We start from the raw sequence: 72,089 nt of genomic DNA on the forward strand, positions 1-72,089 counted from the left end.
CGACCCCCGCCAAATTATTACCCCCCCTAACATTGGTAGGTTTAGGATTAGTTGCGGGGTAGGGGTTAGGATTAGGGGTGGGGTTAGGATTAGGCAATCAGGTACTGACTTCAACGAGGGGGGTAATAATTTGGCAGGGGTCGAAATTCGGCACAACACCGGTAAATGTTCCTTGAAGATTAATCCACAGAAAAAAGAGTCTCAACAAACTCCGATGAATATAATCCAGCCAGCTGTCTGGGAAAGTTCACTTGACGCGTCCTCAAATTGGTAACGCGCTGGACTCCTCACCCACTACAGACAATGTTCAGATCACATTCAGTTCGTTTTTTCCAGTCAGACCCTCCTTTTCATTTACTACCCAAAAGAAAACAGTTTTTTCACACGAGTCGCATGACGCACTCTATACGGGTCTTCGTATAGATCTATACTCGGGTCTATACGGGTTTTTCCACTGTGGTCTTCCCCAATTTCCCCGAACACACCTCAGGCCAAGCTTGCAGCAGTTGTTGAATCTCCGGAGGCTGATCAGGAATAGACAGAACTACCACCCCAGGTGAAGACAATGGAACCAAAGCGCTTCCAGAAGGAATAGCCAAATAAAGACTAGCATTAGAATGAGCATTAATGACTGGACACCCCTTGTTTTCATGAAGCGGAGCCAGGAATGTATGAAATATATAACCCCTGGAACCCTTCACCCCATACGTTTGGTCCCCCATGTGGATGATGGTAGATGTCTTGCAGAGGAAATCCAAACCCAGAATAATGGGAAATGCCAGATTCTCATCAGCCAGGATGTACGTCTCCAGCGCCCACATCATTTCATGCCAGCAATAAAGAAGATGTGTTTTTCCTATGGCACTGTACGTTTTCCCATTAGCAAGGGCAAAGGTTTGGTCCCCACTTGCCTTCAGTTGTTCACCCTGTCGAGCCACCTCCATCCACATACTTTCACGCATGAGAGAAAAAGTGCATCCCGTGTCCAATACAGCAGGGCAACTCTTCCCCCTCACTGCTATTGGAACATGTAGAAGAGCCAACGGAGATTTTTTTTCCATACTGAACTACCGTCACCATATCTGCAGGTTTTTTATAGCTACCCTTCTCCTGGGTCTTCTTTGCGGTCTTTTCTTTAGCTTTCTGTTGGTCCACTTTACCCCAGTACTCCTTTGAAGAAGTGCAGTCCTTTTCTACCAACGTACCCACTTGAACAAGTTGGTCAACAGTAGTAATGGTGCCTCTAAGACAACCAGCGATTCTGGGATTACAGTTGTTTAATATTTTCCTTACCAACTCTGCCTCAGTGATTTCAGGTTTCCACCGGATACAAAGGGCACGGTAGTCATAGGCGAAATCCCTCAAACACTGTTCAGGCAGCTGCACCATGTCTCGCAGTTTTTCTTCTACCTCCGAGAGATAATCAGGAGGCAGGAAAGCAGCCTGGAAAGCCTCTTTGAACTCTGGCCAGTTGCAAACTTTACTTTTCGCCACAGACCACCAGCTATGGGCTGGTCCTTTAAGTACACCAGAAAGTGCGCCCAAAAGCTCTGGAACTGTTAATGGTCGCACCGCATGATATGTTTCACATTGCTCCACAAAGTTAAGAATGCCAGACACTTCTCTGGACCCACTAAAAGAAGGGAAATCCATATGAACGGCAGGCTTAGAAAAGACAACAGGCATAGGAGCTGTGACCTGGCAATCAAGGCCATTCAAAGAGATAGGTAGGTTTGTGCTGGTGATGAACGGCTGTCTTTGCTACTGAAAACTAGACCCAGCACATGATGTCTTGAACTGGGCCATATCAGAGGTATAAGCTGGTTGACATTGCTGGAACTGTCCAGTAAGAGAAACAGAGGGCTGAGCATCTTTGGCCAAAGCAGACAGCATATTAGAAGAGGTAATATAATTAAAAGGAGATGGAAAGATGTTTCCTATAGGCCCCCTAGCATGGGTATCTACCGTAATAGGAAAATAACTTTGAGTGACGTCAGCAATGGATGCTTGGGCCCTAGGCAACCCATGAGAAGCTTGAACTGTAGTGGAGCGATCATAAAGGGGACGGCTAGTATTTCCAGAGATTTTTACAGGCCTGGAGACGACAAAAGGCTGGCGTGTTGCAGCCGTAGAATTTCTGCTTTCCATTTTTTGTCCCTCCGATGTAAACAGTCCACTAACATTTCTTCAAATTTCTTGAGTGTCGATATCATGCTTTGTTCAAGAGCCTCAAGACTTTTGTCAACATAGCCCCTAATGCTCTCTTCTCGATTGAAAGCACTAGCGACAGAATCTCTGAAATCTATTTCAAGATTATCTAATCTCTCCGTGACCGAACTCAAGTCAGTGGTAATGGCCGTGAGAGCAGGCATTGCGAGGTAAGATGTATTATCCTCCTCTCCAATGCTATGTTCATTCTCCTCTGTCTGTGATAGATAAAGAGAACTAATCAATGATGTGATTTCTCCAACAGGATTTCTCCTAGTGACCTATGCATCTCCTTTAAGTTTATTGAGCTGATCACTGGGCTCAGGGACAGATGTAGGAGTAGAAGCCCTAGTACTGGTCCCATTTCTATCTGCTTCTTCCTCTAGGGAATCATCAAGATCTACAAGTGGTGTCACCCTCATTTCATCCATGTCTATGCAGTTTTACTATCAGTAATATTCTCAAAGTGCTTTTAAATTCAATCAAAAACAATGCTAGGGGTATAGAAGGTAACTAGTAAGACACAGCAAGGAACGCAATTCAGACTACAAATGCTGCCTATATTAACTGCATCTTATTAGCCAAAATGCCCAATCTCAAAATTATCTTTCAGTTTCCCCGTACGGGCCACCATCTGTAACAATCAACCTTTTATCTTAGGCTGTGTTACTAAAACGCAAAGGGATTCTTCTAAAAGATTGAACAGATTAGTAATACCCAACTATAACACCTCCTTGGTTTACCAGCATGAAACATACACAAAAAAAAACATGCATCACACACATCAACCAGATATGCTTACAGTATTGTGCTTTATATTTTCACACAGTAAATGACTCACCCAAACCCTCAATAGTTCAGTGTCCTTTCTGTTAGTCCCGAAATTCACCTAAATGTCCAAACTAAACGACAGTTATTTTGTCCTTTCCCATGACGATCGCGAGAGCGCATATAATCCAAAGGCCGATGCCGGTAAATGTTCCCTGAAGATTAATCCACAGAAAAAAGAGTCTCAACAAACTCCGATGAATGAAATCCAGCCAGCTGTCTGGGAAAGTTCACTTGACGCGTCCTCAAATTGGTAACGCGCTGGACTCCTCACCCACTACAGACAATGTTCAGATCACATTCAGTTCGTTTTTTCCAGTCAGACCCTTCTTTTCATTTACTACCCAAAAGAAAACAGTTTTTTCACACGAGTCGCATGACGCACTCTATACGGGCGCCATTTCCGGTCGCATCCACCCTTTTTTTCTCCTTTAGACCGCCCCTATACATATACCAATTTGGGTGCGCGGTGATCGAAGATTACACATGTATCAGCTGACCAGTATCCTTATACAACACCCATTTTATACCATCACACACAGTGGAAATAAACATGATAAATACATATACATAAGTACATATACATATACCTCCAATATTATATGAAACCCACAGACCTGTATGTAATCAATTAAATACTTAAACTCTTGGATTAATCTAAGTAATGATACATTAACTAATGTGGCAGTGTCACAGCTGAATATTCGATCCCTTTCTTCAAAAGTAGTCCACCCCCCAAGATTACTGTTATAAACATGAGCCTCGTCTGAAAGGCAAAGGGGGAGGTGTTTCTGTAATTTATAATAATATCTTCAGTATTACTGAGAAGTCTAGTTTCAAATATAATTATTTTGAAGTGTTGGTGCTTAATGTAACATTATCTAGTGTAAATAATAAATTGCGCTGGACATTTGTGCTGGCTACTGTATACAGGCCACCAGGGCACCATCAAGACTTTATCAAAGAATTAGCTGATTTTCTATCAGAGTTAGCACTGGCTGCAGATAAACTCCTTATTGTTTGTGATTTTAATATTCACATTGGGATTGTTATTTAGAGACATTCAGAACTCTATTGGAGTCAAACACGTGTCAGGACCTACTCATTGTCATAATCATACTCTATATCTAATATTATCACATGGAATCAATGTCGATGCCATTGAAATTCTGCAGCAGAGCGATGGCATCTCAGATCATTGTCTACTCTTGTGTATACTTCATATACTTAATTCACAGCCGACTACCTGTTACAAATATGGTAGAACTATCACTTCTGCCACTAAAGATTGCTTAATAACCAATCTTCCTGATCAGTTTCATCTCATCAGCATCCCAGATGATTTAGAAGAACCTTGATAATGCAACATAAACCATCAGTTGCTCCGTTGCACTTAAAGATTAAAGAAAATGGTCCAATGCCATGATACGAGCACACTCGGGCCTCAAGAGATCAACCAGAACAATGGAGAGTAGCTGGAAGAAAACAAAATTAGACATTTTTGACATTTCGTGGAAAGAGTACGATTGCGTACAGTAAGGCTAGATCGGCTTATTTTTTTAAAAACTGCTAGATCGGCTTATTTTTTCTCTCTTAAAAGAAAACAAAACCCTAGATAATTTGATACATTGGCTAAATTAACAAGAAATAAAGCTTCTACTTCTGAAGTTTCCAAATAGCACAGCAGTCATGAATTATACTAACGACCGAACCCTATGCACTTTACTCGCAAGATTGAGATTATTAGGGAGAAAACAATGCAACCATCTACTACAGTTATCACATCTGACAGTGCATTGTAGTCTCCTTTGTGGGATAAATTCCATTCATTTGTTGCTATAGGAGAGGAAGAACTGCCTAAACTTTAAATCAACATCATGCCAGACCCTATACCGACTAAACTCCTGAAAGAGATGCGTTCAGAGGTCATAGATCCTCTTCTTAAAGTCATTAATTCATCTGTCACTAGGATATGTATCAACTTAAGCTGGCTATTAATCCTAAAAAAAAAAAACCTCAAGTTGGTCCCAGAGAATTAGTCCAATCTCACATCTACCGTTTCTGTCAAAGATACTAGAAAAGGCGGTATCCTCACAACTGGGTTCTTTTTTAGAAGAAAATGAAATCTGCGAGTTTAGGCATCAATAGATGCAGTAATGCTAGTCCAGCCATAAAGACATGTAAAGCCAAAATTTGATACGTGAAAAATGAACAGGCGCCCAAGTTAACTACTAGATCTTGGCAATTAGTAAAGTGAAATGGCTTAGGCAGACACTTGGCTTGTTTAGTTCAAGGCAAGAATCTCAATGCACAAAAGAAAAAAGGTTTAGTAGTGCAGCCCTAGAAGTCAAACTGAGAACAGTCATGAAACCTCCAACTCCAGTCAGAAATGAAAGCCAAAGAGAAATGTTGAGTTTCATGAAGTTTATTAAAACACTCAAATTCACTTGACCAGGATAACTTCTCCACTAGACACCACGGTTTGCCCACTAGAGATGGTCTTGACCTGCGTGTCTCTCCCTGTAAAAAGTGGTAGAAGCATGAGGGGCATTTAAATAAATTCTCAGTTCCTGAAGTCAACTTCCAGCAAGCACTCACTTTTCCTAGTGCAACTTTGCTCACAGGAGCCAGAGGACGGATGGCACACCGCTGTACTACAGTGGATGAAGATCTAACAGAGGGGCAAAGGGTTAAGCCATAGAATTCACTGTAAAAAGCACTAATATTAAGGGTTGAGGTAAGGCTGCAGAGCATACGGTTTCCTGCAGAGGAGCCAGTGATGCTGGATCTACAAATGTGAACATCTTCACAACAAAGCGCTTGTAGTGGGTCGGGAACTGAAGACCAGATGATCTAGACACTGGAACCAATGTGGTCAGGTAACGATCATCCTGGTAAGGGCATCTGAAAGGCAAAGAGGCAGTCAGAAATGCCTTACAGCACACTAGATGGATAAAGACTGGCCTTACTCACCCATCAACCAGAAGATCCCATTGGGGTAGACTGAGTGGACTGGGGGTTGATGTGGCCCAGCAATGTCCCAGCATCAGGACAATGTTGGGGTCGGTCCTCTCCAAAATGTGCACCTCAACATACACAGGCTCCCGCAGGACTTTTGTAACTGGATAATCAGCATCACTGTAGTAGGACGTGTACGCCTCGTCCCCTGAGGAAGAACGCAGTGTTTAACTAGAAACTGGAGTTTTAGAAAGGCTTTAGGCATACTCGGGACAAACACTTACCTTCTGCACAGCCTTTGGTGACACATTGACCATTTGCCAGTCTAAGCGCCACCCTGAGGGGTCCAGGAGCAGCTACTGGTGGAGGTGGAGGAACGGTGTTGACCTCCACCACCAGAGCTTCCACAGATGTACCAGAGTACCTACACTGGAAGAGAAGCCTGGACAACAAACAGTGAGCTTGTAGCATTTGTCAATAATTCACATTTATGATAAAGCATACATCACATACTCAAAATGGCTGTCCCTTGTGATGGAACCGAGTGGTCCGATACCCACTTCATATGAGGAGGTCATTCTGTTTTCATACACCACATATCCACTGTCCTCCTGCAAATAGTAACACTGTTGGCATCCAATCCATTCTAAGCCATGCAGAATAAAACCACAAGCAGCTACTCGCCATCATGCTTGTGCCACACGCAGTGACAGGGAACTGGTATATAGCAAAGAAAGGTGTGGATCCCACAGGACTGCAAGCTGGATCATTTCCACCCAGGAGACGGACTGAATCCAGGCTCAATCGAGGCAGCGTAACATCTCTAGCCACCACTACCACAAACTGCCCATCTCTTATACACTGGACAGTCACTGGAAAGAGTTACAAGAGCAGGTTATTGCTGAGGATCAGTTTAACATGAATGCCTCTTCATTGACTACACTCTTACCTGCCTTCCCATAATAACACTGCTGGCCATTAAAGCAGCAGTTGATAGCAGCACACTCAGCACCACTGATACCAGGTGGTCCACATTGGATCTGCTCATAATCAGCTACAGTACATTTGTCAAGGGGCTCTGCCTGTGCCACTGGCTGCTTAGGCTGAAATTGCTGACTAGCTTGCTGTTGAACCTGCTGAGGAAACTGCTGACTTGCTTGCTGTTGAACTGACTGTTGAAACTGTTGACTAGCTTGTTGAACTGACGGTTGAAACTGCTGAGGAAACTGTTGACTAGCTTGCTGTTGAACTGGCTTTTGAACCTGCTGAGGAAACCTTTGACTAGCTTGCTGTTGAACTGGCTTTTGTACCAGCTGAGGAAACTGTTGGCTAGCTTGCTGTTGAACTGGCTTTTGTACCAGCTGAGGAAACTGTTGGCTAGCTTGCTGTTGAACTGGCTTTTGAACCTGCTGAGGAAACCACTGACTAGCTTGCTGTTGAACCGGCTGAGGAAACTGTTGACTAGCTTGCTGTTGAACTGGCTTTTGAAACCACTGGTCAGTTTGCTGGAACGTCAGAGCTTGAGGACTCTGGGGCAGATCACTCCACTTCGGAAGAGCATGACAGAAAGCACAGAACCAAACACAAAGTGCCAGAGACTGAACAGCACACCAACTTCCTGCCATTTTTCAACAGCTAGTCACACTGCTGAGATGCTGCCCTTTGGTCTTTTTGTACACTACAGACTTTGGCTAATTAATGATAATCCCTCCCTCTTCATTAACAGTCATGATTCTCCAGACTTGCACGAGTGGGAGTTTATGCAACTAGGTGATTCTATTGTTTCTTAAAAGTCCATTTTTCTTGCTTTTCCACCCTCTTGAACATACTTAAAACCACATTGAGCTGAATTCAGAATAGTATGCTAGTACTATTTCTGCCATTCTGAATTCAGCCCTTTTTTTATCCTTCAGTAGCTGAATATTATATTAGATGTTTTAGCTATGCTGGATTGTTTTTTGTTTTTCTTTGAAACACATCATAGAGTTCTCATGGCAACAGGCCTGTATGTTCAGGGTATGATTAAAGGTGCTCTAAGCGATGTCACACGTTTTTTAGGCCAAAACGTTTTTTGTCACATAGAGCAAACATCTCCTCACTATCCGCTAGCTGCCTGTCCCCTGAACATGCTGTAAAAAAACGCGGTCTCTGTAGACACTCCAGGCTCCACAAACGGCAACAAAAACAAACTGTAGCAACCCGCGCCACGAAACATAACAAACAGTGTTCCAGCCATTAACCGACTAGAAGGATTTGGGGGTGGGGTTTGGGGGTTTAGTGTGCGTACACATGAAGGGGGGTGTGGAGGAGAGAGAAGCATGAAGAGGGAAGTTTTGAATTATATTATCTTTAAGTTTGACATGGCCGACACGTGACCAAAGAGACGACGTTCCGATGAAAAAACAGCAAAGAGGGAAAAGGATAAGAAACGCGCAAAGTCCCGAATTTACATCGGAGAAGCCTTCGAAAGGTGGCAAGAACTCCGCTGGCAGAAGGGCTACCAATCCCTATTAGCTCTGTTTTGAATAAGTTTTTAGGACGTTCATGTTCGCCTAACCAACATAATAGGATATAATTAGCCAGAACTATGCAGTCAGCGCTAACTTTGGTGAATACAACCCATAGGTTTCTAGCAGCTAGCGATCAATCTCTAATGTAAATGATCAAGCAGACTCACAGTAGGGCAACAGTTTGTGTGAATGATTGTTTTCACGCGCTGTTTGTTATGAATTTGAATGTTCATTTATATGCTATTGACAACTTTGACTAAATTTGTTTACGACGGAGCCGTTGTTTATGCTCACTGGGAAACGCAAAGCTAAAGTTATCTTGTTATTATTGCGTCCGTGTATGGGCACGGAATGGAGAGGGAGGAGACGGGATGAGGAGGGGGGAGGGTCTTCGTTTTGTTTGACAATACTTCAAACATCAACAAGAAGTGACGTCACCCGACATCGCTTAGAGCACCTTTAAATAACGACGATGTACTAAAAACTGAAACGACCTCTCCCGCATTCTGCAGGACAGTCCAGAAATTGTGAGTTTTGTACCGCAAGACATAGAGTCCCGCAATTCAGTTGTCTATTATAATGAGTCTTTTTTTCATCCCTGATATTACAATACCACAGTAAGAAATATAATAAAAACGGTGCCTGGCATTTAAAAATCTATTTGTGCATCCGTCATGTTCTAGTTGTGGAAATAAGCAACCAAAATACGCAATCGTGGAGAAAGTTCTTCCCACTGATGACAAATATCTGGACAGCGCAAAGAAATAAGTGCAGGCCTCAAAGTCTGTAAAAACAGCTATACCAGCAATAATTTCATCTCACATTCTGGATAAGAACCTCAAGAGCTGCTCAAATTGATGATTTAAAGCATGCAATCAAATATTTCCAACAAACACGCACCGATGCCATGGATGCTCGAGCGCCACCTACAGAAATGGCCGAGCAACTACGGAAAAACCAGCTAAGCAGAGAAGGTTTAAATCCCACCTGCTAGCGCACTTCAAATGTTTATGTACTAGGTCAGTAGGCAGTAGAGTACACTGTTTTTTTGTGGCTGTTCGAACACATTCAACCCCATGAGCATCTACTCTATGAAAGCAATCTGGTCAAATGTGTTTGACTACTTCTGGAAGTTGCCAAAAATAGATTCCTCAACAACAAAATTCCCATTTTTACACCACAGTCCACTTGTGCTCGGATTTACAAAAATGCTTCTTAGTACCTTGTGTAAAATAGGCCTTGGACAGCTACCTCGTTGGGATACAATAGTTAAGGGATTAATGCTGAAACAAGTGACCTTAGAGGGGTTTGGGCATCAATAGATGCAGTTATCCTAGTCCAGCAATAAAGTCGTATGTAAAGCCTTAACTTGATATGTGAAACATGAACGGGCACCCCAAGTTAACTAGAACTTGGCAATTAGTAAAGTTAAATGGTTTAGGCAGACACTTGGCTTGTTTAGTTCAAGAGAAGAATCTCAATGCACAAAAGAAAAAAGGTTTAGTAGTGCAGCCCTAGAAGTCAAACTGAGAACAGTCATGAAACCTCCAACTCCAGTCAGAAATGAAAGCCAAAGAGAAATGTTGAGTTTCATGAAGTTTATTAAAACACTCAAATTCACTTGACCAGGATAACTTCTCCACTAGACACCACAGTTTGCCCACTAGAGATGGTCTTGACGTGCGTGTCTCTTCCTGTAAAAAGTGGTAGAAGCATGAGGGGCATTTAAATAAATTCTCAGTTCCTGAAGTCAACTTCCAGCAAGCACTCACTTTTCCTAGTGCAACTTTGCTCACAGGAGCCAGAGGACGGATGGCACACCGCTGTACTACAGTGGATGAAGATCTAACAGAGGGGCAAAGGGTTAAGCCATAGAATTCACTGTAAAAAGCACTAGTATTAAGGGTTGAGGTAAGGCTGCAGAGCATACGGTTTCCTGCAGAGGAGCCAGTGATGCTGGATCTACAAATGTGAACATCTTCACAACAAAGCGCTTGTAGTGGGTCGGGAACTGAAGACCAGATGATCCAGACACTGGAACCAATGTGGTCAGGTAACGATCATCCTGGTAAGGGCATCTGAAAGGCAAAGAGGCAGTCAGAAATGCCTTACAGCACACTAGATGGATAAAGACTGGCCTTACTCACCCATCAACCAGAAGATCCCATTGGGGTAGACTGAGTGGACTGGGGGTTGATGTGGCCCAGCAATGTCCCAGCATCAGGACAATGTTGGGGTCGGTCCTCTCCAAAATGTGCACCTCAACATACACAGGCTCCCGCAGGACTTTTGTAACTGGATAATCAGCATCACTGTAGTAGGACGTATATGCCTCGTCCCCTGAGGAAGAACGCAGTGTTTAACTAGAAACTGGAGTTTTAGAAAGGCTTTAGGCATACTCGGGACAAACACTTACCTTCTGCACAGCCTTTGGTGACACATTGACCATTTGCCAGTCTAAGCGCCACCCTGAGGGGTCCAGGAGCAGCTACTGGTGGAGGTGGAGGAACGGTGTTGACCTCCACCACCAGAGCTTCCACAGATGTACCAGAGTACCTACACTGGAAGAGAAGCCTGGACAACAAACAGTGAGCTTGTAGCATTTGTCAATAATTCACATTTATGATAAAGCATACATCACATACTCAAAATGGCTGTCCCTTGTGATGGAACCGAGTGGTCCGATACCCACTTCATATGAGGAGGTCATTCTGTTTTCATACACCACATATCCACTGTCCTCCTGCAAATAGTAACACTGTTGGCATCCAATCCATTCTAAGCCATGCAGAATAAAACCACAAGCAGCTACTCGCCATCATGCTTGTGCCACACGCAGTGACAGGGAACTGGTATATAGCAAAGAAAGGTGTGGATCCCACAGGACTGCAAGCTGGATCATTTCCACCCAGGAGACGGACTGAATCCAGGCTCAATCGAGGCAGCGTAACATCTCTAGCCACCACTACCACAAACTGCCCATCTCTTATACACTGGACAGTCACTGGAAAGAGTTACAAGAGCAGGTTATTGCTGAGGATCAGTTTAACATGAATGCCTCTACATTGACTACACTCTTACCTGCCTTCCCATAATAACACTGCTGGCCATTAAAGCAGCAGTTGATAGCAGCACACTCAGCACCACTGATACCAGGTGGTCCACATTGGATCTGCTCATAATCAGCTACAGTACATTTGTCAAGGGGCTCTGCCTGTGCCACTGGCTGCTTAGGCTGAAATTGCTGACTAGCTTGCTGTTGAACCTGCTGAGGAAACTGCTGACTTGCTTGCTGTTGAACTGACTGTTGAAACTGTTGACTAGCTTGTTGAACTGACGGTTGAAACTGCTGAGGAAACTGTTGACTAGCTTGCTGTTGAACTGGCTTTTGAACCTGCTGAGGAAACCTTTGACTAGCTTGCTGTTGAACTGGCTTTTGTACCAGCTGAGGAAACTGTTGGCTAGCTTGCTGTTGAACTGGCTTTTGTACCAGCTGAGGAAACTGTTGGCTAGCTTGCTGTTGAACTGGCTTTTGAACCTGCTGAGGAAACCACTGACTAGCTTGCTGTTGAACCGGCTGAGGAAACTGTTGACTAGCTTGCTGTTGAACTGGCTTTTGAAACCACTGGTCAGTTTGCTGGAACGTCAGAGCTTGAGGACTCTGGGGCAGATCACTCCACTTCGGAAGAGCATGACAGAAAGCACAGAACCAAACACAAAGTGCCAGAGACTGAACAGCACACCAACTTCCTGCCATTTTTCAACAGCTAGTCACACTGCTGAGATGCTGCCCTTTGGTCTTTTTGTACACTATAGACTTTGGCTAATTAATGATAATCCCTCCCTCTTCATTAACAGTCATGATTCTCCAGACTTGCACGAGTGGGAGTTTATGCAACTAGGTGATTCTATTGTTTCTTAAAAGTCCATTTTTCTTGCTTTTCCACCCTCTTGAACATACTTAAAACCACATTGAGCTGAATTCAGAATAGTATGCTAGTACTATTTCTGCCATTCTGAATTCAGCCCTTTTTTTATCCTTCAGTAGCTGAATATTATATTAGATGTTTTAGCTATGCTGGATTGTTTTTTGTTTTTCTTTGAAACACATCATAGAGTTCTCATGGCAACAGGCCTGTATGTTCAGGGTATGATTAAAGGTGCTCTAAGCGATGTCACACGTTTTTTAGGCCAAAACGTTTTTTGTCACATAGAGCAAACATCTCCTCACTATCCGCTAGCTGCCTCTCCCCTGAACATACTGTAAAAAAACGCGGTCTCTGTAGACACTCCAGGCTCCACAAACGGCAACAAAAACAAACTGTAGCAACCCGCGCCACGAAACATAACAAACAGTGTTCCAGCCATTAACCGACTAGAAGGATTTGGGGGTGGGGTTTGGGGTTAGTGTGCGTACACATGAAGGGGGGTGTGGAGGAGAGAGAAGCATGAAGAGAGAAGTTTTTAATTATATTCTCTTTAAGTTTGACATGGCCGACACATGACCAAAGAGACGACGTTCCGATGAACAAACAGCAAAGAGGGAAAAGGATAAGAAACGCGCAAAGTCCCGAATTTACATCGGAGAAGCCTTCGAAAGGTGGCAAGAACTCCGCTGGCAGAAGGGCTACCAATCCCTAGTAGCTCTGTTTTGAATAAATTTTTAGGACATTCATGTTCGCCTAACCAACATAATAGGATATAATTAGCCAGAACTATGCAGTCAGCGCTAACTTTGGTGAATACAACCCATAGGTTTCTAGCAGCTAGCGATCAATCTCTAATGTAAATGATCAAGCAGACTCACAGTAGGGCAACAGTTTGTGTGAATGATTGTTTTCACGCGCTGTTTGTTATGAATTTGAATGTTCATTTATATGCTATTGACAACTTTGACTAAATTTGTTTATGACGGAGCCGTTGTTTATGCTCACTGGGAAACGCAAAGCTAAAGTTATCTTGTTATTATTGCGTCCGTGTATGGGCACGGAATGGAGAGGGAGGAGACGGGATGAGGAGGGGGGAGGGTCTTTGGTTTGTTTGACAATACTTCAAACATCAACAAGAAGTGACGTCACCCGACATCGCTTAGAGCACCTTTAAATAACGACGAAGTACTAAAAACTGAAACGACCTCTCCCGCATTCTGCAGGACAGTCCAGAAATTGTGAGTTTTGTACCGCAAGACATAGTGTCCCGCATTTCAGTTATGTCTATTATTATTAGTCTTTTTTTCATCCCTGAAATTACAATACCACAGTAAGAAATATAATAAAAACGGTGCCTGGCATTTAAAAATCTATTTGTGCAGCCGTCATGTTCTAGTTGTGGAAATAAGCAACCAAAATACGCAATCGTGGAGAAAGGTCTTCCCACTGATGACAGAGAAGATTTAAATCCCACCTGTTAGCGCACTTCTTAAAATACAGTAATTTACACTCTAATCAGTAGGCTATTTTATATCCATTGATTTCTTTATGTAAGTGCGTGCTGTCATGACAGATCAGAGGAAATCTGTTTTTCTGCTCAAGACTGACACTTGCTGGTGCCTTTAGGAATTAGATTTCAGGTAAAGTGCCATTTATTTCAATCATATTTTCGCCCAAAATTAGAGTATTATTAAATAATGTCCTTCTCTTTATTTCCTCCTCTAATTCCTTAACTTTTTTCTTATCCGTTTATCGCTGTTTCACGCTTTCTGGTTTGCTTTCTATCTCTCTAAATCTTTTTATTAATATGTAATAAAAGGTGACTTTTTTAAGGATGTACCAAATCAGAAGCTCAAATAAAATACCAGAAATCAATGTCAGTGTGTAGAAGTGTATTTTTGTGTCTAAAGTTCAGCGTACTGCAGTTCATTGTCATTGAAAAAATTAATTCAGGTCAGTGTGAAGAGTTCAGAGTCTATAATTGTGTGTCTCCTAAAATATAATCCATATCCACACTGAAGGGGTTGTATGTAAAAATTTTCATTTCATTGTGGGGTGTACTAGAATATGTTCTCATATGTTTACATTCTTGCTTGATTGATTTAAAAAACTGTAATTTTACATTATTACAGCTCCTCTCTCCTCAGTCTGGTTGCGTTGTTTTCGATGAAACTCCTCCTTCCGAAATATGAAATGTGCTGTGATTGGTTAGTTGGCCTAGTGTGTTGTGATTTACAGCGCTTTAGCTCGTGTTCAGGAAATGTCCCGCCCTGTTTCATAACCACAAGCTCTACTCCGTAATATGTAAATATTAACTTTGATATTAACTGCGTCTATTTCAAACCATTTCGAGCCCCATTCAGACCCTGACAATGTTGACGAACAAAAGGATTGTGCTGAACGAATTTCAAGCACTGACTTTACTAGCACTGATTTCACAGGACGTTTCAATGTGGTATGTTTTTTTTCTCTTATTCATTTTATACATGATGTAATACACCATTTAATCATGGTAATTGTTGGAAAACTATGGTAATACAAACAGTAATCGATCACAAAACTATGGTTTATTTTCCTAACGGGCGATGAACAGTGACAAAATTAAGAGCTTACAAAAGCTACAGTGAACCCTACATCAATACTGTAATGTTAGTTAGCAGGCTAGCGGTGGCAAAGCTTTACATCATATCTATCATAGCAAAATATAATGCTTATTATTGGAATGGTTCATAAAAAACACAACTACAAATAATTATTATTATTTAAGGAATAATTTTTAATAATTCATAATAATTTTTAATGTTCAGGAACAAGTGTTAAAAATATATTTTAACCTCTCTAAGTTTGTCAGTGTCACGGTGGAGTGCGGGTTGAAGAAGAAGGCTGAGTCAAAAGGCTTCAATTCCAACATTTACTATATATATATATACATATACATATATATATATATATATATATATATATATATATATATATATACGTATGTCCAAAAACAACAAACAGGTACAGGCAGGTTGACGGGCAAAAGGTAAACTTACACACAAAACACGAAACATCAACAAGAACCAACCAAGACAGCCTGAACAGGGACCCGTTCTTCGTACGTTGCTTAAAACATCCGAGATCAAACGAGACATCCAAGATAATATCATCGTGCTTATCATGATCCGGCTAATTGGGTTCTTCGAACACTCCTGCCGGTTACGAGTTATTGCTTGAAGGATATGCAGAATTTGAAAACTTAATTAAAACGCCAGGGAACACCTTAAAGTGTGCAAAAGCCAGGGGAGAGGGCTTGCAAAAAGTAGCAGACAAATTAAGATTGTAGTTAGATGTTTTTATCACTTATTACAGTATATATATTTATATTTTAATAATTTCTAAATAATGAATAACTTTGTTCAATGTAATGTCAAAGTCACCACCCACTACTAGAACATGGGAACAAGTAAAAGTGAAGTACTAGAATATTCTACATAATAGTAATTTGGACTACTTATACTAGTCTCTTTTAAAAAGGCACTGTTAATAAATGTTTGCCTGTTTATAAAAGCAACCAAGAAAAAGGCTGAGAAATAAAAAGAAAAGAAACAAACAGGTGGTGGTCCTGCACCCCCACATTATACCCAGCAGAAGAGCTGGCGCTTGGGTTGAGTGTGAACCTTGTGGAGGGCATCCCTGTGTTCAGCTCTTCCTCAGACCCACAGCCAGAGGCCAGGAGCAGAACACCTTCACTGCTGGGAAATCAACTTTAAATGATCCTAGTACACTGTAAAATAATTTGTTGCTGCATTAAATGAAGTAGGCCCATAATCCAAATGGCTGTCCAGTCATATCAGCTGTTAAACCTTGAGTGGCAATGAATTGCTTTGACTTGTGAAAGTCTACATGTGTGACTGTGAAACTACATAGTTAATGTAAAAAAAAAATATGTTGCCATGAGTTATTGATCACATTTCCCCCCATTATACTTCATTGTAATGAAATTGTGTTTTCCTCTTTTGTGCAGTATTAAACAATACACCAACACTTTTATGTGTTCCCAAGCAAGTGGCTGAAGCATGTGCAGTAAGTGGACTTTTTTTAACGTCACATCAAAAGGGAAGAAAGTAGCTACAACACTTTGTAATGCCCATTTCCCCCCCAATGCACAGGAAAGTGAAGAAACTCTCTCAGGTATCTTTAAGTGCATAAATAACTTTACTTAATTTACACTTAAGTACCTATTATTTCTAATATGAGTTGCAGGAGTCCACATCTACAGAAGAGTCTGCACAAAGCAGTGATGCAGAGGTGGGCAGTGTTGTACTTTTCCTTTTCATTTTTGATGCATAAGCCATGTGTTTGACAGGTTTACCCCTAGAAAACAGAGTATTTTGAAAATACTTGACAACTTAAAGAAAAAAAAACTGGCACTAGAGATAGAGTTGCTTCATAGGAACTTCAGAGTAAGTGCTAATATATTAATTCACACAGAGTACAATATATATTATTTGCAGGCAAAAGAAGACTTGATCACTGGCTTTTCTTTACAAAGAACAATTAAAATAAAAATCAAGGAACTAAGCATATTTGTCTTGTCTTTTATTAAACATTAATGAAATCTTTTATATTTTTTCTGATGGTGCAGTGTTGTGTAATATGGCCCATGCAATGTCACAGGCCCTGTCAGGTGCAACCCTCAACCTTTTCAGACACTTTAGTTGGCTAAAGTTCACTTCATAGTGTGCCCTTGTCCTGGCTAGAGCTGCATTGTAACTGGTCTGGGGTTTGGGTCAGGGAATGGGGTCATAAAACACCTGTCTCCAAGCAGGATCCTGTTGTAATCACCTGTTTAATGGAAAAATTCAGTTCTGTTAGGATAAGCATACGTGTATGTAATACAGTGAGCTTGATATTCATATTTTTCCTAGCACGTTCAAATAAGGTGCATAATTCTCTGAAAATTCTTGAGTCATGCACAGATCCTGGCCATATTTTTGATATGGAACATAGTCACACACCATCTAAGAGATTTTAGTCAGTCAACTGCCTTTTTAAAATTTGATATAATACTAATCTGGATAAGAATCGCAATAGTAACTTGCCTGCACTGTTATTAAAGCCCGACTCCAACGAGTCGAACATTTATGCGTTTCCAACAAATTAATGATGTAAACGACATCCTCACGAGTCATGAGAAAAACGATATCTATCAAAAAGTACACTATCGCGCTACGCTAAAAGACTTCCCGTATCAGCTCCGCTTATGAAGCCGCGATCTAATCCTGTTAACATGAAATGAGCCGCTCGCGAGCAGGTTCAAGCTAGCGCATCTGTTGCTATGACAGCAAGTCCAGGATGAGCGTCGAAGAACCAAACAATCCAAGATCATGCCAAATCGCCAACAATCAAATCCAGCTAAGTGAATTAGCGACGTACGAAGAACGGGCCCCAGAAGCAAACTAAATACAAGCATGAATCAAACATAACAAGGTGAAGACAGGTGACACGGATGATGAGGACGATGAACAGGCTGATAAGTAAGGGAGTGAGTTCAGGTGTGGAGACAAGGAGGATTCTGGGCAGTGTAGTGCAGACGGAGACTGTGACAGTCAGCTTTAGGACAAACTTTTTCCGGGGTGTAAAATCAGACAACTCTAGCTCTTCTCTAAAGCAGCCCAACATGGCCTCGCCCACTTTGTTGCAGGGGGCGGGTTTATGTACATTTTAGGCATTGTGATGTCACCAACTTGGGAAGAAGCTCATTGTGTAGGGACTAAAAACCAACCGTTTGTTGTAGACTTTAAAAACTATTTCTGTAAAAGAAAATATCTCCCTTTGATTTGAACTTGAACTGACCGTCGTAACTTTGTAGATTTTGTTTATGCTCAAACAGCAACATTACACACTAACTAAAGTTAAAAAAGTGAAACCATGATCATCCACCCCTTTAATGATGTCATCTGTCGACATGATGCCGGTGAATCGCAGAGCTGGTGCAAACATATCCGTCGCTCTCAGCAGCGTAGACGGCATCGAGATGTTCATTTACAGTATATCACTGCAAAAGTATTTTCAACTTCTTTTTTCTTCTAAGAACAAAAATGTGTGAGTATATTGGGGTTTTGAATCATGTTCATAATACCATGTTCATTTACGTGTACACGAGTGCGAGCACGAGCGATAAGCTGCTACTGCGGTTCACTTAGCGGCCACCGGTGTCACTTATAACAAGGGTTTCTGAATTCTAAATAGACCATTTAATTTTTTCCTGCAGCAGAATTTTCCTTGCATTAATTCAGATCAGCTTATGCACATGAGGAGTTTCTGTTTGTCACAAAGTCCTTGTTTATTTAAACTATGGAATAGTTTGGGGCTGGAACTCAAACAAAGCCAAAACAGTCATAAATTTAAAGTACTCTATAAACAGAAGGTCTTATCACAATACATGGCGGGCATGGTTTAATTTTGTGGTTTTGTATTTATGTATTCATAGTCTGTTTATATTACCCTGTAGGTATTCTGAGTACCATTGTTGGTATTGTCATAGATTTATCCATGTATTCATAATCGGTCTTATTTTACCTTGTAGGTATTTGATTACCATTGTTGGTATTATTATAATTGTTACCTAAGATCATATATGGTTTGTATTTAGGATATGTTGTGTTTTATTTTGTTTTTGGTATTGTTCTGCTTTTGGTGAGGGAGAAGGGGTTACCCTTCTTCCTTTCTCATGTTTTCTTATGTATTTATACACAAAATTGTAATTGAGTGTTAGGATAATGTATAAGGAAGCAGCTACCATTGTTCTGTTTTGTTTTTCCTGTTAATGGTAACCGGGGTGGGTTCAAATAAGTTTGACTTCTACCCACTCCGTTTTGAGCAATAGATTGAAGTATTTGTTTAAGTTGATGAAAGTATGATGAATTTAAAGGCTTGTAAAGATTAGTCAAAATGCTTCTTATTGCCTTGTCATGTGTAATTACATATTGCTCGAAATAAATAAATAAATAAATAAATAAAAGACTAATTTTGCTGATCTAATCATGAACTTGTCACGGTAGATGTATTTCCTGGTCTCTTCTAGTCTTGTGTTTATGTTGTTGTATGATTGCACGTGCGTGTGGTCGTGAATGATTGGCACTCCTGATCCGCTCCAGCTGATCGTCTTTTCGTCACCAGCTGTACGCAATCTCATCACCCTATATATTCTTACCACTGTTTCCTCATCATTGTCAGATCGTTTGTCTTGATGTCCTTGGTGTTGGTGTTCCTGTATCCTGTCCTGCCTGATGTTCCAGTTCTTCGTCGTCTTCACCATCATCGTCTTCGTCATCGTGTCGTGTGGGTTTAGAGTCTTCACTGTCTTCACCTCTTCACTGCACCCTACCACAGATCCTGATCATCTAGTCCCTGCGTCACTCACCATCGGCTGCACTGTTGCTGTTCCCGTGTTATTCTGACTGTTGTTTAATAAAAGAGTAACTCGCTTTTGCTTCCAGTATTCCTTGCAGCAGACATGACAGAACGATCTGACCGTCAAATGGAAGCAGCGAGCGCATCACCGTCTTCATTAGAGGATTTTATTCACCACAGCATTCGGCGAATGGACGCCCAGGAAAGAGAGATCGGCGACACGGGTCGCGCAGTGCAAGCCTTAGTGACGCAGGTGTCCGAGCTCACCCGGCAGCTCCAACACCTGCATGCTCCCACTGTACCGCCCACACCGGCCGCAACCCCCACACCACCAGACAACCCATCCCAGTCAGAACCACGCCTACCTGTACCCGAGGCTTATGGAGGAGATCCTAATTATTGCAGAGCCTTCATCACCCGATGTTCCATGCACTTCGCACTGCAACCTCGCACATTTAATACAGAACAAGCCAAAGTAGCCTTCACGCTAACCCTGCTGACTGGGAGAGCGGCCTTATGGGAAAACCAACACCCATGCTGCGCCTCGTTCCAGACCCTCGCCGCCGAGATGAGGAAGGTGTTCGACCAGGCTGCTTCTGGTCGTGAGGCAGCCCGAACTCTGGCAGAGCTGCGACAGGGGGGAAGATCTGTTTCTGATTTTTCCATAGAGTTCCGGACCTTGGCGGCGGAGTGCGGCTGGAACGAGGAGGCGCAGTGGGACATGTTCCTGCATGGGCTGGCTGATCACGTCCAGAAGGAGATCTACGCCCTGGACCTACCCACCACCCTTAATGGACTTATAGACCTGGCTCTGCGGGTGGACGCTCGTTTGTCCAGGGTCGAACGTCGAGCCCAGTCCACCCGTACCCTCGTTGGTATCGATGTTCCTCGGTCCAGTGGCAGGGACGTGGTCAGCCCCAACTACGATCCGGAGCCCATGCAGGTGGGTCGAGCTCGGCTTTCCCGGGAGGAGAGGGAGAGGCGGAGGTCCCAGGGCCTTTGTCTCTATTGTGGAGGATCAGGACATTTTGCCCACAGCTGCCCAGTAAAAGGCCCAGCCCGGTAGTAAACTTGAGGCTACTATCGGGTGGGATCTCCGCCAGGAAGACCTCATCAGCTGTGACATCTACCTCCACCCTTCTCCCGGTAAGACTAAGATGGTCAGTCCACCAGCACGACTGTCACGCACTACTGGATTCAGGCGCCGAAGGTAATTTTATGGACTACAGTTTTGCTCAGAAGTTTCAGATTCCCTGCAAACCACTCACTCACAAGATCGCTGTTCACGCACTCACCGGACAAGAACTACCCACCATCTCCCTTTCCACTGAAGACGTCACCCTCATTACCTCTGGCAATCATTCCGAGACTATTTCATTTTACATTATGGACTCAACCCTGTCACCTGTTGTCCTGGGACACCCTTGGCTCATCCAACACAATCCCCGAGTGGACTGGCATCACAAGTCCGTGTTGGAGTGGAGCAAGGAGTGTCATAAGTCTTGTCTTGTGTCTGCTTGTTCGTCTGTGCCTATGTCTGTGTTACAGGAGGAAGCAGGGGATCTATCTAACGTGCCCATGGAGTACCTGGACCTGAAGGAAGTGTTCAGTAAGTCTCGTGCTGCTTCTCTACCTCCGCATCGTCCCTACAACTGTGCTATAGATTTACTGCCAGGTAAGTCTCCGCCTAAAGGCAAGTTATATGCTCTCTCTATTCCGGAGAGAGGGGCTATGGAGAAATACATTTCTGATTCTCTAGCAACCAAGTTCATCCGTCCTTCCTCTTCTCCAGCGGGGGCGGGGTTCTTTTTTGTGGGGAAGAAGGACGGCTCTCTGCGACCTTGTATTGACTACCGGGGGCTGAACAATACTTATCCTTTACCGTTGATGTCTTCAGCCTTCGAGAGATTACAGGGAGCGTCCATCTTCACAAAATTGGATTTGCGTAACGCTTATCATTTGGTTCGCATTAGGGAGGGGGATGAGTGGAAAACTGCTTTTAACACCCCCAGGGGGCATTTTGAATACTTGGTCATGCCGTTCGGACTGTCCAACTCCCCAGCGGTTTTCCAAGCACTGGTCAACGACGTGTTGCAAGATATGATCGATCAGTTCACATATGTCTACCTGGATGACATATTGATTTTTTCCTCTTCTTTCCAGGAACATGTGCAACACGTTCGACGAGTGCTTCAGAGGTTGCTAGAGAATGGGCTTTTTGTCAAGGCGGAGAAATGCGATTTTCATGCACAGTCTGTCCCTTTCTTAGGTTACATCGTGTCGTCTGAAGGAATGCGTATGGACCCTGAGAAGATTAAGGCTGTGGTGGAGTGGCCAAACCCAGATTCCCGCAAGGCCCTGCAGAGGTTTCTGGGGTTCGCCAACTTCTACCGGCGTTTTATTCGCAACTTCAGCCAACTAGTCGCACCTCTGACTGCCTTGACCTCCCCCAGAACTACGTTCAGGTGGTCGGACGCAGCCGAAGCTGCGTTCACTAAACTGAAAGGCCGCTTTGTTTCAGCCCCCATCCTTGTAGCCCCTGATTCTTCACGTCAGTTCGTGGTGGAGGTCGACGCATCAGAGGTGGGAGTAGATGCAGTGCTGTCCCAACGTTCTCCTGTGGACGACAAAATGCACCCTTGCGCCTTTTTTTCACATCGACTATCACCCACCGAACGTAATTACGACATTGGTAACAGAGAGTTGTTGGCTGTTAAGTTAGCGTTGGAGGAATGGCGCCACTGGTTAGAAGGGTCGGGGGTACCTTTTATTGTCTCGACCGATCATAAGAACCTCGAATACATTAAAACCGCTAAAAGATTGAACTCCAGGCAGGCTCGGTGGGCTCTGTTTTTCGGTCGTTTTGATTTTTCCTTGTCCTATCGGCCGGGGTCTAAGAACATCAAACCCGACGCACTATCCCGTATATTTGATTTTTCCGAGCGCCCGTCTACTCCCGAGTGTATTTTGCCTGAAACCCTATTTGTTTCAACACTCACATGGGAGGTCAAATCGAGGGTCACTAAAGCCCTAGAAGGGGTAACGCCTCCGCCCGGTTGTCCACCGAATCGATTGTTTGTGCCGGAGGGATTACGGTCCGACGTTATTCAGTGGGGTCATGGTTCCAACGTGGCTTGCCATCCAGGAGTAAATCGGACTAAGTTTTTAGTTAAGCAACGATTCTGGTGGCCACTTATGGCTCGGCACATTCACAGTTTTGTTTTGGCTTGCTCGGTTTGTGCCACTGGTAAGACTTCCAATCGACCTCCAGACGGGTTACTTCAGCCACTGCCGGTCCCCTCGAGACCCTGGTCCCATATCGCTCTAGATTTTGTTACCGCCCTCCCACCCTCTCAGGGTAACACAGTGGTTTTAACTGTGCTGGACCGGTTCTCGAAGGCGGCTCATTTTGTTCCCTTACCCAAATTACCCTCAGCTAAGGAGACGGCGGTGGCAGTCGTAGATCACGTCTTTCGGTTACATGGCCTCCCGACAGACGTGGTTTCCGACAGGGGTCCCCAATTTGTGTCCAAATTTTGGCAAGAGTTTTGTAGGTTACTGGGGGCGACGGTTAGTTTGTCCTCTGGGTTTCACCCCCAGAGCAATGGTCAAACCGAGAGAGCCAACCAGGATTTGGAGAGAGTGTTGCGATGTTTGGTCTCCAAGAATCCTTCCTCGTGGAGCCAACAACTGTCTATGGTTGAGTACGCACACAACACGTTACCAGTATCGGCTACGGGCCTATCTCCGTTTGAGTGTAGTGTAGGTTACCAGCCACCTTTATTTCCCAGTCTGGAATCCGAGGTTGCGGTCCCCTCCGCCCACGCCTTCGTCCAGAGGTGTCACCGCACGTGGACTAGAGCCCGAGAGACTCTACTCCAGGTGGGGGCGCGCACCAAGGCCAAGGCCGATCGCCACCGGTCAAGTATACGTATATGTATACGTCGTTGGTCAAAAAGTGTGGCTTTCTACTAAAAATATTCCTCTCCGTACCGTGTCTAATAAACTAGCACCCAAATTCATTGGCCCGTTTACTGTCACTAAGATCCTTAGCCCGGTGGCAGTCCGCCTCAAATTACCTCCAGCGTACAGGAGGGTTCATTCCGTGTTTCATGTTTCCAAAATTAAACCAGTGTTTCATTCACACATTAACCCGCCTGTCCCGGTCCCTCCTCCACCGCGGCTCGTAGATGGAGAGACTACATATTCGGTCAATCGTATTCTGGACTCTAGACGGAGGGGACGCGGATTTCAGTACTTGGTGGACTGGGAGGGTTACGGTCCGGAGGAGAGAAGTTGGGTTCCTGCTAGAGACATCCTGGATCACTCCCTTATCGATGATTACAATCGACAGGTAAGAGTGTCTGGGAACGCCAGGAGGCGTTCTTAGAAGGAGGGGTACTGTCACGGTAGATGTATTTCCTGGTCTCTTCTAGTCTTGTGTTTATGTTGTTGTATGATTGCACGTGCGTGTGGGCGTGAATGATTGGCACTCCTGATCCGCTCCAGCTGATCGTCTTTTCGTCACCAGCTGTACGCAATCTCATCACCCTATATATTCTTACCACTGTTTCCTCATCATTGTCAGATCGTTTGTCTTGATGTCCTCGGTGTTGGTGTTCCTGTATCCTGTCCTGCCTGATGTTCCAGTTCTTCGTCGTCTTCACCATCATCGTCTTCGTCAGCGTGTCGTGTGGGTTTTGAGTCTTCACTGTCTTCACCTCTTCACTGCACCCTACCACGGATCCTGATCATCTAGTCCCTGCGTCACTCACCATCGGCTGCACTGTTGCTGTTCCCGTGTTATTCTGACTGTTGTTTAATAAAAGAGTAACTCGCTTTTGCTTCCAGTATTCCTTGCAGCAGACATGACAGAACTAAAATATATAGATTAAGCAAGACTGAGAAGTTGCACACACTGTGTAACTCAGTTTATTTTTAAAATGTTGTTGTCCTCCAATTGTGTGCACTTAAATCAATAATATACTGAAACAACAAACTGAGCAAATAAAAGGCGAGCCTAATGTTTATTAGCAAACTATGTCTGTTTGTGCTGAAATCCATCTCAAACTTGGCTCTGTTTGAGCTTTATTCTGCCACAGCCTATGAATGAACTTTGGAATAAGGGGTGAAACGAACAAGCACTCATTGCACACATGAGTTTGTTCTGATTATAAATGTCCTGAAAACTGAGACTGTGAAGAGAAGAAATGTTCTGAAGTCATCATGGTTGACAGTAAGCTCCGTCTTCTGCTGCTTTTGACCGTCGCCGTGTCCAGTGAGTATCTCTACTGCCGCTCATTCTGAGTAGCACAAATCGAAATTTCACAATTAGTTTCTAACCAACTTTTTTTTTGCCCTCAGATATTCGCACTGCAAAAAGTGATTTTCTTTCTCTGTATTTTTTCCAGTGCAAGTAATAAAATACATTTACTAAAGATGCAAAATGACATGTATATTCAAATTAAGTGAGATTTGTCCTTAAAACACATTAAATATTCCGTGTATCATTTTTGCTTTGTTTAAATAATTCAAATATCGGAGAATATTTTTTTCCACTTTAATAGGATACATTGTTGAGATGCATATGAAATCCATATGGAAGCCAATTTCACCCACACATGAGATATAGAATCATGGTTTAGTAAATCTTAATTATTACAAAAAGTTTGAGATGAAAAATCTAAATTATGACATACTGTACTTAGTCATAATTATGAGATTGAAAAGTCAAATCATGACATAAAAGGTCGAAATTGACATACTAAGTCATAATAATATTTATACATAGTAATTAGGACATAAAAAGTAAAAAATGCAAAAACTTGCAAGTCATAACTATGAGAAAAGAGTCGAATTTATTACATAAAAAGTTATAATTCTGACATACTAAGTAAAGGTAAAAAATATATAATTATGAGATAAAAATGTGAAATTACGACATACTAAATCATAATTTGGAGATTAAAAAGTCAAAATCATGACATAAAAAGTCGAAATTGACATATTAAGTCATATTAATAATTATACAGAATAATTATGCAAGTCATAATTATAAGAGAAGTCATTTTATGACCCAAGTTGAAGTTAGGACATAAAAAGTCCTAATTATGAAATTGAAAATTCAAAATCATCACATAAAAAGTAGAAATTGACAACATAAGTCATTATAATGAGATATAAAAAAATAAATTATGTGCTAAGCACTACAATCAGAACTTTTGAATTAATTTGACTCTTTTCACTTCATAGGCAGGTATTTCTTGTTTCTGAATGCCATTGCAATAAAGAAACTTTCCATTTAACATTTTATCATTTAGCAGACGCTTTTAACCAAAGCAACTTACAAATAAGGAGAATAGTAGAATCAATCAAGCAGCGATTAACCACCAGTGCAAGTTTATAGGGAGAGGAGTGACGTGCATCTCTTCGGCTCGATAAAGACACTCTTGCTGCAGCATCTGGATCAGTTGCAGAGGTTTGACTGATGCTGGAAGGAGAGTACATTACAATAGTCCAGTCTGGAGAGAACAAGTGCTTGGACCAGGAGTTGTGTAGCTCTGATAGGAAGGGCCTGGTCCTCCTAATGTTGTATAAGGCAAATCTGCAGGACCGGGCAGTTCTAGTAATGTGATCGGTGAAGTTTAACTGTTCATCAATCACAACTACAAGGTTCCTGACAGTCCTGAGAGGAGTTAAGGTTGTTGAACCTATAGCTGAATGGAGAAGTTGTGCTGAAGTGTTGCGTTGGCCCGAGACTACCTGTAGTTCTGTCTTCACAAGTTTGAGTTGAAGGTGGTGGTCCTTCATCCAGCAAGAAATGTCCGTCAGATCCTCAGGCTGGAATGAGAGGTAGAGTTGTGTGTCATCATCATAGAAGTGATGGGAAAAACCATGTTTCTGAATGACAGATCCTAGTGATGACATGTAGATGCAGAAGAGAAGCGGTCCCAGCACTGAGCCCTGAGGCACCTCACCCCTCCACGACACCCCGAAGGACTCCTGAGTTCTGCGGTTCCTGAGATGCCCTTCATCTTGAGGATTGACTGGAGGATCTGGTGGTTCACTGTGTCAAAAGCAGCAGATCCAACAAGATGAAGGATTTGGAAGCTGCTCTTGCCAGTTTTAAAACTTCAATAACAGAGAGCAGGGCAGTCTCAGTTGAGTGGGCACTTTTGAAACCAGACTGGTTGCTGTCCAACTCGTTCAAGTGTCTTAGCAATTAATGGAAGAACGTATACCAGTATGTAGATTTCTAAAAGTGCTGTATTTAAAGTACTAAAGGATTACATATACATTCAAGCTGGCGTTTTTGAACATTTTCAGCCCTGACTTCAGATGAAACCACAGTGTAAACGCTAGAGTTTCAATTCACTCTAATAAGGTGCATTTGTTTTGTATTGCAGAAGCTCAGGACGAAGAAGTGCCATGCTTGAGTATGTCTCAATTATTCTGCAGAATCTACTGCACATGCAAAACCTACAGTTGTAATGATCTAAATTCAATATTAAATGTCAGCATGTATTTCTGCAGTTTCTCATTTGTTGATAATGTGTATTAAGTTAGATGCTCTGCTTCTTCTAGTGGCCAAAAGATACAAGCCCTTCAACAAGTATGAATATTTCTATGAGACAGAGTCCTTGAATGCTTTGAACGGGGCTGTCAACGGTCCCAAGGCCAGCTGCAAGGTACAGTACGACTTCATTTCACCACATCAAACTCTAAAAATATACTACTGTTTTTTCAGCAACACGGTGTGAATATCGTATTAGGTTGAGATTGCTGCTCCTGGTACATGCAGCTACATTGTGCGCACCACCGACTGCACACTGAGTGAAGTGATTGACGTCGATCCAGATGGAAAGCCTGTGTTTGGAGCAGCTTCTGGTTCGGAGGACTTCAAAACCGCCATGGAGAGGTAAAGGACTGTTCACACGTGTTAGGTTTACGAGCTAGTTTTGGCAACTAGAGGCCCTCATTGTGTTTCTCACCAATTGATCATGTGCTATTGTTCTCACCTGTGCCTCATTTCGTGTGAGTGTATTTAAGTTGCTCTGGTCATCTCTTTTTTGCTCAGTGTTTGTTATGATGAGACCAACCACTCCAGTCTTGGTGAATTCCTCTTGTGATTTTCTCTGGATTTATTTGTTCAGTTTGATTATCTGACTTTTTCCATTTTTTTGTCCTTATTTTTTTCCCTTGGGATTTTTTTAATTTAACTTTTTGGGAAACATAATTTACCCGTTGATGTTTCTAGACCCTCTTTTGGATTTTTTTTTGGAACATTCTGATTTGGAATTACTTAAAGTCCCTGTAAAGGCAATTTAAAAAAAAATTCTAAACACATTATAAATGTTAGCAATGTATTGCTAAAACATATTACAAAGACTGTGAACTGTGAAGTACTGAATTGTGGAGTTAGACCGTTAAACAGTTTTTCACCATTGCTATTTTCCGGATTTTTTGGGGGGTCTAAAACGGGGCTCGATGACGCACTGGAGCCCCTGAAGTCCTGGACACGCCCCTATTTGATGACGCACTGGAGCCCCTGAGCTCCTGGACATGCCCCTATTTGATGACGCACTGGAGCCCCTGAGCTCCTGGACACGCCCCTATTTGATGACGCACTGGAGCCCCTGAGCTCCTGGACACGCCCCTATTTGATGACGCACTGGAGCCCCTGAGCTCCTGGACACGCCCCTATTTGATGACGCACTGGAGCCCCTGAGCTCCTGGACACGCCCCGATTTGATGACGCACTGGAGCCCCTGAGCTCCTGGACACGCTAAAAACACATTTTTCTGTGATATGACAAACTCAGAACACATACTTCATTTTGACTTTACAGGGACTTTAATAATTTTTTGCATTGACTTTGTTTTGGAATTACATTAAGGAGACATTAAAGGTGCAGTGTGTGATTTTTTTGCGGCATCTAGTGGTGAGGTTATGATTTGCAACCAACAAAAGTTACGGTGGCCACCAGGAAATATGTCATCGTCTGAGACAGCAGAGAGTAACAGTTCAGCAATGAGGTTTCTTTAAGGATAAATTAAGAATTTATGTTTACTTAATTATTCAGTAAAACTATATGTTATTGTGAAAATTATTATTACTTGTTCATCATTGTGTCAGTTATTCGCTGAACTAAGCTTGCTTCCTTGCACGAAGAGCAACGTGGTAACGAAACGCATTTGTCCATTTAGGGCCACTGTAGAAACATGACGACACAATATGTTGACTTCCATAGAAGGGGGTGCCCGTGGTTATGGAGATATAAATGTCTCATTCTAAGGTAATAAAAACATAACATCATTATGCAAGGTCTTTATACACCACTGAAAACATAGTTATGGATCTTATATTGCATTTCTGTCAATAGATACTCAGAAATATTACACATTGCACCTTTAAGTGTACTCCCTGACTGAGCTCTCGTTTCTGCAACTGGGTCCTCTACTTTCTCCTTCATTCAGCCCTCACAGATTTGTTCTAACCTTGGATCTGACAACACTAAAAATAACTAGGGTGCATCTCAATCGGCTCCCCGGGGCGTGTAATTCGGGCACTGGTATCAGATGTTCATATTCAGCAGACACGTCTCTCTTTGTTCAGACGCCCTCTGAAGTTCACCGTTGAGGGAGACGATGACATCAAGGTTTTCCCTGAGGAAGATGAGCTGATAAACATCCTCAACATCAAGAGGGGAATTATCTCTGCTCTTGCTGTCCCAGTGCTGGAGGAGGACAGAAACGGAGACATGGTCCGTTGCAGGGCAGCACGATAAACTTCATTCTTGAATGCGAAGACGCTTATGTCAAATCCACTTCTAACATTCAGACCGTTTGTCTTCCAGCCCACCATCTACGGTCTGTGTAAGACTGACTATGTTGTGAACACCAGAGAGGACGTTGCCACCGAAGTCACCCTTAGAAGAGACTTGTCCGATTGTGACAAGTTCAGGCCAGTCGAAGACCACACCAGTCCCCTCGCCCTCATCACCGGCATGGTGAGTTCAGAGACCTAGACCACAAGTGCCCCATCATGCTATTTTATAGGTTGCTAATTTTGTTTTTGAGTTTTACATTCATCCAATGCTCTGATTGGTCAGACGGCCCAATCTGTTGTGATTGGTCTGAAACCAAACGCTCATTAATACAGGTCCTTCTCAAAAAATTAGCATGTTGTGATAAAGTTAATTATTTTCCATAATGTAATGATTAAAATTAACCTTTCATATATTTTAGATTCATTGCACACCAACTACAATATTTCAGGTCTTTTATTGTTTTAATACTGATGATTTTGGCATACAGCTCATGAAAACCCAAAATTCCTATCTCAAAAAATAAGCATATCATGAAAAGGGTCTCTAAACGAGCTATTAACCTAATCATCTGAATCAACTAATTAACTCTAAACACCTGCAAAAGATTCCTGAGGCTTTTAAAAACTCCCAGCCCGTTTCATTACTCAAAACCGCAATCATGGGTAAGACTGGCGACCTGACTGCTGTCCAGAAGGCCATCATTGACACCCTCAAGCAAGAGGGTAAGACAGAAAGAAATTTCTGAACAAATAGCCTGTTCCCAGAGTGCTGTATCAAGGCACCTCAATGGGAAGTCTGTGGGAAGGAAAAAGTGTGGCAAAAAAACGCTGCACAACGAGAAGAGGTGACCGGACCCTGAGGAAGATTGTGGAGAAGGAGCGATTCCAGACCTTTGGGGACCTGCGGAAGCAGTGGACTGAGTCTGGAGTAGAAACATCCAGAGCCACCGTGCACAGGCGTGTGCAGGAAATGGGCTACAGGTGCCGCATTTCCCAGGTCAAGCCACTTTTGAACCAGAAACAGCGGCAGAAGCGCCTGACCTGGGCTACAGAGAAGCAGCACTGGACTGTTGCTCAGTGGTCCAAAGTACTTTTTTCGGATGAAAGCAAATTTTGCATGACAATCGGAAATCAAGGTGCCAGAGTCTGGAGGAAGACTGGGGAGAAGGAAATGCCAAAATGCCTGAAGTCCAGTGTCAAGTACCCACAGTCAGTGATGGTCTGGGGTGCCATGTCAGCTGCTGGTGTTGGTCCACTGTGTTTTATCAAGGGCAGGGTCAATGCAGCTAGCTATCAGGAGATTTTGGAGCACTTCATGCTTCCATCTGCTGAAAAGCTTTGTGGAGATTAAGATTTCATTTTTCAGCACCTGCTCACAGTGCCAAAACCACTGGTAAATGGTTTACTGACCATGGTATTACTGTGCTCAATTGGCCTGCCAACTCTCCTGACCTGAACCCCATAGAGAATCTGTGGGATATTGTGAAGAGAAAGTTGAGAGACGCAATACCCAACACTCTGGATGAGCTTAAGGCCGCTATCGAAGCATCCTGGGCCTCCATAACACCTCAGCAGTGCCACAGGCTGATTGCCTCCATGCCACGCCGCATTGAAGCAGTCATTTCTGCAAAAGGATTCCCGAACAAGTATTGAGTGCATAACTGAACATAATTATTTGAAGGTTGACTTTTTTTGTATTAAAAACACTTCTTTTATTGGTCGGATGAAATATGCACATTTTTTGACACAGGAATTTTGGGTTTTCATGAGCTGTATGCCAAAATCATCAGTATTAAAACAATAAAAGACCTGAAATATTTCAGTTGGTGTGCAATGAATCTAAAATATATGAAAGTTTAATTTTTATCATTACATTATGGAAAATAATGAACTTTATCACAATATGCTAATTTTTTGAGAATGACCTGTATATCTGAATTTCAGCTCTTTCTCAGCACTTGATACACAGTAATACAAACAGTAACGATGGCTTCAGTTTTGCCCTACCAATCTCATCAAAGTGGATTTGCTTTGGCAGCAGAAAACAGCGGCTTTCTCGACATGAACAACACAAACCAAACTCTTTCTGTCTCAGATACAACTACAGTATTTGAGGGCAGGGATAAGAGACGCTGTTCAACAAATCAAGACCAGAGGCTGGCATTATGCAAATTAGTTTCAAACCTACACAGGTTCAGCAGGAAGTGACACTGAATTACTGACGACTCATTTCAGGCAGTTCAGAATCGATTCCTTCTTTTAGGAGACAATGGGCCAGATTTACTAAACAGGACAACTTAGCATGAGAGAGCAATTCGAAAAAAATTAATATGGAAAAAGGCCAGCTGCAAAAATGACCCTGTCCACGCAAAAGAGGGTTTGCGCTGGCGCAAGCTGTTAGTAAATCTGGCCCAATAACTCCATTTATCTGCACCCTGATCTTTGCAGACCTTTTACATTCACAGACATCTCTATTACACACTACGTGTGGATGCAATTTTCAAAACATTTACTTGCATGCAATCGCGAGTGGGCATTGATACTTTTTCCTATTGTAAGGGGATTAACAGTCAAAGACCCAGAACCAGATATGATGAATGAAGAGCCGGAGTCAGAATTATAATAAATTAAAGAAAAGATTTGCTGAAGATAGTTTGCAGTTTAATCAGCAGAAGTCACAGGAGTTTGTAGGCCGCCCCGCTTACAGTTACAAAGATCACAGCAGTTATACCATTCACCAAGGTCTAAGATACGTCCTTGCTTCAGGTTGCAGTTTCTGATTGGCTAAGAACACATATAGTCTAAGCAAATTTCCACACATGTATAGATAGGAGAGTATGTTGCCAGTAGTCAAGATTGTTGTCACACGATTCCTAAATTGAGGACTACGGCGACCTCGGAGGTCGGAGAAAGGCGTCTTCTGTTGTTGCATGCCGAAGTGTCCCATAGCTTCTATACAAGACCTGCACAGAACATACAACGCACACAAAAAAGCACTAGGGAATCACAGTTTCTCCAAGGTTGAAGTGGGCCTGAGCTAACTATCATCAGGACAAACTACCAAAACATACTGATAATACATTTCCTCCTCAGGAAGAAGTACAGATATATAGACAACACATGTTGAGGGTCACATCAGAATGTACCTAAAAGCAGCTGGTTAATACTATAACAATCCCAGCTTCTTTGCACTGGTCAAGCTATATTTCAAAAGGGGGTAACTTTGTGTGCAATGCTCAATTGGTCTCAGATGAAAAAGATATAAAAATAAACTCTTCTACAAACAAGTGCAGTGTATCTTTCTTCATATAGTCAAAGCTTTACTCATTCATTATCCCACAAACCCAAAATGTTACAAAACATACACCCGTATACAGAGATCGATTCATTATTTTCAGTCATACAAGTGCTGTATATGCATATGGGTGTATCGAAATGTCCAACACAGTCCTCTGAGGTTCACAAAGTCCAATAGCTCAGAAAATGAAAGATGCCAGTCTGATCTGTAGTTTGAACATAGGTGCAAAGGTGGATAGTGACGACGTAGGAGGTTGTCCAATGCTTAGTTGTTTGGGGAGTTGTTAATCTTCTCATCAAACGGATCAGAAAAGCGCTTCAGTAGTATAAGCATGGTGTTTGGTCAGAACCACTTAGCAGTATCCACAGCTGACGAGCAATAGCTACATCCCAAACCAATCCTGTTTGAGCAGGAAACAAACAGTTTCTCAAACAGGGTTGGAAAATAGTTAGCAAACAACCATGAGGCAGCATTAAACAGACCGTATCACTTACTCTACTGCTTCCTGTTTTATCCCATACAATGTGCCCTCTTTTATCCCCCTAGTGGCTAGGAAGAAGATAGCACCCACAATTGGAATGAAAGAAACCCTGTGACAGGCTGACTGTTACAACACTCACAGCAAACATATGATTAAAAGTATATTTAAATTATTCATTGAGTATAGAAATGATGTATGTAGAAATGCTTATCTTTGATTATTACATTGAAGCAGCAGTGGATTCCAATCCACCCCCTTCAGTATGCAATGATGTAAGCCAATCAGTGGTTCTTTACTGATAAGCCTAAAACTAACTTTTTGCCATACGTGCCAGTGGCCGGTGAATTAAGAAAATTTACCGGCAATAAATATATATGTTTTCCCCCCAGATTAATCCTTATTAAAGTTACAAAAGTTATTCAAAAGCAATCATGAGCAGTGATTTTTTTTTGTCCATTGTTGTTTGATTAAGATTAAAAACACAGACAGCGGCAGGAATATTAGGCTGCTGTCACTTACAGACATAATGCACAGATCCAATATACTGATAACCCACAGCGCGTGAGTAACGAAAGGAGTTTCCTTTGCTTCTTCTTGTGCTTGAATCATTAATTTTATCCTTCTCTCTTCCCAAGAAATATCCTCTTGCTCAGCTGATCAGAAGCAGCCAGACCTGCAACTACAAGTTTAACAATGAGCAGCACCACATGACCTCTGGAACTTGCACCGAAAAACATGTTCTTGCACTCTTTTCACATAAGTAAGTGAAATAATAAATTCCTGTTACTCATGTAAATGTAGTGCATAGCTCTAGCAATGCCAATGTCATATCATGAATTTCAGAACGTTATTTCCGTTTTTTTACATTAAAATAGTGTGAGGTAAGATCTAAGTACCTAAACAATATTCAACACTGTTTTATGATAGAAATGTTAATAACAGTAAAATCCAGATGTGCAAACTACTTGAATTCCACTGTTTTTAATTGAAAATATAGCCTGAATCATTTAAGTGATTCATAACTAAATGTCATGAAACAAGAAATATTGTGCTGTTTTGCTTTTTCTACATATTAAGCACATGAATATGAGTGATTGTGTGCATATTTGAAAATAAAAACATTATTTGGAAATAGTTCAAATTGATTACCATTTTTTTGTTATTTTAAATCCATTTAAATCCTTTGATTATTTAATTCCTTGAAATAAAAAAGGCAATGACATCATACCCCCCCTCTCCCCCGAATTTTTTTTAAGTTGCGCTTGTCTTTTCTTACCTATTGTGATGTATATCAAGAACAAATGAAGGGCGGGGCTTGATTTTGTTCGTGGGGAATTGATGGGATTGTTGTGGTTTGCCATTGGCTGATCTCATGTGAGTGACAGGTTGCCCCGCCCACATCATCAGAGAAGCGAAGAGAGGTCGCCACAAGAGGGAGTGGAAGTTCTGATTCAAGATTACGAGGAACATGAATTTAACAAAATAATGATGTGCACATATAAATAATTTCTATTAAATACTGTGATATTCCATATAAAATAAGAATTGTCCATTTTAACTTTCACGGTGACTTTAAATGCTTTTGATAAAAGCATCTGCTAAATGCATAAATGTACATTAAGTATCTTGGATGCTCATGCACTGATGTTTACCTCTATGACTTTGACTCAACCAGGGGAGAATATGGAGTGGTCAATACTGGCAAACAGGCCTTGACCCTTCTGGGAGTTGCTAAGTACAGTGACAGAGTCTTTGACCACAGTAAGAGAACATCTCTTTGGTATAAATGTTCAAAATTTGCTTGCATGTCAAACTGAATGCAAATTGCACTGTTTTTCCTCCAGATATGGCCAACATGAAACCCCTCCATCCAGACAGCAGTGTTGACATGAGCCCCATCCAGGATAAAGAAGTCGCTCTTGTTGTTCTCAGGGAAATTGCTGGGCTTTCCAAGACCAACGATGGACGTAAGAGAGCCCACTTGGCCCAGAAGCTCGTAGCCGTGATCCGCAAGATGGAAGCTGAAACCTTGACGGCCGTTGTTCCCGAGGCATTGGAAATCTCTCAGTCTTTGACCTACCAGAGTTTGCTACAGTGCGGTACACCAGAATGCATCAGTGCTGTCATGCAGATATTCAGAACCTTTGACAAGATCTCGGGTGAGATTGACGCTGCTGTATATGCCATGGGAATGATACCCCGGTCCTCCCGCGTCCTTGTGAAGGAAATGTTAGCGATGGCAAAGTTTAAGCCAAGCAAACCCATTTACTACGCTCTCAGCAATGCTGTGAGAAGGTGAGGGACAGCTGTAGTAATGTATTCCATTTAAAACTTTAGATTAAGGTAAAAATAAATCGTCAACTTACATATGAGTTGAATTTTACCAATTGGTAGGATTTCTATGGTTTAAACAGTTTAGGATTGGCCAAGATCTTGGGTTTCATATCAAGGGAATGCATGCACAATGTTATTATTCCAAAACTTTGATTGGTAAGGTTTACCTTGAATGTAGTATCTGCCAAATGCATAAATATAGTACCCTTGAATTTGCAACCATGTGAAAAGACATTTTCAGACAAATCTCAGTTTTGTCTCACTGATCGTCGTCCATGTTTTATGCAAGTGAACAACATCTTTATTCTGTGTGTGACTCAAGGCTCTTTGAGACGGATGGAGTCACCAGTGAGATCCAGGCAGTGGCTGATTATGCCCTTGAACAGATTGGTGATTGCACAGGTGACCAGGAACACGTCTTTCTTTCTTTAAAGGTATGTTCACACAATTTCCTACATGCTAATAAATTCAACTTCAGACTCTACAACTAAAGCCCTATTCGGATGGTAATTGTTTCTCATTGGGATTTAAGGTATTTTCAACATTTACAGGGGTTAGTCTGTTATTTTATTGCCGATTCCAGAATCTCTGTGTTTTTCTACCACTATCTGCATAAAAATTCCCGGCTAAATTCCCGTCTATTTTTTGGTGGAGGTCATGTTGGTAATTTAATTGCCATCAAATCCATAAGAAGGGATCAATCAAAAAGTCATTTTTTAAATTCTTTTCGACCACTGCCAAACAATGTACGGTAACTGGTTTGTTTCACAGTAATGTGTGCATGCATTTTAAGTAAAAAGTTTGTAAATGATACTTGATTGACCAAATCTTACCATACAATGAATTTGACACGCCAAAATGGACGTTAGGCTCTAAGTCTCGAATGCTTGAGCAAATTGGGACGAAACTTGGTACATGTCATCATAATCATGGCTCGACGGTACTTTCACATTTGTGGCACTGCACTGCCTACTGCTCAAGAGAAATGAAGAATTTAGTTTTTGCTTATAAATGCTGAATGATTTGGCCAAACATCACGAGATTGGTCTCGTTAGATTACCGTAAAAGTCTATTACAGGTCATTGGCAACATGGTGGCTGCACTGGGAGCTGCGCGTCCTGCTTTGCAGTCTTCTGTTATTCAGTGCATCAACCAGCCGGCTGCCTCCCCTGCTGTCCAACAGGCCGCGGTCCAGGTCTTCAGACAGACTCCTGTACCTCAAGAGGTGAGCTGATAAACAAACCCACAACTCTTGCTGAGTTTGAAGTCAGTATAAAATAAGCCGCACAATATTGGAAAATACTGACATTGCGATATTTTGTGATGTATATTATGATATATTTTGAAGAAAATACAGGATAGACCGGTTTTAGAGGGAAGCACTATGTTCATTTACAAGCGTGCAGCTCACAGCGTCTCAGAACAGCTTGATTAACAGTAATTAGCTATGTTTCCATCCAAAGTTGTGGATTTAACTTATACTGCCAATGTGTGATAGAAAACAAAATCGTCACTTCCTGGGAAATTGCTGCAAAATATCTGTAATAAAAATGCTGCAATTGGGTAAGAAACTTATGACTCTTTATTTCCGTACATCATAAATGACTTGGTGATATTAAGTTATCTTGCGTTCGGATTCCTGTTGTTTTCTGAACGCAATCATGTGAGATGCTTCAAGGAGGGAATTAAACCAAATTATTCTGATGACAGACTTTGGCTTAGGCATTTCAGATCAAACCAACATCTGAGATGCTGTGATGTGATTGGTCCGGTGGTTAGTCCAGTTATCCAATCACATCCTCTGTTGAGCCAAGTCGAGTTTTTTTGTTGTGCATAGAGGAATTTATTCTGTAAGTGTTTATGCGTATGTCTTCTTATTGGATAAAAAAATATCCACCTCAATAAGTGCATACTTTTTTTATGAAAATTTTTAGAATTTATATGCATCTTGGCGTTTCCATCTAGTAATATCCCAAAAATAGATGGGTAGAAACAGCTAATGAGACTCATTTCATGGGTTTTACAGGGCCGAGAGGTGCTCATGCATGCTGTTCTGGACAGAGCCGCGTCCGTACAGAAGCGTGTAGCTGCGTATCTCATCTTGATGAAGAACCCCACACCTGCTGAACTCGCTCAACTGGCAGCGGCTCTCCTTGTTGAGGAAAATCCTCAGGTCAAGAGCTTCATCACCTCTCATATCAGCAACATCTTGAGCTCTACCGCACCAGAGACAATGGAGTAAGTAAAAAAATTATAGGAAGAATAAGAACCTAATCTAATTTTCAGAAGAAAAGGTAATCTTGTATTGTTTACTCCCTAGCTTGAGACTGAAGATTCGAGAGGCCTTTCAAGGCAATGAAATTGAAATGCTCATGGAACCAAACGAACTCTCTCGGTACTTCAGACTTGGATCTTTAGAGGGAAACATGATCTTTGAATCTCCTAAAGAACTTCCAAGGGAGGTCATGCTGGAGATGACCTTGAATGCTTTTGGGTTTGATTTGGACTTGATTGAGGTACAGAGTTCAATAAAACTCCAACATTTCCTTGATTATGGCCCTATGAAATATTTTTTTTTGCCAAATTCTGTTTGCCATAATCAACCAGCCCTAATGTCTTAGATTCTTGCTTTCAGATTGGCATGGAGGGAAAGGGCTTTGAGCCCATTGTGGAGGCTATCTTTGGTGACAATGGATTCTTCCCAGATACTATCATGAAGACCACCTTATATGCCACCGACAAGATGCCCGTCGAACTCAATGAGGTCTTGGACAACATGCTGCCATTCATGGGAAACGATAGGAAGAAGAGACGGGTATTAAATGTAGTGAAAGTTGCAAATGGATGTATTTCTTCACAGCTGGATTCCAATCTCAATCTCTTCTGTGTGCTGTAGGCTTCTCAAAACATAGTCAATGAAATCAGTCATAATGTCAACAAGCTTATCGAGGACTTAAAGGCCCAGGATGCTCCTGAAGCAATGGTGTACCTCAAGCTTCTGGGAGCTGAACTTGGGTATCTTGATACAAAAGATGGCAAGATGATTCACAATCTCCTTAAGATGATCCCCTCTGACGTGAGTACAGTTTTACCAACCACAGCTGTCACCACATGGATTCTGTCCTCAGAATTAGTAATGCAAACAATGCAGTTGTTATATCAACTTTTTAATAACACATTTATGTTTCTACTCCAATTTGTTGTTGAAATATAAGCAAACGGTGGCTGTACTAAAACTTGTTTTCGTGACAGATTTATTCAAACATACGTTACATAATGAAGACAACAGGATAAGTAAAAATATAATGAATATGTAATATAGTGCAAATATTTATCAAAAGGAATTTTTCTAGCTGACTATCAAGTTTATGGTAATTAAATGGCTTTTCTGAGGTAAATGTAACTACGTGACATTGTTCTCAAACTGTTTTATTGATGTCTTTCTGTGGTTGAAACACTGATTACATGAGACATGATTGATTTCAGTAAGTTTTTCTGTTCTTTCTGATTTTCACTGATGTTTATTTGCTAGTAACTAGTAGAAAAGAGGCAGTTCAGTGATCTGTCACCACACAAATCCACATTTATTGTTTGAATTTTGTGATGAAATTGACAAAATTTAAAAAAGCTGAGACTTTGTTTCTAAACAAAAGTATCAAAGCCCAAAGATTATTTTGTTTATTGGTTGGGAGGCTCTACAAAAAATACGTAGTAAAGTTTTCTTCATGCCTCAACAGAGAAAAGCATTGACCAAAAGATTGATCTTGAGATTTAAAGTGAAGTCAATTATTTTATCCTTTACAACTCATCTTTGATAATCAAAATTATATATTTAAAAAATAAAATCCCGTGAAAATAATATCTTTGTGCCTTAAAAATAGCTTCAATGTAACTCAACACCCTTGTGCCATTTAGTATGGAATCATGAATATGCAGATTAGTCCCCACCTCCACACACTCACATTAAAAATTTGATGAAAAAATTATCAGTATAGATTAAAAATGAGAAATCGACATTGTTAATCCAGCACTAGCGTCCACACAGCTGACATGTTTACCCGTTGTAGTTTATCCACGTTGTGGAACAAAACAGACGCTGAACACGCCATTAGAGAAACGTTAATTAAACGTCACTGTTGGAGTCAATGATTTCTATACTCCAAAACCCTTTGCCCAAAACAACAATTTTCAGTCACCGAAATTTCTTTGCATTACTAATCAGCATTATATTTTTGAAATAGTTCCTCAAAAGACTGCTCTCAAGTGTTGACAACGAGCTTTTCCTTCACTACATCTTCATGGATAATGAGTTTTATCTGCCCACCGGAGCTGGCTTTCCACTGAGAGTGGCTCTGTCTGGTACCTTTACTCCTGGAGTCAAAGGAGGATTGACCTTTAATCCAGGCAGGGTGAGTCCAACACACTTCAGTCGTGCACGTGTTATTGTCAACAACAGATTATCTTGCATTTCTACTATTATGCTCTAAGATGTGTTCATGTTTTTGAAAACTGCATTTATTTGATCAAAAATATAGTAAAATTGTGAAATATTATTAAAAGTTTAAATAGCTGTTGTCTATGTAAATATATTGTACAATGTAATTTATACCTGTGATTAAAGCTGAATTTTCAGCATCATTACTCCAGTCTTCAGTGTCACATGATCCTTCAGAAATCACTATAATATGATGATTTGATGCTCAAGCAACATTTATGATTTCATCAATTTTGAAAAGCATTTATTTGAAATAGAATCTTTTGTAACATTATAAAGTTTCTTTTAATGTCACTTTTGAGCAGTTTAATGCCTATTTGTATAAAAGTATAGTTTTATTTTCACTTTTTAAAATCTTACTTTTGAAAATGTTTAAATGGTAGTTTTTTACGGTTTCCACAAAAATATGACTGAACACTGATGATAATCAGAAATATTACTTGAGCATCAAATCATCATATTAGAATTTTTTCTGAAGGATTATATGACACTAAAGACTGCAGTAATGATGCTGAAAATGTAGCTTTGATCACAGGAATAAAATATAGCTGCAAGCAGCGATTTTTCTCAGAAGTGGCTGTAGCGCAATGCAGAGCAGAAAAAAAACTGCTGAAATTGAACATGCATGGAAAAACAGCTGGTTCAGAAGTACAGGTGAAAATGAACTCAAAATTAACAGAACATATAAGTATGAACAAAACACTTATTTTTAATCCAAGAGGAAGAAAGAATAGTACAACCCTTACTCAGATAATAAAGGAATTGAAATGACGCAACATTACACACAATTATAATTATAAAGTTTGAGCCTTTAATCTCTGGGTCAGGGTCAACTCAATTGAGAATTAACTCAAAATATATGTATATATAAATGCACCACATGTTATATTTTATGAGTTCCTTCTCAGATAGACAACATGTCTGAAACAGAAGCAACTTTTGCACCACTTCTGGCCACAGTACGGCATGTGCCGCACAGGATTCAAACCCACGACCTGAGAGGTTCGGGGCTCATGGCACGGGGTTTAGCAACTTGCGCTACTCAGTTGATGCTGACTCGCCGAACTGCAGAGGAGAGCCTTGAGAGGTGTGAGACTGAGGACACAACAGCATTACTTAGCATGTTAACCAGATTAGCATGCTAAGCTAGTTTAATGCTAATGTAACTTTAACAGGTTAACCTGATAGCTGAAGAGCCACATTAGAAAGAATGGCATCTGGTTAGCATGCTAACCAATTAGCAAGGTCAACTTTGAAGACGAATATCTTGGGAACGGTGGTGAATATAAAAAATCCGTTCTGTTCTGTGCGGCTTGGTCCAAAGATCATCTGAGCCAATTTTTTACAAAATTGAGCAAAATTTGTCAACAGTTTTTAATTTGCTTCATTTGTTGGAAAATCGGAATCGGCAAAAACCAAGGCACATAATGGCATAAATCAAATTTTAAACAATGTTTTCAAAAGTTACAAGCATTTTTGCAACAAAAAAAAAAATCTGTATCTCTGGAACACAAGGTGACACTGTGTTCAAACTTCTCGGGTACCTTCAGGGCATACCCTTGATAAAGCGTACCAAAGATCATCTGAACCAATTATTATTATTATTATTATTTATAATTTATTTATAAACTTTTTCAAAGCATTAACAGAAAGCTTCATACAATTAAGGTTAGAACTTTCCCCCCATTATAACCCTTTCCGCCGAAAGGGGATACATTACATACAAGATAAGACAACAGTAGTAATAGTAATCACAATTAAATTCAATTGAAAAAAAAAAACATATATACATATATAGCCAATAATAAAAATTTCGGACATATTCGTGGTCCGTAAACAATTATAAAACAAAAAACACAATTGGTGGTCATATTTAACATTGATCAATAAGTGGGAGAGTCTTCATCTTGTCAAAATATGTAAAAACCAATTCTTCTACAAATTTTCGACAGATCCTTTCATTAAATATTTAATTTTCTCTAATTTTAAGTATGTTACTAGATCACATAACCACATTTAGGCTTGAGGCGGGTTTGTTGACTTCCACTCCAATAATATTCTCCTTCTCACTAATAAGGTGGCAAAAGCAATAACATTTTTTACTTTATTTGTCAATCCATGTTCTGGTACTCCAAAAATAGCAACTTCAACACTGGGTTTTATATCCAAGCTAAAGGCCTCATTTAATGTTCTAAATATGAATGTCCAATAGTCACTCAGCTTTTGACAAGCCCAAAACATAAGAAAAATGTCTACCTTGTCACCTTTGCATCAATCACACAAGTCATCAACATTTTGGTAAATTTTTGAAAGTCTGCATTTTGTGTAATAGGCACGATGGAGGTCTTTAAGTTGTATAAGGCTGAGGCGTGCGCAAGAGGTTGATCCATTTACTCTATTAAAAGCCTCATCACAAATTTCATCAGGTATTTCACTTCCTATGTCCTTTACCCACTTACCTCTTATTCTGTCAATTAAAACATCATTTGAGGACATAACCATCTTATTTATTGCTGCAATTTGACCTTTAAGAAAAGTAGGAGACAGTAGAATTTTATCCAATAGTGAAGTAGGTGGCAAGTCAGGAAAAGTAGATTTGAAAGTAACGTTAGGTTGGACTGTGACAATTGGAATTTCTCTGAGAGGTCATTAAAACTGGCAAAGGTGTTGTTTATGTAAAAATCACTACACCCGGCCAAGCCTACCCTCTGCCATTGTGCATATGTGAGATCTATTTTACCAGCAGGAAACAAATGTTTTTTACGGAGAGGGCTTAGCTTAGAAGAGTTGCTGAGTTTATGCCTTTGTCTAAACTGTGACCATATTTTAAGCGTAGAACGTACTACTGGGCTTGAAGAGTATTTAGAGGGAGAGAATGGTAGCTTCATTGTTATTAGAGCAGAAAGCAATGTAGAAATACAAGTATTTGCCTCCACCTTACACCAGAAAGCAATGTAGAAATACAAGTATTTGCCTCCACCTTACACCAATCAACATCAGGGGAAGTATTCCAACAAATCATTTTTTGAAGATTTGCAGCCCAGTAGTAGCCCATAAGATTAGGAAGAGCTAAGCCTCCCTGGGGCCTTTGCCTTTCGAGGAGCTCCTTACGAATTCTAGGGTTCCTTCCCCCCCACAAGAATGATAGTATGGGTTTATTTACAAAAAAGAAAAAAAATGTTTTTGGGATAAAAACTGGAAGGGACTAAAATAAGTATTAGAATCTAGGTAAGATATTCAAATTTACTCTGCCTGCTAGATACAAATGTAATGCATCCCATCTCTGAAGATCACATCTGAACCAATTTTCGTAAGAATTGATCAAAATTTAAAGGAGTAGTTAAAAAAACAGAATACTGTACTTTTCAAAATGGCCACTACTGTAATGGGCAGAGTCTTAATGTAAGATATTGAATGTGATCTGCATAATGAGAGAAATCCGGTGTACTAAGTTTCATTTTTCTAGAACAAAAGGTTCAAAAGTTATAACCATTTCAAAACTGGTGGTGGCGCTATAGAGTTGGTCCTAAAGACTCGTAAATTGGTCCAATAACTATTCTTTACCATCCCTACAAGTGTTGCCAAACTCCATAATTTTACTATGTTCCGTTAGTTGGGCTGCCATAGACTCCCATTCGGGAGGAATAAGAAAAAGAAAAACTATAGGCGCTTGGCCCCTTATTAAAGTTTACTATAGTATATTCACATAGAAAACAGCTGTTTTACATTGTAATAATATTTTACTTTTTTTTTTAATTCAAATAAATACTAAAACAATCTTAATCCAAACTTTTGACTGGTAGTATACTAATATGAATTGACTACTACACAGAAGGAATTAGCTTTGACCCTGTCTGCTGGCATTGAGTTTGTGACTGAGATTGGGACTCACTTCCCCGACTATGTTCACTCTGGTCTGGAGATGCACACGAACATCTATCATGAGAGCAGTGTTAGAGCGAAGCTCTCTGTGACTGACAGCAAGCTCAGGCTCTCCATTCCAGCTCCTCGTGGGCCAATTGAGCTCATCAGCGTCACGTAAGTGAAACTGGATTATCAATGCATAAAGGATTTAAAAGCCCTTCACAGAGGAGTAGGGCTCTGCAATAATGGTTAAACTGATAATCATGATTATTCTCATTTGAATTTTTTACAGTTCATTAGAATTAATATACTTTCATTTGACCAAGAGAGTCAAGTTGATTATGATGTCAAAATTGTGAGATGTAAACGCAATTGCAAGAAACTCACAATTGCAGGAAAAGAATTGTGATACTACGAAAAGTCCTTACCTTTATACATTTTATTCCTTAGCAGAAATAAATGGTTGAAAAAAACAAGTCTGCACCCTGCAACAAAATACTGAGCTATACAGAAGCATAGGGGCCCAGGTTAACAACTATAGCTTGACGAGTACAGTAAAGTGGCTAGGGCCTAAACTTGGCTTGTTCAGTTCAAGTCAAACACCCCAGTCAGAATGAACAACCATGCTAAAGGAACATTAACTATTTTAATAGTGTGGCCCAATACATAAAACTGAGAACAGTCATGAAAGATTCAACTCCAGTTGAAAATCAATACCAGAGAGACTGTTGGGTTTCATGAAATTTATTAAATTAAATTCACATGACCAGTTTAACTTCTCCACTAGACACCACAGTTTGCCCACTAGAGACAGTTTTGATGGGAGTTTCCCTTCCTGTAGAAGTGGTAGAAGCATTAGCATTTAAATAAGAAATTCACAGTTCCTGAAGTCGGAATACAGCAAGCACTCACTTTTCCGACTGCAGCCTTGCTCACAGGAGCCAGAGGAGGGATGGCACACCGCTGTACTACAGTGGATGAAGATCTAACACAGGGGCAAAGGGTTAAGCCATAGAATTCACTGTAAAAAGCACTAACATTAAGGGTTGAAGTAAGGCTGCAGAGCATACGGTTTCCTGCAGAGGAGCCAGTGATGCTGGATCTACAAATGTGAACATCTTCACAACAAAGCGCTTGTAGTGGGTCGGGAACTGAAGACCAGATGATCCAGACACTGGAACCAATGTGGTCAGGTAACGATCATCCTGGTAAGGGCATCTGAAAGGCAAAGAGGCAGTCAGAAATGCCTTACAGCACACTAGATGGATAAAGACTGGCCTTACTCACCCATCAACCAGAAGATCCCATTGGGGTAGACTGAGTGGACTGGGGGTTGATGTGGCCCAGCAATGTCCCAGCATCAGGACAATGTTGGGGTCGGTCCTCTCCAAAATGTGCACCTCAACATACACAGGCTCCCGCAGGACTTTTGTAACTGGATAATCAGCATCACGGTAGTAGGACGTGTATGCCTCGTCCCCTGAGGAAGAACGCAGTGTTTAACTAGAAACTGGAGTTTTAGAAAGGCTTTAGGCATATTCGGGGCAAACACTTACCTTCTGCACAGCCTTTGGTAACACATTGACCATTTGCCAGTCTAAGCGCCACCCTGAGGGGTCCAGGAGCAGCTACTGGTGGAGGTGGAGGAACGGTGTTGACCTCCACAACCAGAGCTTCCACAGATGTACCAGAGTACCTACACTGGAAGAGAAGCCTGGACAACAAACATTGAGCTTGTAGCATTTGTCAATGATTCACATTTATGATAAAGCATACATCACTTACTCAAAATGGCTGTCCCTTGTGATGGAACCAAGTGGTCCGATACCCACTTCATATGAGGAGGTCATTCTGTTTTCATACACCACATATCCACTGTCCTCCTGCAAATAGTAACACTGTTGGCATCCAATCCATTCTAAGCCATGCAGAATAAAACCACAAGCAGCTACTCGCCATCATGCTTGTGCCACACGCAGTGACAGGGAACTGGTATATAGTAAAGAAAGGTGTGGATCCCACAGGACTGCAAGCTGGATCATTTCCACCCAGGAGACGGACTGAATCCAGGCTCAATCGAGGCAGCGTAACATCTCTAGCCACCACTACCACAAACTGCCCATCTCTTATACACTGGACAGTCACTGGAAAGTTACAAGAGCAGGTTATTGCTGAGGATCAGTTTAACATGAATGCCTCTACATTGTCTACACGCTTACCTGCCTTCCCATAATAACACTGCTGGCCATTAAAGCAGCAGTTGATAGCAGCACACTCAGCACCACTGATACCAGGTGGTCCACATTGGATCTGCTCATAATCAGCTACAGTACATTTGTCAAGGGGCTCTGCCTGTGCCACTGGCTGCTTAAGTTGAAATTGCTGACTAGCTTGCGGTTGAACCTGCTGAGGAAACTGTTGACTAGCTTGTTGTTGAACTGACTGTTGAAACTGTTGACTTGCTTGTTGAACTGACGGTTGAAACTGCTGAGGAAACTGTTGACTAGCTTGCTGTTGAACTGGCTTTTGTACCAGCTGAGGAAACTGTTGGCTAGCTTGCTGTTGAACTGACGGTTGAAACTGCTGAGGAAACTGTTGACTAGCTTGCTGTTGAACTGGCTTTTGTACCAGCTGAGGAAACTGTTGGCTAGCTTGCTGTTGAACTGGCTTTTGTACCAGCTGAGGAAACTGTTGGCTAGCTTGCTGTTGAACTGGCTTTTGAACCTGCTGATGAACCACTGACTAGCTTGCTGTTGAACCGGCTGAGGAAACTGTTGACTAGCTTGCTGTTGAACTGGCTTTTGTACCAGCTGAGGAAACTGTTGGCTAGCTTGCTGTTGAACTGGCTTTTGAACCTGCTGAGGAAACCACTGACTAGCTTGCTGTTGAACCGGCTGAGGAAACTGTTGACTAGCTTGCTGTTGAACTGGCTTTTGAAACCACTGGTCAGTTTGCTGGAACGTCAGAGCTTGAGGACTCTGGGGCAGATCACTCCACTTCGGAAGAGCATGACAGAAAGCACAAAACCAAACACAATGTACCAGAGACTGAACAGCACACCAACTTCTTGCCATTGTTCAACAGCTAGTCACACTGCTGAAATGCTGCCCTTTGGTCTTTTTGTACTCTACAGACTTTGGCTAATTAATGATAATCACTCCCTCTTCATTAACAGTCATGATTATCCAGACTTGTATGAGTGGGAGTTTATGCAAATGGGGCTTTTCATTTGTTCTTAAGATTCAATTTTCCTTTTTTTCCCACCCATTTTGAACATATATTGAATGCACATATTGAGCTGAATTCAGAATAGTTTACTAGTCCTATTTCTGCCGTTCCGAATTCAGCCTTTGTTTTATGCTTCATTATGTGAATATAATAGTGGATGTTTTGGCTATTCTGTATTGTTTTTTTTTAAAACACATCTTGGATTTCTCATGGCAACAGACGTGTATTCAGACTGACTCAAGTGTTTGATATGCAGGATTATGTTGCAATGATATGGAAGCCTTTATCAGCAATAGCTGGTTTATTCCAAAATTTTTAATCATTATAAAGAGAAAGTTATATAATAAAGGCTTTTAATATCCTGCACACACTGCAAGATCATTCAGTATAGCTCAATATTTTATGTAGCAGGCTGCAGACTAGACCTGAAATTGAGGCAATAATTTACCTCAAATTAATTTAAACATGCACATTTATTGTAATTTGAGTCTTGTCAGAAAAGAACAGGATCCGTTAAAGTCTCTCTTCACCAAAACATTCAAAATTATTTTGCCTGCGGTCATCACCGTTGTCTCTGGTGGGTAAGAAATGGTCATACAAATAAAACTTGGTTTCACTACCAAAGCATTCATTCTCTAAACTATGCTTGAATTAAATTATTAGAGTTCTCTTCATGAACTCATAAGGGCTGATCTTGTATGGCCACATATGCAATGCTCTCAGTTAACAACCAATGTGGGTTTCACCAGATTAGGAAAGTACCAGTCTACTGTTAAATAAACACTACTGGGACCACCCAGAAAAAGGTCCTGTCCTTCATCGCAAGTTATGTGTAATGCAGTTTGATATTAATTTTGTTCCAGACACTTTCCATGATCAAATGTCACTACAAAAATGGGCAACACGTTACTTTAGACTTCAAAAGAACTTGGGCATGCTTGAGTATCAATACATGTAGTTATGTTAGTCCAGCGATTAAGTCAAGGTAAAGACCCAAAAGAATTGCGTAATTTTCAAACCCAAGCGTTTTTTCCCCCAATGCTTTCCAATCGTTTTTTCCCCCAACCCAACTCTTTCTGTTTTTTTTTTTTTACCCAAAACAAAAGAGTTTAAGGATTTAAACTCTTGACATCTGGTATCCGCAAGCAGGAAAGCTTGTGGAATGTGGAGGCTTGTTACTAATGCAATATAATGGAAATAATTATTTTTTAGGATGAATAAACAGCAGGCCAATGTCACTGCGTTTATGCTTAATTAATAGACAAGTAAAAATTGTGATCACAATGAAAATATGATTAATCGTACAGCCCTAGAAACAAGTCAAATTATTTTACATACATTAAATGCTGTTATTTTCCCCCATCTATAGCAATTCTCTGGTGTCTGTTGTTGGTGCCAAGGCTAAGCCCATTCCTGCCAAGGGCGAGTATATTAATATGAATAAATGCACTGCTTTTTTCCCTGGACTGAAGTACTGTACAGTCCTGAAGTATCCTGATGCAATGTCAAACGATGCTGCCCCTTACTTTCCTCTCACTGGTGACAGCAAGTAAGTGAAAATCATCTATATACTGATATCGAAATATTCCTTTTTCTCAAACATTTCATCCACACTATGTATGTGTTTAGATTTGCTGTTGAGCTCGATCCATCTGAAAAGGTCACAGAGTATATTGCCACCATCAGCTACGCATACGAGGATGAGGCAGACAAAGTCACGTTTAGCCTGATGGCTGAAGGTTGGAGACGGCTTAACAAAATACCTAACTGGAAAAAAAGAGAAAACACCAATGTTTAAAATAACCATCATTTGTCTTTTGCTTACTAACAGGAACATCCCATGAGGCCAGAAATGTAATGATATTAAACAGACAGCAGTACAGCATCTCTGCAGAGTTGCTTATCAAATCTCTTCAGCTTGATTCTAAAGTTTCTGCAAAACTGAAGCATGGTGAGAAGTTGACTTTGGAAATTGAGAGTGACTTAAAACTCCCAGAGACGACTTCTGTTCAAACACTCATCCTGAAATATGGTACATGTCCAGTAAAAAAGGCCTGTCGCGATTATTGAGGAATTGTCTGATTGTGGTAATATGGTCAAATTTAGATATGCGAAATAATTGTGCAGTTTAAATTTCAAATTTCAGTTTGCCATTCAAATAAGGAAATGTACGACCATGACAGTATAATTCTAGTGAATTATCTCTCTCAAAATATCTATTCTCAGAGAATGAAAAGATTGAGGCTGAATTGAAGTCTGATGTCAGATCTGAGATTCAAAGAATCATTCCCAACATCAATGCTACAGTCAAAAGCCTTCTTGATCGCCAGATTGGCCTGAATGAGTTGAAGGTCCGCGATGTTCTGGCAAAGGCAGTTGCGGTAAGAACTTCCCTCAATTTTTTTTCATCAGCATTTGAAAACACCCAAATAAATAAATACTTATTAAACTTAAAGTGATTGTTCACCTTAAAATGGACTAAAATTAAGTCATTTACTCACCCTGATGTTGTTCTGTTAATGGAGTATACCCTTCTTTCTTTTTCGGACCACAAAAGGAGAACATTTTATGTTTTAAAAATGAAGTGCTTGCTCTTGTCCAAATTATGGCAGTGAATAGCGACCAGCATCAAGCTTTTTAAAAAAAGATGCAAAAGCATCACAGAATGATCCCTTGTGACACGTCACATACTCCAAGTGTTCTGGGGGTTTACGATAGGGTTTGGTGAAAAACAAACCGAAATTTTATGTTTGATTTAACAAAAATCCTGACCTTGGCCGCTGGTCTTCTGTGCTCGACTGCATTCATGAGACTCTTATTAGCGAAGCGGTTCACTCCGACTCACCCAGAGAAACACATGTTGTGAGAAATCAAAATGAATTAAAACCCATTATGAAATACAACACCTATTAATCACAAAAAGTATCCAAGAACTTTCTTTACTGAATCAAATATACCCTCAATTGGAACTCAGTTTGTCTGATGATAGATGTGAACAAGATAATTTTTTGTTACGACAAACACAAAAAAGTAGTCTACATGGATTGTATTTCATGTCGCTTGATTTCTTACAACCTGTGTGTCGGAGTGAACTGCGTCGCTAATAAGAGTCTCATGAACGCATGCAGTTGAGCACAGAAGATAAGCGGCCAAGGTAAGGATTTTCGCTAAATAATACATTAAATTACGGTTTCTTTTCCACCAAGCTCTATCGTAAAACCCCAGAACACTTGGAATATATGACATGTGATGCATCGGATCATTCTTTGATACTTTTGTGTCTTTCTATGAAAGTTTTCTATTGTCTGCCATTATATGGACAAGCGCGAGCAGGACTTTTTTTATTCTTTTTTTTGTGGTCTAAAAAAGAAAGAACGGCATACTGCATTAGAACAACAGCAGGGTGAGTATATTATGACTTAATTTTCATTTAAAATATTCTTTTTTTTTTTTTTTTTTACACATGTGCAGAATTTGGGAGTTCACACCGTGCCTGTGATCACTCTTCCTGAAAGATTGTTCCTGAATGCGTGAGTTAATGTCACCATATTCACCAGTATTTCAATTCAATTCACAGTTACCAGTTAAAATTAACACATGCTTTTTAAACAGAGAGGCTGCTGTTAAATATCACTTTGGCCAGCATTACTATACCATCACTCTTCCCTTGCCCTTGGGTGGAAAATCCACTAAGGATCTGAACTTTCCCACAACCCTCTCCACACCAAACCTGATTGTACCTCATCTCGGTCTGGAATTTGTATCTGCTAGCGTTAACCTTCCAGAGTTCTTCATTCCTGGGAGTGTGTCGCTGTCTGTGCCGACTCTCGGATTGGTAGAGTTGTCCGGAAAACTAAACAGCAACTTCTACAACTTAGAAGCAGCTGTGTCTGCAGCCAGAGATCCTGCTGAAAGTTATTCTGCTAAGTTTGAAGTCACCGGCACAAGTCCTGTTGACCTCCTCTCCATAAAGGTTGAAGGTAAACCTATAATTGAAGTACCACATGCACTGTATGCATGCACTTGTTTTGGATGGTTGCTTATTGATTGATTTATTTCACAGGATCTGCTCTAGTTGAGACCAAACCTGGCGATTCTCTCAAGGCTAACGTAAAGGCTGTGCTCCGCCACAAGATTATCAATGCCACGATTGGTGTTGAGGGGGAAGTGGAATTTGCTGAAAAACTCAGTGTGAAATCCAAAAGCAAGCTTGAAGTAATTAGCCGTGTTGGAGTGCAAATTTCGCTGGAGCACAATGGACAGTTTGGCGTTGATGCCGAGGAGATCTCTGGAGATGGAAACCTGGAAGGATTCTTCAAGGCTGGTTCAGTCCATGGTTCAGGAAACCTTTTGCAATCAGTCTCAGTCCTCCCTTTCAGACAAGAGGCAAAGATGAATTCTTCACTGAAAATAGATTCAAAACTTCTTCAGGCTCAGAACTCCTTTGCTGTAGCCTTTGCCAATGGAGAGCTGATAATTCTGTCCAACAACACAGCATTTGACAACCTTCTAACATTGCTAAACATTGCTAAAATAACCTTCAAGGAATCCCAGCTTGATCTAAATTCTCATACAAAAGCACAGGTTCTTGGCCTGAAGATCCAAAACATGGTTGAGACCAGAGCTGGTGTTGAAGCAGTTAGCATTAAGATAGAGACCTCAACTTACAGCATTGAAGAACGTATCCATTCCCTGGTCACAGGAGCACTGGACATCAGTGGTCTAGCTATTCACAGTGACGCCTCTTTTAAACTCACAGGACACCAAGCTGTCCACAAAGCCATTTTGAAACTCAATAAAGATGGCCTGAGAACCAATGGCACAACCTCACTGCAAAGCCTCCTGAGTCTCCAGGAGCTTAAGCACACCTTCGAGATCACCTACAAAAACAAAACTGCCACTGCTCAGTGCAAAACCATTGGAGAAATCGTGGGAAGTCGCATTAACCACAACACTGAACTAGAGATTGCTGGACTTTCCTGTAAAATCAAAAATCATATACGTTTCAACTCAAAATCATTTGATTTTGACACCAACACTGATGGTACAACTATTCCATTCCGATTCAATTTTGATGCCAGTGTTAATGGTAAGGATGACACATACTTCTTGCATGGAGATGCAAGTCATGATTTTATTGCAAAAGTCTTTCTACAAGCAGAACCACAATCCATAGCTCACTCTCATGAATGCAAGATCTCAACCCACCTTAACCTAGACTACGTCATCAATGTCAACATTAAATCACAATTTGAAAGCATGTCTGACACATTGCTTATCCCCTCTGAACAAAGGATTAAAGTGAAAATTAAGGCTGAAGTGAACGACTATGCCATTGAACAGAAAATCAGCGCTTACAACAGTCCAGGCCGGCTTGGGCTGGAAGGGTCTGGAAAAGTGCACACCAATCTGTTCAACACTGTCAGCACTTCTTATCAGGACTTTGCAGTCTCTGGCTTCCTAAAGTATGACAAAAGCACCGATACACAATCAATTAGCTTGCCTTTCATTGAAAGTCTTTCTCAAGTCCCTGACAACATCAGAATAACACTCGTGAGCATGGGCGAGACCCTGAGGAAATACATCAACCGAGAGGGGATTGCTTCCAAAATTCAGGACATACCTCATCATGTAAGTGACTTTGTGTCCAATTTGAACTTTGAGAGAAGAGCTGTGCAGCTGAAACATGCCTTGAAAACTCTATACCAAGAGAATACATTAAAGCTGAAATGTCTGATCAGTGCATTGGACAAATTAGCGAGTGATATGTTCAACCGTTTCAGTGAGGCTTTGGATATTTTGGGCGAATTGATTGTAATGGGTATGCATATTGACAAAGTTGTTGAAACCCTACCAAAACACATCAAGGTTTTGATATTTTCCATCATTGAGGATGTACAAAACATTCTTAGCTTGATCAAGACCCAAGGTTACACAAAGCTGAATGAAATCTTCCATCCTGCCAGTGCTGTGAACAAGCTTGACAGTCAGATTCCTGCAATTTCGACATCTCTTCTAGTGCCATCTTTTGGAAAACTGTATGGTGAATTCATAATCAGCAGCGCTCTCTACAACGCCAGAACCTCTGCAGAGTTCAAGAACGGCTCAAAGAGATACCCTTTTTTCACAGCTTGCTTTAACTCTAAAGGAACCTCTGCAAACCTCAACATTCTGAGTTACGATCTAGAATCTACAGCACAGATATCGATCCCCGAGACGAGTCCTGTAATGGTGTCTGAAACTTTCAAGTTAACACACATTGAATTGACTTTAGACCAACATGCATGGTTGACTCTGAATGGATCTGCCTCTAACAATACTTTCTTTCTTGAAACTTCATACAAGAACCAGGTGAACATCCCCTCGCACTCACTGTCTGGTGAAGTCATGCTGATTCAGAAGGCTATAGCTTGCCAGGATGATGCTGCATTCACACTGACAGTTAAAAATGAAGGAACTGGCAGATTTGCCCTTCAAGACTTCTCTGAGGAAGGTACCCATGAGAGTGACCTGCATTTGAACATGGGCCTTGGCGCCGCCAAGCTGTCTTTTACTGGCCACACTGATAGTGATGCTTTGCAGATCAAGATGAAGATGAAAGTGAATGCTGATGCTGTTGCTCTAAGCCACCTTGAATTCAATGCTAGTGTTGATACTGAGTCTCCGTTTATCAAGAACAGTTTTCTGGTTGCTTCTGGGAAGGCTCGCTTGGGCGATATGATGGTGGAAATCAAGGCATCCCATGTCACATCGGTTGTCGGAGCTGTCAGTGGTGTCCTCTCTAATGCCGCCAACATCATAACTTGTCCTAGTAAGGTTGCTATTGACTTTCAGAACAGGGGTATTGCTAAGATCAACCTCTTCGAGTGTTTTTCAGCCGATGTTGATGTCCAGAAAGACTACGCTGTTACCTTCAACTCTGACATGCAAGAAATCAGCAGTGTGGTAGTCGCCTACTTAAACAATTACAAGTACAGCCATAACTTCACAGCCAGCAATAACAAAGCTGAGATGGGTATTTACGCTGTTGTGAATAGTTTGGCCAGCTTTGGGTACTTAAATGCTGCAGAAATGTTTGTGCCAGCCATTTTCAAGATTCCATCAATCAGAGAGCGGAACTTGAATGATAATACTGGCCTATGGCGTGACTTTACCACAAACAACCAGCCTGTTGATCTAAGAGCCAAACTTGTCTACCAGAAGAGTTGGTTTGCTCCTATTATTGATTTGGGTCTGATTGTTCCTTCATTGGGTAACCTGGTCTCTGACGTGTCTTTCAAGTCCTCTATTCTCAACTTCAATGCTAATGCAGGTATTTATCCGAAGGATTACTGGATGCGTATTAGTGCCACAACTGCATCCGTGTTTCAGGGATTGAAGGCCAAGCTTGATGGAACCACTAGCCTGACCACAAAAAGTGGATTGAAATTGGCCTCTTCTTTGTCTTTGGAGAATGCCCACATTGGCGGTAATCACGAGAGTACCTTGACTCTGCAAGAAATCTATGAGGCTGTATTGTCTGTGGACACATTTGCTAAGATTAATCTGACAAGGTTCACTATTGATGCTACTCATCAACTTTCTGCGGACACCAAGGCCCACCCAAAGGCAGCATCAAACTTAAAGATCAAGTACACTTTTGATCGTCCAGATTCAGAGGCTGCTGGACATGGAGATGCTGAGAATACCTTGAAGCTGGATGCAACTCTTTCCTTTATCTCTATTGAGTCTGCAACCCAAATAACCACAGATGCTACATTGCCTGATGATATCAAACTTAAGGGGAAAATGGATAATCAAGCTAACATCTATGTGAACGCTGATGGTCTGAAATCCAATCTGAAGACTACTGGAAATGGTTACTTTGATTTTAAATATTCCACGTTTGGGTTTGACATTAGTGACCAGCTGACCTGGGAGGGAGATCTTGACCGTATTTATTCTTTGCTAGAAATCAATTCAAACTATACATATATCTATTACAATTATACTGAAATTGCAATAAACCACACTGCTCTTGGTAAAGTTGAACTGGTTCCCCTGAGCACCCTCTTGGCTGCTGTAGACATATACTTGACTCAGCCAAGTCACAGTGATTTTGATGTAAGAGATACACAAAGAGGATATATTTTATCATGGCATGGGTTCAATAGCAAAAGAGAGATTTTCTCCCGTTGGTACAATTCTAGTACAGCAATAACAGTAGAGTATAGTGATTTACCCGTCCTAAAGGGTGTGTTTGGGTTCTCTTCTAATCTCACATCTCCATCTACACTTCAGGAGTATCAGGGTGAATTAAGTGTAAGTCTAACTGGCTTCAAATAATTATTTCACCCATTTCAACATTAATCTTTATTGAAAGTGGGTCATATATGTTGTCGAAATGTAAAATAAATTTTGAATTTGGTGCCCTCTTGAGGAAAGACAGAAAATAACTTTAGGGCGCATTTGTATGAAAGACAACAACTCCCACAATGCACCACATTGCAAAGGTCCGCAAGCCACTCCCACTAATCCAGAACAGCGCCTATGAGGTATCCGCCTATCCGAGAAATCACACAAGGATAGCTGCCACCAGAGCTTGAAATTCATTTCATTTGAAATGGTGAATTATTGCATGATAATTGTTCCTCCATCAGCCTCAGCTGCTCTTCGCTATATTGCGGCTCGTAAAAGTAGCCACGAACGTCTGATTCGAGCATCAGACTTTCAAAATCCTCTTCTTCCATATCATATTGAGTAGCTGCATTTCGCCATTGTAACTTCACATCTGAATTTAATATTTCATTAAAGGATTGATTTCAACTAATCATTGGGCTTTATTTAATGAATGCTTTCTCACCTCAGGCCTCATAATCAGTGACATGAACAGATCCAGAATAACTTTAAAAGTCACTCACAAGCACAATGATGTAAACATGTTTGTTCAGTGATTGAAACCCTGAAATATTGCTGGTCCCATTTAAACACTACAATAAATGGATCACTTTACTATATAGACTCAACTCATCTTATTGATCTAGGCTACTTCATTGCCTATTTTACATTAAATTGTACATTAAGTGATGTTCATTGTTTATTTAATTGACATTCATATATTTAGTATAATTTTACCTTTGCAAAATAAAAAAGGATAAATATGACTTTTGGCAAAAGTTAGTTATTAATATTTCTAAGTTAAATGTTTTTTCTTTTGTAGTTTTTATATGAAAATGTAATAACTCCAGCATTTAAAGAACATGATGCAAATAGTGAACCGAAAAACAATATTTCCTCGACTAGATCTTCTGACCGGAAAATTTTCTGTTTTGAATTATTAAAAATTAGCCTACAGCTTCATCGGAATGGTACGAAAATATGTGACTTTTATGGCATTTGGAATGTGAACACACACAAAATAATTGAGGGCATGATTCGAGCAGGCTAAGGGGTCGTAAAAAATAGTACCACTTGTGCACTTGCTATAACGACCATAGGAAATAAATGGGAAATTGACAAAAACATAAAAATTCTGAGAATTTGTTTGTGTGTACAATCTACAAATCGGCCACGATGTAGAAAAAAAGTGAAGGGGTGAAACTCTCAAACATCAAGAGTGCAAAACAGACACACCCATTCACACTCACACACACACACACACACACACACACACACACACACACACACACACACACACACACACACACACACACACACACACACACACACACACACACACACACACCAATGAATTGTGATAAAAAAATCTGTTTTTAATTTTTAAAAATTAGTTTAATTGAAAAAAAAATCTCTACAAACAGCCATGATGCAGAAAAAAAGTGCTCAGCAATGAATGGGTGAAACACCAATAGTGAAAAACACACACACACACACACACACACACACACACACACACACACACACACACACACACACACACACACACACACACACACACACACACACACACACACACACACACACACACACCAATGAATTGTGATAAAAAAAATCTGTTTTTAATTTTTAAAAATTAGTTTCATTGGAAAAAAAAATCTCTACAAATCAGCCATGATGCAGAAAAAAAGTGCTCAGCAATGAATGGGTGAAACACCAATAGTGAAAAACACACACACACACACACACACCTCTTAGCTGTCCATCGTGTACGATGATGACGCTTGCTCCAGGAGGTGGGGGTGGGAGGGGGGTGGGTTTAGCGACCTTGCCGCTGGTGCCACTTCTCGTGGGCGTTGAGTCCGATCCTTGAGCCGCACACTCGACCGCAGATGGAGCAGGGGAAACCAGACACCAGGGGGGTACCAGCCGCCCACTGGTGTCTCTTGATGCGCCTCTCGGATCGTCGGTCTTGGTTGGTTTGATGTATTTGAGAGATTGCAGTTGCACAGGTGACATGCCAGGCAGGTCTGTCGAGTGCCAGTGATTCAAGCTGCGTGGGGGGAATGTTCGCTCTCTTTAGGATGTCCCTGGTGTAGTCCTTAAAGCGCTGCATTTGCCCTCCAGCGGACCGCTTTGCGCCCATTAGTTGACTGTAGAGGACTTGACGGGGCAATCGGTGTTCAGGCATGCGTATGGTGTGCCCTATCCAGCGCAGATGTTTTTTGGCAACAGCTGCTTCCATACAGATTGAGTCAGTGTTGCTGAGGATGACTGTATGGGGGATTCGGTCTTCCCAGGACAACCTGAGGATCTTCTGTAGGCAGCGAATATGGAAGGCCTCTAGGTTGATGATGTGCTGGCGGTATGGGGTCCATGACTCTGCCCCGTAGAGCAGAGTAGAGACACATACCGCATTGTAAACAGCAACCTTGGTACTGACCTTCAGGTTACGGTTTTCAAAAACCCTGTTACGTAGGCGTCCAAAAGATGATGAGGCTTTATTTATCCGGGTGTGTATTTCTTTGTCCAGGGAGCAGAATGAGGACAAAGTGGAGCCGAGGGAGGTAAAGTGGTCCACTGTTTTAAGTGGAACACCGTTTATGTGAAAACTGGGGGGTGTGGGGGCGGAGGTAGTGAGATGGGACATGACCTCAGTTTTTTGAATGTTGACCTGTAGGCCAAAGGATTGGTACAGACGGGATATTGTGTTGAGGGCGTGCTGCATAGAGTCTGGGCTGTGAGCTAAGACGGCACAGTCATCAGCATACTGAAGCTCACAGATTTGGCGGGTCTTTGTCTTTGTGCGGGCCTGGAGCCGACGTATGTTGAAGAGGCTTCCGTCAAGTCGGTATTCCACATGGACACCGTCTTCATGTCCCATGACACGGTGGAAGAGGCAGGTGATGGCAGAGAGGAGGATGTTAAAGAGCACCGGAGCCAAGACACAGCCTTGCTTCACCCCAACATTTACCTCGAAGGACTCTGACTGGAGTTCTCCAGTGAGCACTCTGGCTTGCATCCCGTCATGCAGTTGCTGTAGGATGCGGAGAAACTTGGGTGGTACCCCAAGTTTGGAGAGGTGTTTCCAGAGCAGTTCACGGTTGATGGTGTCAAAAGCTTTGCTGAGGTCGATGAAGGCAACGTAAAGGTCTTTGTGATGTTCTCGGCTCTTCTCCAACAGCTGCCTCAAGACAAAAACCATGTCTGTCGTGGATCTGGTCTTCCGGAAGCCACACTGAGTTTCCGGAAGCACAGCTTCCGAGATGTGATCAACCAGTCTGCTGAGCATGATCTTGGCCAGGACTTTCCCTGCGATGGACAGGAGAGATATCCCACGGCTGTTGCCGCAGACTGCACGGTCTCCTTTCTGCTTGTAAATTACCACGATGTTAGCATCCTTCCAGTCCTGTGGGAGGGTCCCATGTTCCCAGATGTTTTGGATCAGGAGGTGCAGGCGACGCGTGAGGAGGTATCCTCCGTATTTAAAAACCTCTGCAGGGATTCCATCGGGTCCAGCGCTTTTGTTGTTCTTCAGCCCTGCAATAGCTTCCCGGAGTTCTGAGTAAAGTGGTGGGGTGTCCAGGTGCATGGTAGGTGGCAGGTCTGGGAGATTATCCAGAATATGTGGGTCGACAGGGTTGACGTGGTTGAGGAGACTGTCAAAATGATTTGCCCAACGGGCAAGAATCTCGTGGCGGTCCTTAAAGAGGATCGCGCCGTCAGCTGATCGGACTGGGGCAATCACCCGCTTTCTGGGGCCGTACAATGCTTTTATGCCATCGTAAAAGCCATGACTGTTGTTGCAGTCTGCCAGGTTCTGGATTTCTCGCGCCTTTTGCACCCACCAGGTGTCCTCCATAGTCCTGAGGGCTCGCTGGGTTGCTGTTCTTGCAGCAATGAAGGAGGTTTTAAGGGTGGGAGATCCAGGGCAGGACAGGAGAGCTTTGTGGGCCTCATGTTTGGTTTTTAGGAGTGACTGTATCTCAGCTCAGATGCAGTCAAACCAGTCCTGGTGGTGTTTCCTTGATTGGCCTAGCGCCTCTGTGGCTGCGCTATGAATAGCCTGGCGCAGTGCTGGCCAGTCGGTTGATTCCTCTGGGATCTTGTTGAGGTTTTCAGCAAGTAGCCGTCGGAGGTTATCTTTGGTGGTAAGGCTATTCAGCGCTGTACAGTTGAGTTTCTTGTTTGGAGCCATCCTCGGGCCACGGGGTTGAATGCTAATGAGTAGTTTGGATCTGACCATGAGGTGGTCAGTCCAGCACTCAGCTCCGCGCATAACACGGGTCAAACACACACACACACACACACACAATTATAAACACAAATGAACTGGTAGGGCTATTACAATACAGCATAATTGAGTCAGAAGACTGAAATACGAGGCTGAAATGAGATCAGATCCAGATGGATTAAGCTGTAATTATTATTATAATAATAAAATATAAATAATAATTAATATAATTAATAATAATTAGAATGAATATATATATATATATATATATATATATATAAAATAATCATTAATATTAATATAATTATTAATTATAATAATAATAATATTTAAATAATAATAAGCTGTGATAAAGCATTCCTGTTTATTTTAGTAATTTTTGTATTGAATGTTAATGTTACCTGCTGTAACAATGCTTTCTCTGTATTCAGGTTTGACTGTACCGTAATAATAATGCAAAAACGTGTACACTTCACATCAAATTTTATTTTTATTTTTTTATAAACCTCGACTAAAAATTAGACTATTATTTGAGAATTTCTAAAAAAATAGCCTACATTTTAATCCACATCTTAAAAGTAATTTTGTCCAAAAACAACTAGAGTATCCGCAAGCCACTCCATAGAGAGCTATACAGGCATATTGGTAACACCAAGAAATTACATGTTTTATTTTATTTTATTTTCTATCAACAGATGGCGATAATTTGACTTCAAAATTGGATTTAAAAGGCCTGTCTCTAGTTTACACTGTCAGTGAAATGAGACCCAATTCCGATTTTTTGCTCATATGTGACACAGATCGGATGTGTTATGACCGTGTAAACCATTGAAAACCATTGAAGAATGTGTAAACGGACGGTCCAAAAAAAACGGGTATAGGCAACACATCAGAATTGGCCAGCAAGACCTTGGCCAGGAAGACACCAGCTTCAAGAACCTTTTGACTCTGAACTTCAAAACCCAGAAGACACACGGCATGACCACAATGCACGACTCTGCTACAAAGTTCCTAGTCAGCATAGGACATAAAACTTTTAAAGTAGATGAAAATGTGTGCTCAAAAGGAAGCAAGAGTTTGCATTAGTAAAATTAGAATTTTACTGATTTAAAGAAAATCTTGAATGCAGGTGTAAGCCTCACGTGCCAACAGACTATGCACTGCTTTTTGAAACATACAGACATTGTGCCAGCTGCTGGGTGAAATATACACTGCTGCACATTAGTTTCCATGACAATGACTTGTTACAGGAAATACAAACTCCAAATAGGGTATTCGTCACCCTAATGCCAGATAGTAAGCAAACCACCTAAGCTGGGAAAACTAGCATGACCTAGAGCCCCTTCGTAACTACTGTTATCCTAAAAGTGCTTATTTGATCATTCCGATCCAAATGGGACATGATATGCGATACACATTTTGATCACTAGCTGCTGGCTTGTCTAAATGCAGATAAAACGATAGCTGGAATTGACATCTCTACTTAATAAATAATAATAATAAAAATAAAAAAGGGGTCTTAACTGGTATCGGTAATTTCAGCATTAAAGGGTAAGTCTGTTTGACAAAGGAATCTCATCTCAGCGGCATGCAAACTGTCCCGGTATTTATTAGTCTGCTTTGGTTGAAGGAATCCAAATTGCAGTATTGCTTAATCTGTTTCTGACGAAGGAATCTCAGTACAGTGTTATATACACGTAGACTTGGGTGATGCTCCCCTTTCTACAAAGTAAAGACCTTACAAATGATTGTTAGATTGATGTAATTCACCTAAATTTTGGCTGCATCTACAAGCAGAGAGCTACCTAGCGATCAAAACTGTTCACTCGCTGAAAAGTCAGTATTTATGCACGAGATGGACGTAACTATATAGGCTTAGACAAGCTTTGACTTACAGCAAATCTATTTCCTTACTCTGTAAACAAATAGAATAAGTTGCGTAAAGTAAAGAGAAGAGTTCCATGAGTAAAATTTGCAAATGCCAAACCACATTTGCATTTTACTGAATGTAACATCAAGTTCTTGAAAGACTTAAAGTATAGGCGCCCCCTTTTAACCCGTTTAAACATGCATAACTCATTTAAAATGCGCAGACATTCTTCATGGACTGTTGAATTGGTCTGGCATGCACTGGTTCCCATGACAACGACTTGTCACAGGAAGTGCTAACTCGTGACGTCATTTTGTAAACAAACCAGCCTAGGTGGCTAAGCTAACTTAACCTAGCGTCCATCCAGCTTAGGCTAAGCTAAGCTAACCTAGCATCCATCCAGCTTAGGCTAAGCTACATAATAACTTCTACAGTTAGCGGTTAGCATCATTTACTTGAAGCCTTAATTACAGCTTTTATGTATACAGCACAAAGTATTCTAAAATACTTTCTTTAACCCCATTTAGGGTTTCAAATTTTTCTCTTTCCTTACTTTCAATTCTTCTCAGAAGAATTTCACCTTCACTAGTTTAGGCTAGGGATGGGACGATTACCGGTTTCACTATAAACCACGATAAAATGTACTGACGGTTGGTAATGTCGTTTAAAATTCAATTATCATTAAAACCGTGTTTGATTATCGTGATTTTAATAACTCTATGAATCCTGTCCATCCAGCAACAGTCTGACGCAGGCGCGCAATGTTGATTTTTTTTTTTTATTCGAGAAGGAATGGCGGACGCAGTGAACGTGTTCGGGAGATTTTTCAGCCTTTTAAGAGGACCAAATCTGAGGTGTGGTCGTATTTTGGCATTTACAAAAATCCTGAGGGAAACTTAATCGAGGATGGTCACTCTGTCTGCAGAACATGCACAAAAAAAGTCGCTGTGATACTTCAAATCTGCCGAGTCGTCTTGTGTGACCATAACACACTGTTGTAGCGAACACAAGGCAAGTTAACTTTGACCTCAATACTAAAACTTCGTCTGGGAAATAATTGGGCACAAAATATTGTTTTGAGTTGAAATATTTTATCTCACTCACTTGAAATAAACTTTAAGCTTCCGCGAAGAAAAGTTTGCAGCAATAAGTGGCTTTGAGCCAAAGACGAACGAACAAGTTCAAACAAGACTATTAAGAGTTACATTTAAGAGATGATAATGTATATTCATTGTACTCTTATTACACCAAGTTTTTTTTTACCACATAATTACAGGGACATATTGAATATAGATTAATGTCTCTATTCTTACCTGTTAAATCCATTTTGTACAGCGTACAAAACTGGTCCAGACAATATGATCACAACAATGTTATCAAATTCTGTAAACAATAAATCAACTCTGATTTCATTTTCAATACAATCAAAAAACGGAGACTCAAGATGACAAGTTGTATTTGAATGAAATGAGAGCGCGCGTCCGTTGTGATACATGGATGTGCGCTGAGTTATAATGCGTTGCTATTAACGACGGTCATTATAAGGAAGGAAATGCCACAGAATAGAATCTTGATTTAAAAAGTGCATAGAGCTGCTCGTTTTATTTGTTGTTTGTTGATTCTCAAATATAAAACTTGTTGAAATGTTTTCAGTGTGAGCATCAGTTCTTTAACACTTTCATCTTGTTTCAACTAAAACCGTGATAATATTGATAATCACGATAATTTCGGTCACTATAATCGTGATATGAAATTTTCATACCGTCCCATCCCTAGTTTAGGCATAGTCCTTGCTGAGCGCAGTAGGCTAAATTTGCAGATGCCCTGTCAATTAAACCCAAGTTTAATTACATGTAAGCTGTGTAGCTAGAGAAGAATTCTTATAGTTATGAGAATTTTCATCAGCATGTTGACTAAACCTTTGGAGGGACACACACGGTGTGGTCTTAAACACGCAACAGCTGTGACCCACTATGGAGTGTTGGTCCAGGCAAATCTAAAGGTTAGTCACTAGTGCTATTGATTATTCTCAATTTCAGATCATTCCTGCTGTTTTGATCACTTACTTAAGTCCGTTTTATTTTTATTTTACTTCGATAATAATAGCAGTCAGCTATTCACTTGTCTATTCTGTCATGTATATGATTTATTTCCATTTCTTCTCTTGTTCAAATGTGGTTCCATTTCCCATAGGGCCCAGAAAGGAACCAGAGACACCTTTATTTGTGATTTTGTTTATTTTCAACAAGTGCACTAATTTTTATGACCCTGCAACACAAGTAATTTCAACGATTACTAGGGCATAACTATAGTCCTGAGGATTGATAATAAGCATAATTTGAATAGGAAAGCTGTACTTTTTCCTCCTATTCTTCACTTCGTCAAGTCGTAGTGAACCACCAGTTAAGTCCAGAGAAAGATTTTAGTCATAAGAACCATCTTAAGTCATTTATTTCATCTCGGCTATGCCCTTTCCAGGAAATACTCTCGGAACCACACAAGTCTTAGCCTCCTAACATCCACAGCTAAGATGATAAGGATACAATACACACTTCACTAGCTAGCTACACATGAAATACCTAGCTTTATGCTACGTATCTAGCGAACCCATTAAACCGTGGCTTTGAACTTTCTAGGGTCATGCATTAGTCTCTCACCACAAGTGTGCCAAAATGTTGCAGATCCTCTGCTTAACCTGACCTTAACCGGACAGGAGACCGAAAAGACTGACAAGCCATCGCGAGGAACACTGTTCCACCCATGGCTGCTGACATCCGACGGCACCAGAGCCAACGGAACTGCACCATGAGAGAAGAGGACAAACGACCCATGACCCAAGCCAGAGTTACAGCCACACCGGGGTGATCAAGATTCTCATCTCCTTACCCCACCTTATGGGTATAAAACAGAAGGTAAACAACCTCACATAATAGATCACAACGTCCCACAAGGATAGGACCTGTGCCCAAAGCCTTACAGACCAGCTAGAGACTGAGGTTCGAACCAGATTCAATGCAGCTGGACAGAGCATGCCCAGGACCAGCACAGAACTGTCACCATGGCAACAACCCAGGTACCAGCCAAGCCCCTTGGAGAAGCCATGGAGGACAGTACCCTCAACCTGCAAACACCACTGGAGGACCAACGGCTGTCAACGACAGCATCCTCTTCCATACCCTTCACACAGGTGTCAATCTGAGGCTCCGCAAGGACAGCTGGACGCACCTGCCTCAGAGCTACTGGAGCCGCTGACACACGCAAAATAGCTCCCTGCACAGGACTCACCCAAGGAGTCCTGTAAGGTACAAGCTTCCGACTCCTTGCCCACCCCAGCTTAGGCAAGCTTGCGTCGGCACCACCATAAGGACAGAACAACACTTCAATCCTTCAGACCTCTCGTGACTGAGAGGCTAACAACCACCTTCTGACCTCCGGCCACCAGCACCAGGTCAGCTTGAAAACCTCTCTATGCTACATAGAGGCCTAACCACTTCCTGCAACCACAAGGAAACACCTGCCCCAAAACTAATGAACTTCAGAATGTCCCAACACCTGCTGCCTCAACACCTGCTGCAGAGACCTGGACTTGGCTACTGTCCACATCACCAGCCGTGGAACGACCACCGCTCCAGAAGACACGAGCGACCAGAGGCCACCATGGCCTTCCAGCCTTCTATGACAAGTGTGTGTCTACCCTCTCTGCACTTCCAACTTCGCTCGTGGTTGTCCTTGAGGGGGGACAACAACGATCGAACGGGGGGATCTGTAGGGTATGGACCAATCAGACACATACTAATTATTCATTATATACAAAGGTTTATGAAACTCCTCACACAGCCCAAATGAACAAACACAAGGGCAGAAACAGTGTCATGTTACAGGGTATGATAAGGAGATTTTACGACCTCCGAGGAATGTGGCCACATACTCAAGAGAGAGACTATGAAACAGAAACCCTCTTTAAAACAGACTTTGCTGCATTAATCATAGACTAACTGATCTATAAATGAACATGCATAAAACTGTGAAAGAAACAGTGTAAATGGTTTACTGTCTCGTGTACTATTAGGTATATATTATGGTATGTATCCTGGTATACAACCAACTAACGATCAATGTAACCTCATCTGTATCATGCCTCCTACCTAATTAATCCTCATTTAATGACTCACACTTTGATGTACATCACCTTCTTCTAGAATGCAGTGTGGATGTGTTATAGCTATCTGAGCATTAATGAAGGTATAATCATGCTAGGGACAAAGATCCGTAAATCAACTAAGAGCCACTTTCCCTCTCAGACATGTCACCTTTCTGATTGGTCGAGTTCAACCCTTAGGGGAGGATCTTTTCCAGGCCTTATTAGAGACAGTCCACATGTGACCTCCCTCTCTTAGTTCTTTCATCCAGCCGCAACACTGTTCTGGTTATACTGGGGAACCCCCTCCCCCTCCACGGGGGCCCCAGGGCCCAGCAGGCCTCGATCCAACCAGATATGGGCTCAGGCAGGAGAGAGATGACTCTCTCACAAAGAACCAAGGACAATCTCAAGAGTTTTGGAACAAAGACTCCAACCAACAACGACTCCAATCACCCATCCTTCCGACTTCCTCACTTCTCCTGGGTGCTCGGCGTGGCCTCAACAGAGTCCCAGGCCTTGACCAAACCAGCCATGCGTTCCTGGAGAAAGAGAACGCTCGCTCAACCAACTTCCACTTGACACTGCCGGAACCATCAACGACTTCAATTTTCAACAACTTCAAGAATTGTTCCCATTACAAATGCAAGTATTCAATTCAATGAAATGTGAAAATGAAATTCTGATGGTTCTTCTCATAGACCCTCTTCCGGTTTCCAATTTCATCCTATCACTAACCTATTTATGTATTCATGTGTGTATGTTGTTTAGTTTATTTATATTCATATAAATATCTATATTTAGTTAATAAAACTTGTACATAATATGTATTTGGTTCTGTTTTGTTTGCAATACAAGTCACTTTTCGATCACGGTTTTTGCTACTGGCTCAAAGTACTGTACAGGCGAAGAAATAATTATTCTTCTGTGGCCATGGAAGATACCCTTTTCTTAGAATAAATTAATAATCAAAAGAGTTTGTTGGAAGAACTGATTAATTGATTGTAATATTAATTCAGCCACATCAAGTTAATCCAATTAACTGACCCAAATATTTATAATTAATAATAACAAGATATTATTGATTATTAATATTTCCAAAAAGCTGAGTTCCTTACACCCACAACTCTTGCTGAGTTTGAAGTCAGTATAAAATAAGCCGCACAATATTAGAAAATACTGACATTGCGATATTTTGTGATGTATATTATGATATATTTTGAAGAAAATACAGGATAGACCGGTTTTAGAGGGAAGCACTATGTTCATTTACAAGCGTGCAGCTCACAGCGTCTCAGAACAGCTTGATTAACGGTAATTAGCTATGTTTTCATCCAAAATTGTGGATTTAACTTATACTGCCAATGTGTGATAGAAAACAAAATCGTCACTTCCTGGGAAATTGCTGCAAAATATCTGTAATAAAAATGCTGCAATTGGGTAAGAAACTTATGACTCTTTATTTCCGTACATCATAAATTTCTTGGTGATATTAAGTTATCTTGCGTTCTGATTCCTGTTGTTTTCTGAACGCAATCATGTGAGATGCTTCAAGGAGGGAATTAAACCAAATTATTCTGATGACAGACTTTGGCTTAGGCATTTCTGATCAAACCAACATCTGAGATGCTGTGATGTGATTGGTCCGCTGGTTAGTCCAGTTATCCAATCACATCTTCTGTTGAGCCAAGTCGAGTTTTTTTGTTGTGCATAGAGGAATTTATTCTGTAAGTGTTTATGCGTATGTCTTCTTATTGGATAAAAAAAATCCACCTCAATAAGTGCATACTTTTTTTATGAACATTTTTAGAATTTATCTGCATCTTGGGGTTTCCATCCAGTAATATCCCAAAAATAGATGGGTAGAAACAGCTAATGAGACTCATTTCATGGGTTTTACAGGGCCGAGAGGTGCTCATGCATGCTGTTCTGGACAGAGTCGCGTCCGTACAGAAGTGTGTAGCTGCGTATCTCATCTTGATGAAGAACCCCACGCCTGCTGAACTCGCTCAACTGGCAGCGGCTCTCCTTGTTGAGGAAAATCCTCAGGTCAAGAGCTTCATCACCTCTCATATCAGCAACATCTTGAGCTCTACCGCACCAGAGACAATGGAGTAAGTAAAAAAATTATAGGAAGAATAAGAACCTAATCTAATTTTCAGAAGAAAAGGTAATCTTGTTTTGTTTACTCCCTAGCTTGAGACTGAAGATTCGAGAGGCCTTTCAAGGCAATGAAATTGAAATGCTCATGGAACCAAACGAACTCTCTCGGTACTTCAGACTTGGATCTTTAGAGGGAAACATGATCTTTGAATCTCCTAAAGAACTTCCAAGGGAGGTCATGCTGGAGATGACCTTGAATGCTTTTGCGCTTGATTTGGACTTGATTGAGGTACAGAGTTCAATAAAACTCCAACATTTCCTTGATTATGGCCCTATGAAATAATTTTTTTTTGCCAAATTCTGTTTGCCATAATCAACCAGCCCTAATGTCTTGGATTCTTGCTTTCAGATTGGCATGGAGGGAAAGGGCTTTGAGCCCATTGTGGAGGCTATCTTTGGTGACAATAGATTCTTCCCAGATACTATCATGAAGACCACCTTATATGCCACCGACAAGATGCCCGTTGAACTCAGTGAGGTCTTGGACAACATGCTGCCATTCATGGGAAACGATAGGAAGAAGAGACAGGTATTAAATGTAGTGAAAGTTGCAAATGGATGTATTTCTTCACAGCTGGATTCCAATCTCAATCTCTTCTGTGTGCTGTAGGCTTCTCAAAACATAGTCAATGAAATCAGTCATAATGTCAACAAGCTTATCGAGGACTTAAAGGCCCAGGATGCTCCTGAAGCAATGGTGTACCTCAAGCTTCTGGGAGCTGAACTTGGGTATCTTGATACAAAAGATGGCAAGATGATTCACAATCTCCTTAAGATGATCCCCACTGACGTGAGTACAGTTTTACCAACCACAGCTGTCACCACATGGATTCTGTCATCAGAATTAGTAATGCAAACAATGCAGTTGTTATATCAACTTTTTAATAACACATTTATGTTTCTACTCCAATTTGTTGTTGAAATATAAGTAAACGGTGGCTGTACTAAAACTTGTTTTCGTGACAGATTTATTCAAACATACGTTACATAATGAAGACAACAGGATAAGTAAAAATATAATGAATATGTCATATAGTGCAAATATTTATCAAAAGGAATTTTTCTAGCTGACTATCAAGTTTATGGTAATTGAATGGCTTTTCTGAGGTAAATGTAACTACGTGACATTGTTCTCAAACTGTTTTATTGATGTCTTTCTGTGGTTGACACACTGATTACATGAGACATGATTGATTTCAGTAAGGTTTTCTGTTCTTTCTGATTTTCACTGATGTTTATTTGCTAGTAACTAGTAGAAAAGAGGCAGTTCAGTGATCTGTCACCACACAAATCCACATTTATTGTTTGAATTTTGTGATGAAATTGACAAAATTTGAAAGCTGAGACTTTGTTTCTAAACAAAAGTATCAAAGCCCAAAGATTATTTTGTTTATTGGTTGGGAGGCTCTACAAAAAATACGTAGTAAAGTTTTCTTCATGCATCAACAGAGAAAAGCATTGACCAAAAGATTGATCTTGAGATTTAAAGTGAAGTCAATTATTTTATCCTTTAAAACTCATCTTTGATAATCAAAATTATATATTTAAAAAATAAAATCCCGTGAAAATAATATCTTTGTGCCTTAAAAATAGCTTCAATGTAACTCAACACCCTTGTGCCATTTAGTATGGAATCATGAATATGCAGATTAGTCCCCACCTCCACACACTCACATTAAAAATTTGATGAAAAAATGATCAGTATAGATTAAAAATGAGAAATCGACATTGTTAATCCAGCACTAGCGTCCACACAGCTGACATGTTTACCCGTTGTAGTTTATCAACGTTGTGGAACAAAACAGACGCTGAACACGCCATTAGAGAAACGTTAATTAAACGTCACTGTTGGAGTCAATGATTTCTATACTCCAAAACCCTTTGCCCAAAACAACAATTTTCAGTCACTGAAATTTCTTTGCATTACTAATCAGCATTATATTTTTGAAATAGTTCCTCAAAAGACTGCTCTCAACTGTCGACAACGAGCTTTTCCTTCACTACATCTTCATGGATAATGAGTTTTATCTGCCCACCGGAGCTGGCTTTCCACTGAGAGTGGCTCTGTCTGGTACCTTTACTCCTGGAGTCAAAGGAGGATTGACCTTTAATCCAGGCAGGGTGAGTCCAACACACTTCAGTCGTGCACGTGTTATTGTCAACAACAGATTATCTTGCATTTCTACTATTATGCTCTAAGATGTGTTCATGTTTTTGAAAACTGCATTTATTTGATCAAAAATATAGTAAAATTGTGAAATATTATTAAAAGTTTAAATAGCTGTTGTCTATGTAAATATTTTGTACAATGTAATTTATACCTGTGATTAAAGCTGAATTTTCAGCATCATTACTCCAGTCTTCAGTGTCACATGATCCTTCAGAAATCACTATAATATGATGATTTGATGCTCAAGCAACATTTATGATTTCATCAATTTTGAAAAGCATTTATTTGAAATAGAATCTTTTGTAACATTATAAAGTTTTTTTTAATGTCACTTTTGAGCAGTTTAATGCCTATTTGTATAAAAGTATAGTTTTATTTTCACTTTTTAAAATCTTACTTTTTAAAATTTTTAAATGGTAGTTTTTCACGGTTTCCACAAAAATATGACTGAACACTGATGATAATCAGAAATATTACTTGAGCATCAAATCATCATATTAGAATGTTTTCTGAAGGATTATATGACACTAAAGACTGCAGTAATGATGCTGAAAATGTAGCTTTGATCACAGGAATAAAATATAGCTGCAAGCAGCGATTTTTCTCAGAAGTGGCTGTAGCGCAATGCAGAGCAGAAAAAAAACTGCTGAAATTGAACATGCATGGAAAAACAGCTGGTTCAGAAGTACAGGTGAAAATGAACTCAAAATTAACAGAACACAGAATTTTTATACAAAATTCTATAAGTATGAACAAAACACACTTATTTTTAATCAAAGAGGAAGAAAGAATAGTACAACCCTTACTCAGATAATAAAGGAATTGAAATGACGCAACATTACTCACAATTATAATGATAAAGTTTGAGCCTTTAATCTCTGGGTCAGGGTCAACTCAAGTGAGAATCAAGTCAAAATATATGTATATATAAATGAACCACATGTTATATTTTATGAGTTCCTTCTCAGATAGACAACATGTCTGAAACAGAAGCAACTTTTGCACCACTTCTGGCCACAGTACGGCATATGCCGCACAGGATTCAAACCCACAACCTGAGAGGTTCGGGGCTCATGGCACGGGGTTTAGCAACTTGCGCTACTCAGTTGATGCTGACTCGTCGAACTGCAGAGGAGAGCCTTGAGAGGTGTGAGACTGAGGACACAACAGCATTACTTAGCATGTTAACCAGATTAGCATGCTAAGCTAGTTTAATGCTAATGTAACTTTAACAGGTTAACCTGATAGCTGAAGAGCCACATTAGAAAGAATGGCATCTGGTTAGCATGCTAACCAATTAGCAAGGTCAACTTTGAAGACGAATATCTTGGGAACGGTGGTGAATATAAAAAATCCGTTCTGTTCTGTGCGGCTTGGTCCAAAGATCATCTGAGCCAATTTTTTACAAAATTAAGCAAAATTTGTCAACAGTTTTTCATTTGCTTCATTTGTTGGAAAATCGGAATCGGCAAAAACCAAGGCACATAATGGCATAAATCAAATTTTAAACAATGTTTTTAAAAGTTACAAGCATTTTTGCAAAAAATTTGTATCTCTGGAACACAAGGTGACACTGTGTTCAAACTTCTCGGGTACCTTCAGGACATACCCTTGATAAAGCGTACCAATTTTCGTTTCGATTGATCAAAGTTTAGCCAAGATAAAGCCTCAGAACCAATTTTGGGTTGACCTCCTTAAGTTTCTGACATCATCACTTTGAACAAAAATGAATTAAAAAAAAATCTGTTCATTCATTTCTGTGCGGCTCAGTCCAAA

General features: G+C 41.0%; 3 protein-coding genes and 2 pseudogenes across 7 annotated transcripts; 2 read left to right on the forward strand and 3 right to left on the reverse strand.

Annotated features, from left to right (window-relative positions):
- Positions 1-5,445: 5,445 nt before the first annotated feature.
- On the reverse strand, positions 5,446-7,651 carry LOC143747460 (zona pellucida sperm-binding protein 4-like). Its single transcript, XM_077240242.1, has 7 exons — positions 6,944-7,651; positions 6,679-6,866; positions 6,508-6,605; positions 6,279-6,436; positions 6,010-6,202; positions 5,635-5,940; positions 5,446-5,556 (listed from the first exon to the last, which is right to left on the reverse strand). The coding sequence occupies exons 1-6, from the start codon at positions 7,617-7,619 to the stop codon at positions 5,727-5,729; spliced, it is 1,527 nt and encodes a 508-aa protein (XP_077096357.1). The 5' UTR covers positions 7,620-7,651; the 3' UTR covers positions 5,446-5,556; positions 5,635-5,726.
- Positions 7,652-10,087: 2,436 nt separating this feature from the next.
- Positions 10,088-12,293, reverse strand: LOC143747448 (zona pellucida sperm-binding protein 4-like). 4 transcript variants are annotated; one of them, XM_077240224.1, is made up of 10 exons: positions 12,003-12,293; positions 11,806-11,942; positions 11,586-11,769; positions 11,321-11,508; positions 11,150-11,247; positions 10,921-11,078; positions 10,652-10,844; positions 10,435-10,582; positions 10,277-10,349; positions 10,088-10,198 (listed from the first exon to the last, which is right to left on the reverse strand). In XM_077240224.1, the coding sequence occupies exons 1-10, from the start codon at positions 12,259-12,261 to the stop codon at positions 10,122-10,124; spliced, it is 1,515 nt and encodes a 504-aa protein (XP_077096339.1). In that variant the 5' UTR covers positions 12,262-12,293; the 3' UTR covers positions 10,088-10,121. The 4 variants fall into 4 exon arrangements, with proteins under 4 accessions (XP_077096339.1, XP_077096340.1, XP_077096338.1 ...); XM_077240225.1 differs by having other exon boundaries at positions 11,806-11,853; positions 11,983-12,293; XM_077240223.1 differs by having other exon boundaries at positions 11,806-12,293.
- A 12,718-nt stretch (positions 12,294-25,011) lies between these two features.
- Positions 25,012-55,687, forward strand: LOC143747483 (apolipoprotein B-100-like). Its single transcript, XM_077240274.1, has 25 exons — positions 25,012-25,112; positions 26,746-27,069; positions 27,256-27,270; positions 27,419-27,522; positions 27,607-27,752; positions 29,450-29,597; positions 29,691-29,843; positions 34,077-34,201; positions 35,117-35,202; positions 35,286-35,736; positions 36,098-36,209; positions 36,854-37,000; positions 37,802-38,013; positions 38,096-38,291; positions 38,411-38,590; positions 38,672-38,851; positions 40,017-40,184; positions 44,103-44,308; positions 48,732-48,911; positions 48,992-49,101; positions 49,194-49,394; positions 49,589-49,743; positions 50,834-50,892; positions 50,975-51,342; positions 51,426-55,687. The coding sequence occupies exons 2-25, from the start codon at positions 27,060-27,062 to the stop codon at positions 55,685-55,687; spliced, it is 7,974 nt and encodes a 2,657-aa protein (XP_077096389.1). The 5' UTR covers positions 25,012-25,112; positions 26,746-27,059.
- Positions 45,653-47,208, reverse strand: LOC143747443 (uncharacterized; annotated as a pseudogene). Its single transcript, XR_013206748.1, has 4 exons — positions 46,354-47,208; positions 46,091-46,278; positions 45,920-46,017; positions 45,653-45,848 (listed from the first exon to the last, which is right to left on the reverse strand). The product of XR_013206748.1 is annotated as an uncharacterized LOC143747443 (transcript).
- Positions 55,688-67,855: 12,168 nt separating the features above from the next.
- Positions 67,856-72,089, forward strand: part of LOC143747484 (apolipoprotein B-100-like) — an 18,596-nt pseudogene continuing 14,362 nt past the window's right edge.

This window comes from Siphateles boraxobius, unplaced genomic scaffold (genome assembly GCF_051911475.1).
Source record: "Siphateles boraxobius isolate OS27281-9 unplaced genomic scaffold, OSU_SipBor_1 222, whole genome shotgun sequence".
Classification (NCBI taxonomy): domain Eukaryota; kingdom Metazoa; phylum Chordata; class Actinopteri; order Cypriniformes; family Leuciscidae; genus Siphateles; species Siphateles boraxobius.

Coding starts and splice junctions, on each gene's coding strand:
- LOC143747448 (XM_077240222.1), bottom strand. CDS start 12,261: ATGGCAGGAAGTTGGTGTGCTGTTCAGTCTCTGGCACTTTGTGTTTGG. Junction 10,845..10,920: donor CACCAAAGGCTGTGCAGAAG/GTAAGTGTTTGT, acceptor GTTCTTCCTCAG/GGGACGAGGCATATACGTCC. Junction 10,199..10,276: donor GCAAAGTTGCACTAGGAAAA/GTGAGTGCTTGC, acceptor CACTTTTTACAG/GAAGAGACACGCACGTCAAG.
- LOC143747460 (XM_077240242.1), bottom strand. CDS start 7,619: ATGGCAGGAAGTTGGTGTGCTGTTCAGTCTCTGGCACTTTGTGTTTGG. Junction 6,437..6,507: donor ACAAGGGACAGCCATTTTGA/GTATGTGATGTA, acceptor TTTGTTGTCCAG/GCTTCTCTTCCAGTGTAGGT. Junction 6,203..6,278: donor CACCAAAGGCTGTGCAGAAG/GTAAGTGTTTGT, acceptor GTTCTTCCTCAG/GGGACGAGGCGTACACGTCC.
- LOC143747483 (XM_077240274.1), top strand. Junction 38,014..38,095: donor ACCGCACCAGAGACAATGGA/GTAAGTAAAAAA, acceptor TTTACTCCCTAG/CTTGAGACTGAAGATTCGAG. Junction 40,185..44,102: donor TGACCTTTAATCCAGGCAGG/GTGAGTCCAACA, acceptor ACTACTACACAG/AAGGAATTAGCTTTGACCCT.